This window comes from Lathyrus oleraceus, chromosome 4, assembly GCF_024323335.1.
Source record: "Lathyrus oleraceus cultivar Zhongwan6 chromosome 4, CAAS_Psat_ZW6_1.0, whole genome shotgun sequence".
In the NCBI taxonomy this organism is placed as follows: Eukaryota; Viridiplantae; Streptophyta; class Magnoliopsida; order Fabales; family Fabaceae; genus Lathyrus; species Lathyrus oleraceus.
In genome coordinates this window covers 104,731,647-104,803,735 of record NC_066582.1, presented here as the reverse complement: position 1 = coordinate 104,803,735, position 72,089 = coordinate 104,731,647, and the positions used below count along the sequence as shown (strand labels likewise).

General features: G+C 37.5%; 2 protein-coding genes across 9 annotated transcripts in view; one reads left to right on the top strand and one right to left on the bottom strand.

The window, feature by feature from the left end:
- Positions 1–23,165: 23,165 nt before the first annotated feature.
- LOC127073740 (uncharacterized) lies at positions 23,166–39,434 on the bottom strand. 8 transcript variants are annotated; one of them, XM_051014940.1, is made up of 10 exons: positions 39,208–39,434; positions 36,490–36,813; positions 33,839–36,396; positions 33,593–33,738; positions 32,967–33,308; positions 31,590–32,885; positions 25,721–25,769; positions 25,391–25,635; positions 24,989–25,090; positions 23,166–23,834 (listed from the first exon to the last, which is right to left on the bottom strand). In XM_051014940.1, the coding sequence occupies exons 2-10, from the start codon at positions 36,680–36,682 to the stop codon at positions 23,600–23,602; spliced, it is 5,166 nt and encodes a 1,721-aa protein (XP_050870897.1). In that variant the 5' UTR covers positions 36,683–36,813; positions 39,208–39,434; the 3' UTR covers positions 23,166–23,599. The 8 variants fall into 8 exon arrangements, with proteins under 8 accessions (XP_050870897.1, XP_050870892.1, XP_050870895.1 ...); XM_051014935.1 differs by adding an exon at positions 38,449–38,771 and having other exon boundaries at positions 31,590–33,308; positions 39,208–39,396; XM_051014938.1 differs by adding an exon at positions 38,534–38,771 and having other exon boundaries at positions 31,590–33,308; positions 39,208–39,396.
- Positions 39,435–71,940: 32,506 nt separating this feature from the next.
- Positions 71,941–72,089, top strand: part of LOC127136224 (uncharacterized) — a 714-nt gene continuing 565 nt past the window's right edge. Inside the window, exon 1 of the mRNA XM_051062812.1 lies at positions 71,941–72,089. This exon is cut by the window's right edge and continues 565 nt beyond it. Coding sequence (XP_050918769.1) covers positions 71,941–72,089 — 149 coding nt within the window.

Below are 72,089 nucleotides of genomic sequence, written 5' to 3'. Positions count from 1 at the left end.
TGACATGCCATACATTGAATATGTCCTGTTTAGGTGTGAATTTTTGTGGAATTAATTGAGTTGATTTGGTATGCTTTTGAGTGAGATATTTCTGTTTGGTTATTTGAAGTTGCAAATTGCATGTTTGGTGATAAATTGTGCATAAAATGATAATGGTGGAGGATATGAGCATGGGACCAATTGCATTTGCTTCTAATTTGTTTGAATGTGATTTTGGATAAATTTCACTTGCTGTTTTGATTTTTTTATCCCCTTTGGACCCTAGGCTTGGCCTAGTGGTCTAGTTTCTCACATTTGGTTTGGATTTTCAGGATGAAATGCACAATGCTTAAGGAGATTGCTTCAAGGCAATTTGAATTGAGTTTGGTTGATGTTTATGAACTAACTTGACTTTGTGTTGTAGGGATTAAAGCATGAGCTTGGGATTATAGCTTGCACTTATGTGCATTAACTTGTGTTGTCTGTATGGATTGACTTTTGCTGTTTATTGTTGGTTTGTCCGAGTACTGATGATACTTGATTGATTTCAGGTACATTTAGTCGCTTACAGTTCTTTAAGAACTTGCTTGCTGCTGCTTGGTTTTTAAACCAGTTGAGGTAGACTCTCTTGTCTCCATGTAGTCTGGAAGACCTGGCTTGTTATTTAGCCAGGCAACTGTCTGAAGTCCTCCTTAAGAGGCGATGTTTGTGATTGTTTACTTTTGTGCCAAGCAGGTAAAGACCTCTATGAGGCAATTGGCGGATCATAGGGATATGCAATCTATCCCCCGCTATTCTGTTGAGTCGTCCCTCTGCTCACACCACTGTGTTGATGCATTGGGACATTAACCCAAGATCTTGTGCTGTTGCACAATCGAGTCAGAGTCTTGAGCGTAGAAGGGTCCCTCCATTCTGGACCCACGCTCCTTTGTCTGAAGCTCTCCCTGGCCAGGGATGAGAGCTGTGAAGTCTTATCTTCACTCCCCTTTCATCAGCTTCACCTTAGCCTCTCAATGGCAAGGTTAAGAGCTAATACTACCTCTGTACAGATGACTTGCCTCGGCAGTCCACCCTTGTTTGAGCCTCACTTGACTGGATATAGTGTGTGCTATGTGAAATGTTTGTTTTATCTTGATTGGTACTTGCATGCTTGCTTTCTTCCTGGATAGGATTAGCTTGTTGTTGTGCAAGTAGGTAGAAACCACAACATAGGGCAATGATGCATGATAACACTAGGCTCGAGTACAGCTCCCTGGTAGTGTGTCTCCCTTGGTTTCTGGCTAGAATTTCTTTCCCTTTCAGGGGAACTACATCGCCCTGATCCTCGTTCCAGACGAGGTATGTAGGCAGGAGACCGTGCGAGGTCTCTCCGGGCACTTTTTTTTCTTGTTGTGTGTGTTTACTTGTTATCTGCTTGTGTGTCAGGATATGGACGTAAGCCCAGCGATTGGCTGTACGTATCCTGATTGTGTTTGTTTGGTTCGGAAGCTGACGTAATTCCATCGAGTGGTTGTCGGGTTCCCTGTTTGCCTGTGGGTGTGTGTGTCTTGTTTGGCGTGCGTGAGCCGAACTACGGCAGCTCTGATTCTCGTTCCAGACGAGATACGTAGGCATAGGATGCGATGTCCTATCGAGCTCTCTTCTTCTTAACCCCACCTGTGTTGTCTTAGCGCGTGTGTATGATGTTTGTCTGTTTATTTTAGCAACCTATTCTTTCTTTTAGAACGTGGATCCCGTCGAGTACGACGGACGTGAGGGGTGCTAATACCTTCCCCTTGCGTAACCGACTCCCGTACCCTTTCTCTTTGGTCGCGAGACCATGCTTTTTCCAGGTTTCTCTGAGCGTTTCCTTTCCCTATCTTGGGATAAATAACGCGCAGTGGCGGCTCTGTGTTGTTTTTGTTTCAGCTCGTCGGTTGTTTTTCGCGGATGCGACAGCTGGCGACTCTGCTGGGGACTTCATAGATGTTGACCTGTGCTGGTCCATCTTCCCTAAGCGAGTCCTTCCTAGCGTTCTAGGATAGTTTAGGTTGCTTGTGCCGCTTTATTTATTGCATTTATTATTCTGACTGTGTATATATTTGCATAAATACTTGCATGCATCATACTATCATGTTGCCGTCCTCTGTGCAGGTGGTTCCTCTGTTTTGGGGTGGGTGTTCTGAGTGGGGCTAAAACCCAGGCCCGAGTATACACCTAGGATTAGTGTGGTCTCATGTTGCCTCTTTCATGTTAGGTCAATATGTGCCTGGCAACGTGATGTACCACAAGCCGGACGAGGTTCATTTGATAGTGCTTTCCTCTGTGGGGTACTCCACTTTGGTTGAGTTACTTCATTTGAGCTGTTGACTCTGGTGACCGATCATTTCCCGGATCTTTGGTTTAGACGATCTCAGGAGAGCTACAATGGCACACCCGAAAGGGCAAACCCATTGAGCATCTTTGCCCGATTGTCGAGACTATTATCCGCCTTAGGATGACCTGATTAGAATTTACCTGTGAGGGGAGGGTGATTCTTACAGATGCATGTTCTGATGGTGACTTTGGTGGTGACTTTTGGTTCCGTTGATCAGAGTCATATTTATAAGTCGGATTTATGGTCATTTATTGCCGAGACGCCGGAGTGCTGTCCGAGTTATTTATCAGTGGGGATCCGTTTATTTCAGGATTCCCCGGGCCGATTCAGAGGATTGAGGTGATCTGTTCAGAGATTGTGGATGATGATGATGATGATGTACCTTTCAGTTCCGTTTATTTCGGAATCTCAAGTTGGATTTGTGGTTACATTTTCCTTCAGATGGTTGTGATCGGTTCAGAGATCAGGGTTGTGACTCAGAGCAACGGATGATCAGACAACTTGGAGGATGGTCCAGTGCATTGCATACATCTGCATCATTCTCATTTTGCATTCATCTGCATCGAACCTATGTCTAGCCATATGGGGAGTATTATTGATTGAGAATCTGGTTGAGAGACATCTTGAATTTCAGAATGTGGATGTCAAAATATTATCTGTCTCGATGAAGCCAGGATCAAAAGACAGAATCTTCCTCATATGGATAGACGTTGCATTCATGCATGTTAACCCATTTGCTGTTTTGTAGGTGTCAACCGGTGCGCATAGCTTGTTTGCTCAGATATCCTGCTAGGGGCAACAAATCCAAACTGATGGATCCTCCCAACGCCGACATCCTCGAACTGAAAGAGATGGTGAGGGATTTGTTTAGTGTTGTGCAAGGGCTCGCCTTAGGGCAGAAAGAAATTGCCGAGAAGGTGGGGAAGATTGAGAAGTGGCTGATGGTGGAGAAAGTTCAGGGAAAGGCTCCGTCATCCGAAGTAACAAATCCCTCTGGCTCTGTAGTGAAGAAATCCCTTGACAGTGGTCAGCCCAAGAAGAAGGTTGAATCAGGTGGTGCGCAGACTAAAAGAGAATGCGGTAAGGATCGTTACCACCCTTATGCTGCCACCGTAACCATTCCTGTTGGTGATTCATCTGCACAACAGTGGCAACCACCACCTCAACAAAGGACACAAAGAGCAGTGGGCCAAGTGAGAAGGAGGACGACAGATCGTCATTTCAATAAGCCGCCCGTGACTTACGCCTCTCTGTTTAAAAGGTTGAAGGATATTGGGTTGGTGCAGCCAAGGATGTTGACTCTGTTGAAACCTGATCAGAGGCCTGCCAGTTACGATGAGAATGTCAGGTGTGAGTTCCATGCTGGGGCACCCGGACATCATGTTGAGGATTGCAAAGCTTTTAAGCATGTGGTCCAGGACTTGGTGGATTCTAAGACAATCAACTTTGCACCGATGACAGATGATAGTGCTAACCCCGTGACAAGGCATGGTCCTGTAAAAGTGGAGATGATGTCGAAGGACAAGAAAGGGGTAGAGGTGACTGAGAAGCATCAGTTGAGAATGCCAGTGTCTGTGGTCCCAAAACGTCTGACGAAAAATGGAGCTTTCCCTCGTGTTAATGATTGTTGTGCAGCCATCGCTACAAAGGGGTGTGTAATAATTGGGGAACGGTCCAGAGAAAGATGAAAGTAGAAATGGACGATGTAAGGTGTAAAGCACCCAGTCTGGCAGTTGAAACTATCAAGGTGAAAAATGTCGTTGGTGTTGAGAAAGAGAAAAAGCCGTCATTTCTTCTTACAAGCAGGCATTGGAAGTGGTGAGAAATGGAGGGATCCCAGGCTGGGGACAGATCATAGGCATTGTGGTAAAGGCGGATATGTTTGGGATTGGTTATCATCCAGGTCAAGACTCGTCTGAGCAGAACAGAGGACGTCGTCCGTCGTTCACCTTTGTCAGTGCCGGAATGCTGAATTCAGATCACGCCTATACAGTGGGTGAAGAGATTGACAGTGACCGCAAGCTGGAGTCGTGGATAAAATCGTGCGTACCAGGAAGCTGGAAGGCCTAAAAAGATCAGCATTGTCACTCGTCCGGAAGAGTAATATTTCTTGTTTTCAGTTCTTATCTGCATGAAAGCCATACGTGTTGCCTGACACGTAATGGTCCATTGTAAGGGCCACCTCATGTTTAATTTTGCAGCATTTTGCATCATAAATAAACGGATGTTTTTTAATTAAAAGCGGTGTTCCCTGTTTTTCATTTATTTTTGCAGTTTAAAAACAAATAAAAATGGCAATGTTTGTTTTCCTTTTTCCTTTTTGATTTGTCTTGTTCCAATTTCGAAAAGATAATTCTCCGGATCTCATTGATAACAATTTGGTTACACCTCGTATGACTTCGACAATCCAATCTATCTTGCTGAAGAAGAAGGCGAAGAAGATTGTGATCTGCTGGAAGATTAGCCAGGTTGTTAGAACAAGAGGAGAAGGTGATTAAGCCGCATGAGGAGCGGATCGAGATTGTTATTCCAAGCGCCGCCGAGGTCAGGAAAGAAGTGAAAATTGGGGCCGCTTCAGAGGCAAGTCGAAAGCAGAGTGGTAGTCCTGTTGAAGGAACAGGTGGACATCGTCGCCTGGTCATGTCAGGATATGCCAGGGTCGGATACCGATGGCAGGGTGCACAAGCTACCATGGAGAGAAGACTGTCCTCTAGAGAAGCAGAATGCCGGTGTCACATATCAGGGTGACTTTGTTTCATGATATGATTCATCATCGAATGCTATGTTGATGACATGATAGCAAAGTCCCAAGCAGAAGAGGGGCATCTGGTAGATCCGGCCAAGTCGTTTGACCAGTGGAGATAATTCAGACTGAGGTTGAATTCAAGTAAGTGCACTATCAGAGTGCGATCCAGTAAGATGTTGGGGTTCATTGTAAGAGAGGAATCGAGGTTGATCCTGCAAAAAAAAAAATGCCTGAACCGAGGACAAAGAAAGAGGTTCGTGGTCTTCTGGGTAGATTGAACTACATGTCATGGTTCATATCTCACCTAACAGCCACGTGGGAACCCATTCAAGAAAAAAAATCGAATGGTCAGGTGAAATAAGGATTGCCAAGGGGCATTGAAAAATAAAAGAATAAGTTGCAGGAACCTCTGATTCTGATACCTCCTGGGAAGGAGCAATTGTTAATCTGTACTTGACGGCCTTCGAGGTGTCTATGAGGTGTGTACTGGGGCAGCATGACGAGTCTGGTCGAAAAGAGCATGCAATTTACCTTAGCAAAAAGTTTACCGACTGTGAAACAATACATTCACTGTTCGAGAAAACTTGATGTACTTTGGCATAGGCTGCTCGCCGACTGAGACAGTATATGCTGGTTCATACCACTTTGTGGATATCCAAGATGGATCCGATCAAGTATGTGTTTGAGAAGCCAGCATTGACTGGACGGGTTGCGAAAAGAGCAAAAGAATGTTGACTGATTTGTGATGCTCTCAGGAAGCAATCAAGGGGTGTATTGCCTGATTACATTTCTCTGCAACCTATTGATGATTATCAACCGATGAAGTTTGAGTTCCCTGATGAGGGCATCTCGAGGTGCTCCAATCGAAAGATTGAGAGTGACCGATCCCGGAGGAGGGGCCTGACCCCGAATCCGAACGGATTCTGATGTCTGATGGGGAGGTTAAGGTGGATAAGCTTTTGCTACCCGACTAGCATTTGAATGCACCAACGGTGTGATTGAGTATGAAGCTTGTATCCTGGGTATCGATCTTCGGTGCGCCTCCTGGGGCAACGCCTTTCTCGTCGGTATAGGGAATGGAAGCTGTGTTACCGGTTGAGGTTCAAATTCCCTCTTTGAGAGTCCTGATGGACGTAAAGTTGCAAGAGGCGGAATGGATAAGGACCCGGTACGAAGAGTTGAGCTTGATTGAGGAAAAGAGGCTGGCGGCCATCTGTCATGGGCAGTTATACCAGCAAAGGATGAAGCGTGCTTTTGACAAGAAGGTACGACCTCGGGTATATCACGTAGGTGATATGGTGCTGAAAAGGATCCTTCCTCCTCAAAACGATCGAAGGGGCAAATGGACACCGAATTATGAAGGTCTGTTCGTGGTCAAGAAGGTCTTCTCTGGCGGAGCCTTGTTGTTAACGACCATGGATGGCAAGGATTTTTCATCCCCTGTGAATGCGGACGCAGTTAGAAGATACTTCGTGAAAAATTGACCCGCTGGACGAAAAGAATAAAATAGTCCAGGCAAAAATGGGCATCCCGGCGAACCAAAAAACAAAAAGAAAAGGTTCGGGCAAAAATTAGGGATAAAAAGAAAAAATGTACACCCGGCAAGTCGAAAACCTGAAAAGGCGACTTGGGCAAAAAAGGGTATCCCGGTGGACTGAAAACCCGAAAGGGCGGTCCAGGCAAAAGAGGGATTGAAACGAACAACTGCGTCTAGCATGATCGTTTGCGCTTTGGTTAAAGCATCATGGATAATACCCGGTAGGGATCAATCGGAAACGTCTTGTTCAGAAGGCAGAAAGCACGGAGAGTCTGAGGACATATGGGGTGTAACCGAGTTGGAACTCGATGAAATCACGGGTTTCACATTGCCATTAGGATAGATTTTTCCTTTTGTGCGCAATTACCTCTTTTCAGGAATTGCTTCCTTTGTATTTGCTCGGTTTTGAGCCACGCCTTTTCAATCAATAAAATGCATATTCAGTCAAATAATTTTGTTTTTGTTTTTCATTACCGCTTTGATTGCAAAAACATCCAGATATTTTTGATAAAGAATCTTGCATTTTAAGACATACAGGTCCCTTCCAATGCATGCTTATAAGATTGAAGCTTGAAATCTTATTCGGAAGGTTGAGTGACCCAAGTGTTGAAATCTTGACACGCCTGGGGCACGGTTTTATCTAACGATCTCTTTTGCAGGTGCTGTTAGGTATTTTCACTCACTTGCAGGTTGTGATGTGGAAGCTTTTGACAAGACAAATCCCCGTGGAGTCCGGTCAGGGACGAATGAATTGAAGGAATGACGAAAAGACGACGATGACGTACGACGATCCTGGAAATTAATCAAGAAGACTCTTCAAAGTCGGAAAATTGAAATTTCTGTATAAGTCCCAGGAGTTCGCTCTCTGTCGAGCGCGGAGCGATTGGGAATACAAGATGATGGAGCAGAAAAGGTCCAGACGAGTCTGGGAATTCTCAAAAGTGGAAAGCTGATACGAGATTGGGAGGTGGATATCATGGTTCGACGAGTCGACGGGTGTTCTGTACCAACTTTTCTCATTTCCCCAGCGTAGTCCTCAAGCAGAATCAGAGGACTAGCTCCCCAGCAGATCCAAGGTCTATGGTTCTCCTAGCAGGGTCAGGATGGTTATCCCCGGCAGGTTTAAAACGATGTTTCCTCAGCAACTAGGCCTGAAGGTTGCTATCCCCGAGTGGAGCGGGTTTCAATGAAATATATCTCCAGCAGTGTATCCTACATGTGGATTGGATGGGTCGTCCCCAGCGGAATGGCATTCGTTTCCCCTAGCAGGGTCAGGATGGTTATCCCCAGCAAGTTTCAGATCGATGTTTCCCCAGTCGACAGGCCGGGAGGTTGCTGTTTCCCAGTGGAGCTATTTGTGAGCGTTTCCCCGGTGAAGTCGCCAGGTATCGGTGAGGGTTCTCCAAGCAGAGTCGGGATTGATATTCTCAGCAAGTCGAAGATCGAGGTATCCCCACAGAGTGTTGGTGGTTCTTATCCCCCAGCAATTCCCAGGTGGATTGGGTGCAAAGGAGGTGCTTCCCCAGCAAGGGTTACCTTTTCCCAGCAGCAGTGTTATTCCCCAGCAGGGTGGAATCGGAGTATTGACGAGTTCCTCAGCAGAGTGTCTCGTGCTCCCCAGAAGAGTCCCTTGAGGGGGATACTTTTTATGCATTCATCATGAAAAAATAGCATAGCATGTTGCATAGAAAAATAATAAATCGCGTAGCATTTCCATAATTATGGAGCATTGCGCTAAAAATCATCATGCATCATCATTGCAAGCATCAGCTAGTCTCAAGCCGAGGTTGGCGTTTGAGATTTGTGTTTCGCCAGTGGGTGAAGGTGTTACTCAAGCCGTGGTTACCGTTTGAGAGGTGGTTTCGCTGGTTGGTAGATCAACATCAGCATTGCAAGCATAAGTTAACCCCAAGTCGTGGTTACCATCCAAGAATGGGTTTTGCCGGTCGGTGGAGGTGTTGCTCCGAGGAGTTTGGCACCGTATTTTTATCAGCAGTGTTCCCCAGTAGTGCGATACTGGAGGGTACTTTTCCGTCGGACAGAGATGGAAAGGTTACGCGATCAGCGCGACTCAAGCCGTGGTTACCGCTTGAAGGTTTGGTTTCACCAGATGGTGAAGATGTTACTCTGAGGAGTTTAGCATCATGACGTCAGATCAGCAATGTTCCTTAGTAGTGCGATACTGGAGAAATTTTTCCGTCGGACAGAGATGGAAATAACATCAAAGGACGTTACGCGATCAGCGCAGTTCCGGGGTTCAAATGGAGAAAAGGAAATATTGAGACATTTTCTGGAGAGCGGGGTTCAAATGGAGAAAAGGAAATGTGGAGACATTTTCTGGAGATCGAGGTTCAACTGGAGAAAAGGAAGTGTTGCGGAATTTTCTGGAGATCGGGGTCCAAATGGAGATTGGAGTTGAAGATTATATCCAGGATGAGATCCTCAGGATTATCTTCTGTTCATGAGTCACCTTAGACTTTGGCTGAGGCCAACAGAAGTCGTTAGGGGTGTCTTCTGAGGAAGAGATGCACATGTTACCTTCCTTTTGTGAAGGTGTACCCTCTGATATGTCGCCCTCAGAGTGGTTTGGTGTTATTTCCGATGTTGCCAACGGAATTATCACGAGAGATGGGAGAACGGGGTTCAAATGGAGAAAGGGAAATGTTGAGACATTTTCTGGAGAACGGGGTTCAAATGGAGAAAGGGAAATGTTGAGACATTTTCTGGAGATCGGGGTTCAAATGGAGAAAAGGAAATGTTGAGACATTTTCTGGAGATCGGGGTTCAAATGGAGAAAAGGAGATGTTGAGGCATTTTCTGGGGTTCAAATGGAGATTGGAGTTGAAGATTATATCCAGGATGAGATCCTCAGGATTATCTTCTGTTCATGTGTCGCCTTAGACTTTGGCGGAGTCCAATAGAAGTCGTTATGGGTGTCTTCTGAGGAAGAGATGCACATGTTACCTTCCTTTTGTGAAGGTTTACCCTCTGATATGTCGCCCTCAGAGTGGTGTTTGGTGTTATTTCCGACATTGCCAGTGGAATTATCACAAGAGATTGGAGAGCGGGGTTCAAATGGAGAAAGGGAAATGTTGAGACATTTTCTGGAGAGCGGGGTTCAAACGGAGAAAGGGAAATGTTGAGGCATTTTCTGGAGAGCGGGGTTCAAATGGAGAAAGGGAAATGTTGCGACATTTTCTGGAGAATGGGGTTCACAATGGCGATCACAAGTTATCGTCAGGCGACTGGGGTTCAAATGGAGAAAAGGAGACACGAGGTGTTTTCTGGAGAATGGGGTTCATTATGTGGGCAAACAAGATGTTGGGGTTCAAATGCAGTGATCTGGGATCATTGGCGCGAAGGAAAATTTTGGGGTTCAAGAAAATGAAAAGAAAAGATCAGAGAAAATTTCGGGGTTCAAGAGAAAGAACAGAGAAATCATGAGAAGTTTTCGGGGTTCAAGGAAAAGCATAAAAAGAAGGAGATAATCCCCAGCGGATAGGTGGTGTTCCGGCCATGGTTATCCCTGCGTTACCATTTATTTTGGTACTCAGGTCAACTATTTTGGGGTTCAAGCCGAGTTTTCTCCGTTCCCTACGAATTTTTCTTCAAGACTGCTTCTTTGCCGATTCTGAGAGGCATTGTTAATTATTTTCCCGATCAGAGTGCAAATTGTTCGTCTGTTCTTGGTATTCAATCACTCTTCATCCTGATCATCTGAAAGCCGAGGCTATTCATATTGACAGGTTCACAGTGGATTGAATAGGGGCAGCTGTAACACCTCAAAATTTGCCCTTCTCTCTTGGGACTAGCTTAACATATTGCATTGCATTTTTTAGGTCATTAGGCATTGCATATTGCATATCCTGTGGTTACATTGTGCCAATCATCCTCATAAGTCTTGATCAGAAGATAAGAGGTGGAGATGCAAGCCTAGGGTTTCATTGGACTGGATCACTATCTGTCTGAGGGTTGTGGTTCAAATTAGGGTTTCATGATTTCTCAAGGAGATTGGTCTTGATCTTGGTTGTTATGGTACATCATCATCATCATGGTTTTGTCATCATCCAAGAGATTCAAGAGATTGATTAGATACCTTGAGATTAGGGTTTTGACCACTGGTCAACCCTAATCAGTTGCATTGGGCCAATCAGGGCATGGCAAGGAGATGGGGTCTATGATGGAAATGGGGATCATCATGTGAGTATATTGAGCTTATGGAGGCTAGGGCTTCATCATTGAGTCATTTCATCAGAAGATTGGGGATCAACTTGATCAGTGCATTGCCAAATTCATCTATCAGTTGAAAAAGTCAATTGTGGTCAACTGTGCTTGATTTTATGGATTTGGAGGTTGGAGAGAGTTGGATACACTTCATTCATGTTGAAACAAGTGTCATTTGACATGTCAAAGCTCAAGAATGAAGAAAATAAAGTCAGACAAAAAATTGCCAAAAATAGAAAGTGACTTGTAATGGAAGTTTCCAAAACTGGAAAGTTTTTCACCACAAACTTACGTGTCCAAAAAAGCTTCAAATGAAGATTTGTTCAAAATGAAAGTTGTAGATCTTGTTCACACCTTTCCAAAAAGTCCAAGAACTTGAGATTCCCGTGTATGGTTGGCAAGTTATGGTCCATTCATTTTCAAAAAAGGTCTATAATCAAAGTGGCATAACTTTCGCATGGAGTGTCCAAAATGGATGATCTTTTTATGAGCAAACTCCATTTCACATGTACTTTTATGGTGCATAATCAAAATTCATCAAAAATGGTCAATGCAAAAGGTCAATTTTCAAGTGCACTAATTAAAAACCAAGGGCAAAATGGTCCAATTTGAGCAATACAAGGAATTTGGACATGAGACCAATGCCAACACACTCCAAATGGCATTTAGAAGTTGTTTGAGCTGTCATCTTGCTGTCACATAGCCTAATTTGGAAAGGTCACTTTTGCCCTTGCATTAAGAAATCACATTATGCTAATCTTCCAAGTTTTTGCTAATTAGAGATTAAGAAGAGGATTAGCATTGGTATAAATGGCTAATTGTAACAGAAATGTTAATCACAATCACATTCTCCAAGAGTTGTAACCACTTTTCCCTCCATTTTCTCTCAAATTCTCAAGAACTTCATCAAGCATTTTGGATCCAAACTTCATCAATTCTTCATGAAACTCGTTCATTCTTTTTGATTCATCTTCCATGAACTAAGATCTCTAACTGTTTTGAGGAATCATTGCAAAAACATTCAGATTCGTGGACTGTGCATCATGAACTCATCAATGGCATTTTGAAGTTTCTTCCAATTTAAGCAATCTTGAGCTGAAGCACGAGTGCCTATCAACTTCCTAAACCTTCTTCTTCATCTGTTTTGAAGAATTACATCAAGAAACATCACGAATCATCACTGTCTTCATTCAAGGTGCATAAAATCGAATCTCACCATTTCTTGAATTATCATATGCTTATTGTAGTGCATTCAATGTAGATGATCATGATGTGTTTAGTTTTTGAATTGGTGAACTATAGGTTGAGTTATCATGTTTTGAATGTTTGAATGTGAAACTTTAAATGCTCGACCCGTGAGTTATGGTAGGAATTAGGTTACATGAGTTACATATTCATGATCCTTGTGTTCATACGGTTCCAATGGCTATGCGTTTGTTGATTTTGGTTGCAATTCGTTGTTCTTCAATTTTCTGCATTTTCTGGAAACTTTTTGATGAAGAACGAAGAACATTGGCCTGTTTGATCTTGATTTCGTGTGTTCCATTTGAATAAGCTGTTTAGCGCCAGTTTCAGCCAATAGAAACATTTCCTGGCCGTGTATCAAAACTACGTCGTTTTGGCGTATTGCTTTAAAATTGCAAAAATGCCACTGGATTTATTTATTTCTTATTATTTCATTTTTCTTTTTCTTTTCTTATTTCATTTTGTTACATGATCTTCAAAAAATCATAGATGCTTCAAAATTCATCCAAATTTTGTGAAATTTTTTGTGCCATTCTCATGATGATGTGTAGAATTTAATGGTTATTTTTGTGGAATTTTTGCATGTATAGAAAATTAAAATGCCCAGGGTTTGTGGAATGTGTCACATTTTTGTATGTTGTGCCAAAACCTTCATGAAATACTCATACCTTTAAAGCAATGGATGAAAATTTTTGTGCTTGTTCTGGACATCTTGATGGTGATTTTCATGTAGAGTTTGTGATTTTTGGATACTTGGTTGATTAGATATGATTTTTTGAATAGAGGTGTGACAATTTGTGTCACACCAAGCTAGGTCAACTTCATGATTTTATTTGCCTGGCTTAGAGACCTTGGATTGCTCCAATTTTTTGCATGAACGATCATTGATATGTCAAGATAACATGTGAGTTTTTCTGGAATTTTTGATGGAGTTTTCTAATTGATTGATAATTTGCTTCCCTGTGTGCTCATTTGGTAACATTGTGTGACACATGTTGGCATTTTGTTTGTGAAATTCTTATATGGTATTGGATGGATGTGAAATTTGATATGTTGATTGTAGACACATTGTAGGACATTGTGGTTTTGATCCCATTCATTTCTAATATGTTGTCACTGTTTTATGATTTATTGAAGTGAATGCTTGTGTTGATGCTTTGAATTGGCTTGTATAATTGTGTATGGACTTCTTGATTTTCATTGACCTACTTTATTTTGTCCAATTGAGCTGAAAATTGACATGCCATACATTGAATATGTCCTGTTTAGATGTGAATTTTTGTGGAATTAATTGAATTGATTTGGTATGCTTTTGAGTGGTATGCTTTTGAGTGACATTAACCCAAGATCTTGTGCTGTTGCACAATCGAGTCAGAGTCTTGAGCGTAGAAGGGTCCCTCCATTCTGGACCCATGCTCCTTTGTCTGAAGCTCTCCCTGGCCAGGGATGAGAGTTGTGAAGTCTTATCTTCACTCCCCTTTCATCAGCTTCACCTTAGCCTCTCAATGGCAAGGTTAAGAGCTAATACTACCTCTGTACAGATGACTTGCCTCGGCAGTCCACCCTTGTTTGAGCCTCACTTGACTGGATATAGTGTGTGCTATGTGAAATGTTTGTTTTATCTTGATTGGTGCTTGCATGCTTGCTTTCTTCCTGGATAGAATTAGCTTGTTGTTGTGCAAGTAGGTAGAAACCACAACATAGGGCAATGATGCATGATAACACTAGGCTCGAGTACAGCTCCCTGGTAGTGTGTCTCCCTTGGTTTCTGGCTAGAATTTCTTTCCCTTTCAGGGGAACTACATCGCCCTGATCCTCGTTCCAGACGAGGTATGTAGGCAGGAGACCGTGCGAGGTCTCTCCGGGCACTTTTTTTTCTTTTTGTGTGTGTTTACTTGTTATCTGCTTGTGTGTCAGGATATGGACGTAAGCCCAGCGATTGGCTGTACGTATCCTGATTGTGTTTGTTTGGTTCGGAAGCTGACGTAATTCCATCGAGTGGTTGTCGGGTTCCCTGTTTGCCTGTGGGTGTGTGTGTCTTGTTTGGCGTGCGTGAGCCGAACTACGGCAGCTCTGATTCTCGTTCCAGACGAGATACGTAGGCATAGGATGCGATGTCCTATCGAGCTCTCTTCTTCTTAACCCCACCTGTGTTGTCTTAGCGTGTGTGTATGATGTTTGTCTGTTTATTTTAGCAACCTATTCTTTCTTTTAGAACGTGGATCCCGTCGAGTACGACGGACGTGAGGGGTGCTAATACCTTCCCCTTGCGTAACCGACTCCCGTACCCTTTCTCTTTGGTCGCGAGACCATGCTTTTTCCAGGTTTCTCTGAGCGTTTCCTTTCCCTATCTTGGGATAAATAACGCGCAGTGGCGGCTCTGTGTTGTTTTTGTTTCAGCTCGCCGGTTGTTTTTCGCGGATGCGACACTCAGGGAACATATGTTGAACATGATATCCTAGACAACATGTTCGACAAGATAAACCACAAACTTGACATATTAAAAGTACAAGATGATGGAGCAAAAAAGAAATAAAGAACATGATAATTTGTAACCCAGTTCGATGCAGCATCACATACGTATGGAAGGGTTGGCTTCCAACTCAAAAAAGGAAATTCACTATTAGTTGCATAATACAATTAGTCTTACAAGCAACAATAAGCCATATGTTGTTCAATGCCTCTTCCTAACACTACACAATGACTTTCTACTTAGGACTCCCCCTAAATATGAGAAATCCTTTCACTTTCTCTCAATCATTAAACTCTAGTGATTGGTGATTCACTCAATTATCAATTTCGAATACTACATCTCAACTAGGCAAACCTTCTATGCCAAGTTACTGAAACATAGAGGTGTACATAAAGATATTGAATATATAACTCAACTAGACAAACCTTTTATGTCAAGTTACCGAAACATAAAGGTGTGCATAAAACAAAAAAGACTCTTGTAAACCCATGCGCTCTAAAATCTTCAATGTGAATGCTTGGCTAGTAATGTATGTTTTGAGCTCCTTATACAACATAATAACTTTGGACTTTTCTCCTTGAATAATAGCTTTAACTTCGTCCAAAATTAATGCATAATATGTTGGATATTATTTGTTCCATAAATCTCTCCAGAAAGATATGATTTGTTTCAATTTAAATTCAAATTTAAATCTTCAGTTAAATCTGAACCAATCTTCGTCCAATTATCAAACAAATCACCTAATCATATTGCTAAGTCAATTAGCAATAAAATCTTATCCAATATTTGACCAGAAAGTCTTCCAAAATGCAACAACAATAACCTGTTGTGCAAGGCTCATATGTCATACCCACATGCTATTACACCGCATCCAACATGCGTCCCTTCTATTGTGGAAGTGGGATAGAAGCCTTAGACTGATCAAGCTGCAAAATCTTTCTGTTGTGGTTAATAGGCTTCAATTATTCGCACTCTTATTAAAAAAATAGCAGTCACGTGGAAGTTGTTTGAAACATATAAATAACAACCGTTTATAAATATACCTTTCCGACCAATACATGCCTAACAACATGATCTCTATAATATATCAGTAAAGAGGTGTCAGAGGACCCTCCTGGATAAGGGTATGCAAGTGGAGGGACACCATCATATGCATCAGGAGCTACTTTTCGGTCTACGTGAGCATGGGAGACGTGCCCTTGGGATGAGAATCCCTATGACAGGTGGCTCCAAGAAGTCGATGTTTCCTTGTCAATAGGCCTAAGGACAATTCCTCTCTTAGCTCTGGCCTGCTTATTCTAAAGTCTAGCCCTCTCACATCGAATGGACATGTGTTGGGTTTCACGTCTGAGTCTCATTTTATCGTCATTGTTTGCAGCCATTTTTCCTAAAATATACTAGAAAAAGACATAAATTTTCATCCAGGACATTTTCGGATATCCATCTCTAAAAACCAACAAGGATACAATTCAGAGATGCATCTCCGAAAAAGCTCGTGTTTGCAATAATGGAAGAAATGGATACCAGCCTTGCGCTAACAACCCAAAATGCAACCAAGTCATAGTGCATGTCTCTAACAGCTACCTATTTCGAATTTGACTACTACCTAATGCATTTAAAACTAACTATTTTACATAATACATCAATTAAAAATTAAAAGAAAAAGTGCTAAGAATACATCAGCAACTCATTGACAAAAGTTGAAGAGGAATTTTTTTTTAAAGTGCTAAGAGATAATAAGAGAGCACTTGGTTGGAGTGTGAGTGATTTGAAAGGCATTAGCCTGTTCTATTGCACGCATAAGATAAAATTGGAATAAGAATTTAGGCATGTATTTCAACCACAAAGATTAAACCCTACAATGAAAGAAATGGTTCATAAGGAGGTCTTAAAATTGCTTGAAGCAGGTATGATTTATACAATTTCTGATAGTTCTTGGGCAAGTCTAGTATATGTAGTCCATAAGAAAGGAGGCATGACTTTCATTAGAACTAAAAAGAACGAGTTGATTCACACTCGGACGATTATTGGATGGAGGATGTGTATGGATTATAGGAAGTTGAAGCAAGCAACAAGGCAATATCATTTTCCATTTCCTTTTATGGATCAAATGTTAGAAATATTAGCAGTTTAAGCTTACTATTTTTTCTTGGATGAATATTTGGGATATAATCAAATTTTTATAGATCCAAAGATCAAGAAAATATTGTTTTCACATGCCCTTTCGGAGTTTTTGTGTATCGTCGGATGTCATTCGATTTGTGCGACGCTCCCGCTACTTTTCAAAGATGTATGTATGCTTTCTATCTTTTTCAGATATGATTGGATTATCTATCAAGGTATTTATGGATGATTTTTCATTTTTTGGTAATAATTTGATAATTTTCTTATACACCTTAATGTTATTCATGAGAGATGCACCGAAACCAATCTGGTGTTGAATTGGGAAAATTCCATTTATAGTAATAGAAGGTATCATTTTGGGGCATAAAATATTAGCGAAAGGTATAGAGGTGGATCCAACTAAGATTGAGGTGATTGAAAAATCACCTCTTCTTGTGAATGTAAAGGGAGTGAGAAGTTTCCTAGAGCATGTCAGCTTTTACCGAAGATTTATAAAGGACTTCTCAAAGATTTCAAAATCCATTTGAAATTTGCTAGTCAAGGAAAATGATTTTGTTTTTGATGAAAGATGCCTTAAATCCTTCTATGTTATTAAAGAAAAGATTATAGTTGTACCATATTTTAAAATGATTATATATGTTATTTAACCACTTTGAGCCTAAACAATTCATTCGATGACATAACCCTTATCATATAGTCAGTTGATTTGAAATATAAATTCTTCCCACCCTCCTTGGAGTTAGGTAGAAATAATTGTTTTACTTGTCTGGTGCAAAGGAAAAAGTCCGGTGTTGTTCTTAGAAGTTAGCAACAAATAAGTTTGGGGTTGGGGTACTAGAAAAATTAGTCAAAATGAAAGAAAAAAAAAGAAAAATAAGAAGTTAAAATAGCTTCTTCAAAAAAAATTGTAAAAAGTATGACCAACAATATGCAATTCTATAGTACCAAGAGTGATATGGAAGGAATTCGATAACATCAGGAAAACTAGGTACCTAACTCTAAATATTTAAGCCTACCATTCTAAATTATCCACCTTGGCATAAGTCACGTTACAACCTTTCAAAGACCTCAAAAGTATGTGTTTAATATGACTTTGATTTATTCGATTAGAAAATTTTCAAATTGATTGTTAGATACTTTTGTATGTTGATTATGTGGTTACCTTGTCAAATGGAGTGCATATATGTGAGATAAGAGACAGGTTAAGTACTCGTATGTTCGAAATAACTTTTCTAAGTTGATTGGATTGAATCAAGGAACATAAGTATTGATTAGAAAAATAATAAAGGTGACGTTCATTAGTAAGGATAATCATTTTAATTCTAATGAAAAGTTCAGTGAGCAGATAGGTTACTTGAGGACAAACAACATATTAAGTTTGGGGTTGTTACGACAGTTATCATTAAGTGATTTTTATGAAAAAATTTGAATTAATTCCTAAGAATAATGAGCAAAAGACATGTCAAAGTTTGAAGAATTGAGCAAAAATCCAAGACAAGGAAGAGATAAAGACTTAGTAAAAATTGTGGGAAAAGAAGAAGAAAACATTCATTTTGCTTCTGGAATTCTCGCGCTTGTGAGCATCACATCATCGAGCGATGAGGCTTGCATCGCAGCATAATACTGTTATATTATGGCACGATGGATCATTTTTTGGCTGACACGCAGATTACTATTTAAAGACAATTTTGGCTGCTTTTTGGGGATTCTGGAATTTGGTGAAAAAGTGACAGCTAGAGATATTCAAGGTGCGAATTTTGAGAGCATTGAAGTCATTCTTCCATATATTTTGATGTTAAAGACTTATCAATTATTGGTATTTATAAATTTATCAATGAATATCTAAGTTTCTCTAGATTAAGTCTTTTTGAGATGAACCTTGATTTTACTTTGTTGGATCATATGTATGTTTGAGATTTATTGAGTAATTTTATTATTATTATTATTATTATTATTATTATTATTATTATTATTATTATTATTATTATTATTATTATTATCATCTTATTTAAATTGTTCTTAAGTTTAATGCTTTATGTTCGTTTACGAGCTCACAAACTGATATAGATACATAAAGATTTCTGATTGTTAGTCTACGCATCTGATCTAAACAATTTATTTGACTTTGTAATTAACTTGTGAACGCCTAACCTATCTTTGAATTGACCTAAGAAATTAATGAATTATTTTTTAGGTTAGTGAGTTGTACACTAAAGAATTGGGTGCATCAGTATTGTTACTTTGCAGTGAGATAATAATTTAATTGAAACTCAATAAGTACACCGTTCATCAATAGATAAAATAAGGGGATTCAATATAAAATACTCAATCGTCTTTCTCATCTTGAATTTTATTCTGTGGTATCCAAAAGATAGTATATGTTATTTAGTTTGTTATTCTAACTCGAATTATGTAAGTTGAAAAACTGATAGAAAAAGTACAAGTGGTGCATGTCACATTTTTGGCAATGTTGTAGTTTCACGATCATGTAAAAAGCATGTTTGTGTTGCTATTAGTGCTGGAGAAGTATAATATATTAAGGTTGAAAGTTATTGTGCTCAAACTCTATGGCTAAAGCAACAACTCTACAACCACGACTTGAATCTAAGATGCATTCCCCTTAGGCGTGACAATACAAGTGTTATCAACTTGACAAAGAATTCGACCACACATTCTTGAACTAAACACATAACCATCTGACACCATTTCCTACGAGATTATGTTCTTAAAGGAGATGCTAAAGTTACATTTGTGGACACTCATGATCAATTGACGGATATTTTCACGAAACCACTATCCAAGGATCCATTTTACAAGATAAGGAGAAAAAAATAGTATTTTGGGTGATATTGATGTGTAAAAGATCACATATTCATCTCTACTTATGACATGATGACTTTGAAAAATATATTATTTCTCATGGTTCGTCAAAATATCAAGGTACATGTTATTTACTCCTCAAATTTTTTGTTTAGTTCACAATTTCATTTGTGAATAAATCCATTTATAGTTATGCATTCATGATTTAATGATTACTTGGTTATGTTATGATTGCATGTTTCATGCTAAAAATATATTTTTTCCATCATATATCATGTTCATACATCTCTTTTTATGCTATACAATGCCCAAATTTGAAAAATCTTTCAAAACTTTCAAGTTTTCAAAGTACGCAATCGATTGCATAAAAAGAGTGATTGTTTAACACCCTGTATTTTTCAATATTTTTGGAACATAACAATGTGCAAATGATTGGTCAATCGATTACACCTGTATGAAATTTGAATTAAAAAAAATAAGTTAAAGGTCATAACTTTTCATCATCTTTCTCTAAATTTTGAGGCGCCCCACTATCATAACCCTATAAGCCTCCAAAACAACTCTTCAAAGAATAGTCTTTCATTTTCCCTCACTTTGATAACATATTTTCTCCGAAACTTCATTAAAGCTTCATATTTCCAAACCAACGTCCTTCATCATATCTACTCAAAGAAATGGAAAAGGCAAGGCTACATCCTCAAAGCAACCATCTTTGGACATGTCAAGATTGCTAACAACTTCATAGCAAAGGTCAAGATTCATGGCTTACTTCCATGAGAAGAACTTAATTTCTCGAAAGTATGATAATGTTGACCCTTTTCCCTATAATTGTTTTTCATTTCCAAAAAAATATTATATTTCAAAGAAAGAAAATTTCTCAAGGTTCAAGATTCAAGAAGTCTCTAAGACAAGGAACTAATATGCACAAGTGTTGGATGTTATGAAAATCAAAAGGATTTGATCATGATATAAAATACAATGTCAATTCATCTTTATATAAAATTTAGATGCTCAAAAATCTCTCATTCAATCCCCTATAAAGTTTTCCTAATATTCATGCATAATCGACACTAAGCAACAACTTTTAAAATGCCAAATTTCAAAATTTTCAATTGTGCAATTGATTGCACTATTCAAGCAATCGATTTTTTGATGGGTTTGCCAAAAAATATGATCATTTTAGAGGTGATAATTGATTGTCCAATCGATTGCACCCTGCGAAATTTTGAAATTCATGACTAATACTATTCCAAACCATTGCAATTCATCATGAACTTTCTCCAAACATTTCTACTTATCTAAGAAGTGTCTTATGATGTATTTAAAGAAAAATATATCAAAATTTTAATTCACCTCTTTCATTCAAATTTTAGAACAATTCATTCAAATTTCAAGTGTTCATTCACAAACTTCATTGAAACTTTTTGCGCATTATTTTCATTTATCATAAAAAATTTCCATCAAACCTTGAGCACTTAAGTTTTATATAATTGTGAATTATTTATTGGAAAGAAAAGGTCAAATCTCTGAATTTTGAAAAGTACCCAAAATCATTGAATACTCAATATATTTTTATCATATTGTTGTAACTTGATCAACAAGGTGTGGTGACAACCAAATGTAGAATAAAGTGGTGTTCTTTCTCTAAGTGTATTGTTGAAGAAAGTGGCGTGCTTTCTCTAAATTTTGTGAAAAAAGAAGTTGATGTACTTTCTTGTTTATGTTAGAATATTGTAAGAGATGTCTTGGTTTGAGACTTGTACAAAGATCTAATATAATAAAATTCTTCATAGGGTGTAAAGAGACAGAACTACCATTGTTAAGAAAGGGAAAAGTGTGTGTGTATATATATATATATTTGCACTTCATTATTTTTACTACACTTTCATTCAAAATTCATATAATTAATTTCAAAAAAATAAAAGGAGAAGAATCACTGCTTAAAAACAATTAAAATTTAGAAAACCTAATTCACCTTCCATCTCCCTCTTAGATTGTAGTCCATAGTTACATAGATGGGCCTTGAAAGAGGAAACTTATGGTCGTCAGAAGGTTCAGATTTGCAGTCGTTCACCGACACGAAAATCCATCCATGGGGTAGAGGAAACTTATGATCGTACAAAGGCTCAGATTTGCAGTCGTTCATCGACACAAAAATCCATCCATGGGATACGTTGAATAAATGATATATGTCGGAGAAGGGAAAGAAGTATGGTATGTCAACTCGCAGTGTCTTGTGGGTCCCCTACAAGAGTGCCTACAATTACATTGGAAGGCCCTTCATAACCACTTTAGACTTTGTAGTCTCACTAGTCAATCTCAATCTCAAATACCATAATCTTCGAGGAGAGTCGATCACAACCAATGTCGATCTTGAAGGAACCGTGAGAATATCTCAAGCACTCCAACGAAAACCAAGGAGAAGCAATGGGTGGTGTTGCAAATGCCTTGAGATAGCGACCACAACAATCAAATCTCCACAGCATAAAAGACAAAAAGAAAGTGGCCAAACCACTAAAACGGCAATAAAACGGCACTAACGGTCCACCCCAAAGACTTAAATAAACTTTAAAAGAAGAGCTCATAAATTTGCACGGAATCCAACACTCCGCATTCGGAATCAAACACATATTACCTCAAATAGGTAAAAACAAAAACATATCTATTTTTCATTAAACTGGATTTTACACACTGATAAAACAAAACAAAGGAAGGCTACACCAACTGAAAAACAATCCCCCATCTTTGAATATCTGATCCGGCCAAATTTGCTCCTCAAAATATGCAGAGGACGGTAAAAATGTTCCACTTACTCAAAAATGTAAATCATGTTAAGGTGGGTATCAGTATTTTTCTCAATGTTTCTGACCAACATGATTCTCATGACTGGTGTTCCAATGTGCAAAAATACATCAGATAAATATTTGTTACAATTTTATTGACATGGCAAATGCCGTTTTTGACATAATGGCTAGTGTTGTACTTATTATATACTCAACAACGACAAGTTGTCTTCTATTCTTGTTGTCACAAGTGACGAAATATATTAAAAGATAGTCTTTGTTTAATTATCCCAACACCAACTTCTCAATTTGTTCAAAATTATTTCTCAATAAACACTGCTGCCATAAAATATAATGGAAAATCTCAATAGTTCAGTCATTACATATCTGAAACTTTAGATGATATTCTACTACAATTTTAAACATTCACGAGGCAATTTAAGTGACTTGTAGGGACTGAATTCTAATAGAATAGAAAAGGTAAACCAAGTTTTCCCTAGAGGCCATACACTTATAGATGCTTACTTATACAAATGCACCCTTAACAAAGAGCAGCCGAAGGGCATAGAAAATATCAGCAGCAAGAAAAACCACATTGGGAAATGGTTTATTGTAAAAATTATTAAATGATTTGAGTGAAGCAGAGCTTATGCTTATTAATCAGACAAAACTGGGCCAGATAGTATGGTTCAAACTAAGTGCAAGGCATATACTTTTACCTTACTACATACCAATACAGGAAAAAGCTATAAATTTGAGAAAATTGAAATTATTAAGTAACACTAAGCAGCTTATGCTAGTTAATCAGACAACCTTGCCAAATGGTATGCTGTTGAAACTACTAGCTAGACTACATATATTATCTTACAAAATACAGATACAGGAAAATGATTGGAATTGAGAGAAAAGAAATGATTGAGTTAACACTGAACATCTTATGTTTTATCCAAAGACACAATGACCAGCTTATGGTAACTAATCAGACAACGAGCAAAATGGTATGGTTAAACTAAGTAAACTGCATATATTATCTTAATATATACAAAAGGGTTGGAACCTGAAAACCAAAAGTTAAAGATAACTAGATTGCGAAGATCTAGACATACATACATACATACAAAATATAGATGGGAAAGATCTAACAGCCTCCATTGGTTGAGGAGGCAACCTAGTACCATTCTTCTCCTACATTGCCAGTTGTATGGTTCTATGGCGATGATGTCCAATAATATAACTTGAAAGAAAAGGACCAAAAACAGGAGATTGCGTAGAAAACCGACCAAGAAAGATGGACAAATGAATTAATTAATTATCAAAGTGAAAGACATTGTACCCTGTCTGGGAAAGTTTCCGGCATTGAATATCCAGTAACATATCTCTGGACAAATGATTTCGGAGCATTCGCCGTTGCTGCTGAGGATTGTGAAGTCTCTGCCCCATCATTCTGCCCCCGTCCATGAAATTTGGCAAATCGATTGATGACAGAAAATCTTTCTAAATCATGACACTCAATTCTTAAGTCCAAAAATGAGGCTCTGCTTTCCAATCTGCGTCGTCAAGATAAAAAATGGTAAAACGAGGAAGAGTAACAAAATTTGTAGCTAGCAATATAACGATAACCAAACGTGACAGGGTGAAATAACAAAAAAAAATTGCTAACGACTAGTTATCTATAATTGCTACAGTTAGTTTGACTGTATTCACAAACCTATGTGATTGAGGTATAAACTTCCATGTAATGACTTATGCCCCTATGATTTTAGTTTAATATTGTGATTTGGAGGTTAATTTCCTTGTATGTGATATTTTGTATGCACGGGTGTGTAAGTATACATTTCGCATTTAAGGTAGGATATTAAGATTCTACAAGTTATGATCTTTCAACCCCTCTGGATCCAGGGTAAAATTTAAATTTTGACAACATTGATTGCCATGCAAAGTTTAAACCAAGCCATTCTTAATACCACATGCAAACCATCAACATAAGCATCCAATATAACAGGCAAGGCGGCCAATCAAACCAACAAGTTTCTTCAATATATTGGTTGTAGAAGGAATTCGGTGCCTAAACCTCACTGACAAATCGAATGCTCTGGAGATCTATGGGGAAATAACATCATGGCACTATCAACTACTAGACTTCAGTCCAAAGATGCTCATTGAATTACATTCCAACGTTTCTTCTTTCTCTCCAGCAGTTTCCGAAAAGGAGATTTCTCTGTCCTTGGGGATGAAATTTCTCCCCGCACCTAAAGCAGAGTCCATCAGTTTTCCTTTCCAGAGTAGTTCATGGTAATGTGGTGGATCCTCTGCAATATCATCAAGGACATTTTTGCTCTTGTCAGCATTGACAAATTTGAGTTGTGTTTTGTGACCCACTGGACAGAGCCTGACCCATAATGTGATGGATACAAACTTTCCTCTGAAAACTGGTTCAATGTAACATGATATAATGGTGGATTGGGTGATACCAAATGGACTGCAGCTTAAGGGTTAGAGCTTCAACTCGCTGAATCAATTGTTCTATGAGATTTTATTACCAAAAAGAAGGAACTGGAAAAGGTAACAAATATTGTAAAAGCTTTCAGTTTTTAACAATTTTAGAGACATAATAACAAAGCTTCAGTATTATTTGCTACTAGTGTCATCAGAAAAATTATATAATGGATTGAAAGAATCCAATTGAAAACTGCAATAATACCTCAACATATCATTTTCCAGCTTCCTTGCCCTATCAGAAAAGTCTTCGACTTTCAAAATGTACTGGTCAATTTTATCAGATGATTTAAGCTTATTGGGCAGGCTGCATAATCAATAGCAAATTTCAATTATTATATTCAAAATTATACATAAGTGAATGAAAGAATGAACATATGATAAACTTGCTAGTCAAGATTAAAATATAAGGTCAGGCAACTTTTAATGTGGTCAGTGACTTCTGAAAAACTTGCACGACCATTATTGTGAAATTTCATGATCAAGATCAGCTCTTCTTACCAACCCCCCCCCCAACAATCACAATAATATAGGGCTCACTTGATATGGACCCTACTATCCACTAAACCCTTGTATGCTCACTTCAAAAGGGAAAAATAAATCTTACAGGTTTTTGCTAGTCGCTGGCACTGGCGAATCACTTCCACGCACTGAGACAGAACTGCAACCATCTCCCAACACTGATCTAGCAACAGAATAAATCACACTATCATGATGCAACTTGACATCTGCAGAGAGAACTTCAGCTGGAGGAGGGTTAAGTAGTTGCTGCATAAGCTGTGTTGTCAAGACAAGTCTTCTTCTTGACTTCATTGTTGGCAAAACTTCTACCAGCTCAGCATCCTCCTCAACCTAAAACAATACATCAAGTAATGTGAATGCTGGTAACAAATGAAGTTAAAGCTTCATTTGCATAGGCTTATGATCAAGAACAAACCTTCTCAATCAATCTATTTGCAGCTTGAGCCCAGTCTAATTCTGCCACCCTGCCAATTAATAAGAAAACTCAATCTTAGAAAAAAAAAAGATAACAAAGTAATGAACATAAAACAAGATTACAATATATTCACATGGCAAAAACTCTATGGAATGAAATACACTCAAGGCGATGGAGAAGACTTCATATCAATTTGTAAAAGAGATTGGATCTTTTTCTGGTTCAAGTGATCAATAATAGCAATCAGAGTCCCAAAAGTGGGATAGCGAGATAGCGTATAGCGGGACGGCAGCTCTATTTGATCATTTTTTTGGACAAATTACATATAATAATTATAAACATATATTTAATGTAAAATTAAACAAATAACTCAACTCTAGAATATTCATAAATCAAAGCACATGCGACTCGTGAAGTACATAAACAACGAAGGAAGGTTAAGATTGAGTCTCAACTCAAATTTAATTGAAAACCCCAAAATTACCCTTAAAAGTTAAAATATTGTAAATTTAAGGGGTAATTTGGGTTTTTAGAGGGTGATACAGTACCATAAGAGAGAGAGAAAAGAAGAAAGATGAGAATCTCATATATTGATCTCAGTGTTAAAGATTACAAAGGCATGGTATATATAGTAGCCTTAGATCTAACAAACTGTACAGCTGGCATATAGCTGTAACAGATCAATGACACGTTGCATAACACTACTAACTAAACCACTCTCTATTAGTCCCCCTTAGAAACTGAGGGTGTGTTTAACAAACTAAGTTTATTGAACACTCGCAGTTTATCACGCAGAGGTAAAAACTTGATGGCTGAGAGAGGTTTGGTCAACAAATCTGCCCACTGATCTTGGGCAGGAACATGCTCCACAATTAGGCTCTTAGATATCACTTTCTCCCTTACAAAAAATATATCCAGTTCCATATGTTTTGTCCTATTGTGCAAGACAGGATTGTGTGCAAGTGTCACAGTGCTGAGGTTATCACACAGCAGTTTAGGAGTAAGAAATCTGCAGTGAAGTTCCTGCAGTAAAGATTGAACCCAGATTATTTCAGATGCTAACTGTGCCATACTCCTGTACTCAGCTTCAGCACTGGACCTTGCCACCAGCTGCTGTTTCTTGGACCACCAAGAGATGAGATTAGGACCTAGAAACAAGCAAGCTCCTGATGTTGACCTTCTGTCATCAGGGTCTGATGCCCAGTCAGCATCACAGAAACCAAGTAATGACAGAGGTTTGTGAGGTGCTGCAGGCTGAATCAGTAAACCATAGTGCAGAGTCCCACTAAGGTATCTCAGTATCCTTTTAACTGCTTTCCAATGTTCTTCCAAAGGATTAGACAGAAATTGGCACACCTTATTGACAGAAAAGGAGATCTCTGGCCTAGTGAGGGTAGCATACTGAAGAGCACCCACCACAGACCTGAACTGGGTGGGATCAGAGACAGGTTCAGAACCAAACCGAGAGAGTTTGCTAGTAGAGACCATAGGCGTGGGCATGCCATTGGCATTGATCATATTAACTTTGGCTAGCAAATCTGTCAGGTATTTGGCTTGGGAAAGAAGTAAGGAGCCATTGGGCAGATGAGATACTTCTATGCCAAGAAAATAATCCAAATTGCCAAGCTGTTTAAGTGAGAAATCAGAATTTAGCTGGGTGATTAGACCACTGATGAAGGCAGAAGAATTACCAGTGATGATTATATCATCAACATACACCAACACCATAATACTTAGGCTGCCAGTATGGAGAATAAAAAGGCTAGGATCACACTTGCTAGCATGAAAACCATGACTTAGGAGAGAACCCTTGAGTTTATCAAACCAGGCTCTGGGAGCCTGCTTGAGGCCATAAATGGCTTTGTTTAATTTGCACACCAAAGTCTTGTCTGAAGCTTCAAAGCCAGGAGGCTGCTGCATGTAAACTTCCTCTACAAGTGTGCCATTTAAAAAGGCATTGTTTACATCAATTTGCTGTATAGACCACCCGTGAGTCACAGCAAGAGTGAGAACAGTTCTGACAGTTACAGGCTTGACCACAGGAGAGAATGTCTCTGTAAAATCACTGCCAGCCTGCTGATGAAACCCTTTGGCCACTAATCTGGCCTTGTATTTGTTGATGGTTCCATCAGGGTTCTCCTTGACCCTAAATACCCACTTGCAGCCAATTGGCTTCCTAGAATCAGGTGGAGACACCAAGTTCCAGGTCTGATTCTTTAACAGTGCAGTATACTCATCTTTCATGGCCTGAAGCCAATGAGGAGAGGCCAAGGCTTGTCCAACTGAATTAGGTTCCATATGAGTAAGTAAGAGGGTAGGTTTAAGTTTAGGTTTAGTAATACCACTTTTAGACCTTGTTTGCATGGAGTGAATATTGTGAGGATGAATAGAAGGGTTAGGCAGAAGAGGTACAATATTGATGGAGGACTCAGAGACAGGAGAAGAAGGGGAAATAGTGGGAGCCTCTGCAATATCAGACTGCAGAGGAGTGACAGACAAAGAATTGACAGGTGTAGTAGGAATGGGAGAAGAAGTAGCAGATTCTGCAGTTACTGAAGGTGAACCAGAGATAGGAGACATAGCAGAGTTGGCAGGAGTAGACCTGAAATTGCTAAGGTCAGCAGAAGGTGTATGAGAGGGTGTAGTGGAAACAGAAGGAACATGAGTGATAGGCACAGCAGAAACAGCCCTAGTGACAGAGTTAGAAATATTAGGAACAAGAGGGAAGGACCAATAAGAAGGAGTAGAGGGGAGTGAAGAAGATTGGTCAATGGCAGGAGATGGAAAGAGAGAGGGATAGGGAAATTTAGACTCATTGAAAATGACATCCCTAGAGACAAAAATCTTGCCAGTGGCAGATAAGCACTTGTAGCCCTTGTGAATGGTAGAATAACCAAGAAAAACACACTCTTGAGACCTAAAGTCCAATTTGTGAGAGTTGTAAGGGCGAAGAAAGGGAAAACAGGCACATCCAAAAACTCTTAAGTGAGCATAATCAGGAAACTTGTGAAACAGTTTGAAATAGGGAGTTTTATGCTCAAGAGACACACTAGGAAGTCTGTTTATGAGATAAGTGGCTGTGATAAAGGCATGATCCCACATTTGAAGGGGCAAGGTAGAGTGAGCAAGCAAGGCTAAGCCTGTTTCAACTATGTGTCTATGCTTGCGCTCAACAATGCCATTCTGATGGTGGGTATGGGGACAAGTGAAACGATGCACAATGCCAAGATCATTGAGATATTTGGTGAGAGGTCTAAACTCACCACCTCCATCAGTTTGAACAACTTTGATTTTATGGTTGAACTGAAGTTCCACCATAGTTTTGAACTGAACAAACTGAGAGAAGGTATCAGACTTTAGCCTAAGAGGAAAGATCCAAGTGAACCTAGAAAAGGCATCTACACAAGTGAGAAAGTAGGTATAGGCACCTGAAGATTTAATAGGTGCAGGACCCCATAAATCACAAACCACTAATTCAAAAGGATTATTATAAACAGTAGTGGAGAGAGAAGTAGGAAGTCTGTGAGATTTGCCTAAGGAACAAGCAGAACAAAACTCTGCTGCAGACTTGGAAGGGAGAGAAATGCAGCAGGTTTTGAGCACTTCAGCAAGAACTTGATGATGGGGATGACCCAACCTGGTATGCCACAAAGCATACTTGCTGAGAGTAGGAACAGACTTAGCAGTAGAGTAAACAATAGGCAAATTAACAGCAGAAACATCATTTTTATTCATAGAAAATGAAGGATTACAATCAGTAATAGTATGACCAATATCATTGGAATGAGAGACAGTATTACATGAAGCCCTAGAATTACAATTATTGAAATCTAAAGCTGAGCTAGAATGGAGACTAGACAGAGGCTTTGACACTTGAGAGGAAGGAATCTGAAACTTGTAAAGACCATCATCTCCAACAATACCATGAAGAAGCACCTCAGAAGAACCCTGAGATTTGACAAGACAAAAAAAAGGGTGAAATTCAAAGAAAACTTTGTTATCTTGTGCAAATTTACTTACACTGATGAGATTTTTGGTGATGTGAGGAACAAGAAGTAAGTTGTGAAGTATGAGAGGTGTGTGAAACAGATGAGAAGAGGGAAATTTCATGGAACCTATAGAGTTAATGGACAAACCTTGACCGTTTCCCATGAGTACTTGTTCAGAACCAGTCACAGATTGAGCATCAGGCACGTTAGAAGAGTCAGGTGTAACATGGTGTGAGGCACCTGAGTCAGGATACCACCATTGGTTGCTGAAGTTGGGATCAGAACTAGCCACAAAGGCTTGAGGAGGAGAAGGTCGTGGTGCAGCTGGTCTAGGTGAGGAATAACCAAAGACAGGAGGATACACAGGACGAGCATTCACCAGAAATGGATTGAAGGGAGCTTGTTGCGGTGGAAACGGCTGTGAAGAGGACTGAATGTACCTGTAGTAGCAAACAGAGGCATCGTGTCCACTTTTGCGACAGATTTGACACTGAGTTTTGCCAAAACGACCGCCGTTACGACCGAAACGACCGCCACCACGCCCTGAACGACCTCCTCTGTTGTAACCATTGTTTTCTGCGTGAGCATTAACATGACTAGTACCAGTTGGAAAGGAGTCAGAAGATTGCGAATTAGAGTCAGCCAGAGAAGAAGATTCAGACGACGGAACCTGCGTTAGATTGACAGAAGCAGGTTCAGTGAGAATCGCTTTCCTGTGTTTCTCCAATCGAGACTCATGAGCAAGAAGACTGGATTCAAGATCCTCCAACGTACTGAGATCTTCCTTACTATTAATAGCAGCAACAATCGAATCATACTCCTCCGGAAGCGCATCCAGCACAATCTCAATTAGGTTACGCATCGGAACAGGATCTCCAACTGAAATCAACGATTCATTGATTTCGCGAACTCGCGCCATGAACGCTTCAATATTGAGATTACCTTTGGAAAGACGGCGAAGTTCAGATCGTAGCTGACGAGCCTTCGTCGTGAGCTGCACGGCGAAGTAGCGGTGAACTTCCGTCCAAACCTGCCACGCGTGAGTGCAGTCCACAAGTTTGGGAAGAAGCGAGTCAGAAATCGTGGAGAGAAGCCACGTGCAGACAAGAGCATCCTGTTGCTCCCAATCAAGATACGCATCAGTGATTTCACCAAGACTCGGATCAGAAGTCACCGGCGAACGCTGCGGAATAACCGGAACAGTGACAAATCGTTGAAGCTTGTGGCCACGTACAACTCCATCGATTTGCTGCTTCCACTGTTTGAAATTTTTATCATCAAGCTTAACGGAGAGCTTGACGTGAGCGGAAGGAAAGGCGCCGTCGCTGCGAAACGGTGACGCCATGAATGAAGATTACTGGATCAGGAAAGAAGCTCTAGATACCATGATACAGTACCATAAGAGAGAGAGAAAAGAAGAAAGATGAGAATCTCATATATTGATCTCAGTGTTAAAGATTACAAAGGCATGGTATATATAGTAGCCTTAGATCTAACAAACTGTACAGCTGGCATATAGCTGTAACAGATCAATGACACGTTGCATAACACTACTAACTAAACCACTCTCTATTAGAGGGGAAAAGGATAGCGGGCCAGAAACCGTTCTGCTCCGCTATCTCGCTATTTTTCCTATAGTGGCCGCTATAGTGTTCTACACTGCTAAGGCTCTTCCCATAGCGGTCGGCCTTCGCTCCACTATGCTATAGCGGGATAGCTCCGACCGCTATTGGCCGCTATTGACTACTCTGATAGCAATGTATTAATTGTATTTAGATTAGCTTGTGTTAAGAAGTACCAATAATAAAAAGTGTGCACGACAAATTTAGACTGAAAAGCTATTTTTGAGTAAAAATTAATAAATTTTAGCCTAAATCAACCTGATATCTCGAAGCCTTTCAGAACCCTGTTTCAATTCTTCATGCCATGCCATGAGTTCTGAAGTGGCACTTTTACGCTTCTTTGGTCTCGCAACATGCAAATCAGGCTCAACAGCAGGAGGCAATAACTGAGAAGGCACATTGACACTTACAACTGAAGTAGGAATTGGACTTAGCCTGGCATGACCATGCTGATCAGTATTTACTTGCTCCATTGAACTGCCAAGATGCATACTGGCAGATTGGTTCTTCACAATAAAAGACTGGTCCATAATTTTTGGAGTCATTGCACGTACATCATGCATTGGCAACATCTTGCCATTTTTAAAAGTTCCATATTGCTCAAACCATGATGGAGCCATTTGAGGATTTATTATAGAATGATCACTTCTAAGAGAAGTAACATTGTTGCTATTAGCAGCATTTTTCTGACCATACTCAACCACCTCAGAAGATGCATTAGTTTCTCGTCCATTACCTGGCACTGAAGAATTATTACCCAAAACATCTTCAACTGTGTAGTTGTATCCGTATGACCGTTGTCCATGATTAGAATCAAACTGTCTATCCCCGACATCATCTGATACTTTGAATTTGTTGACATCTTGATCAATAGGATTGATATCCATATTTTTCCTGGACTGAAGTTGATTTAGTGTAGAGAAATTATGATGCAAGAAAGTGTTTGGTCTTAAAGACCTGCCAAAATCCTCAATATCTCTAGGAGTCGCAGCTTGGCTAGATTGAGATGCATCCGGTGTGCTTTTCACAACATGTTCCTTCACGCATGAAGCGCTTGCAGTCCCATCAGCAGCATCAACAACTTCAAGCAACATCTGTTTCCCAGAGCGTTCATTAGCATCACTTTCTGAATCTTCAACATGTGGCTTTTGTGGCCTTGTTGCAGTTTCAAAGATACTATTTGGTTGGGGATGGGATGGAGCCTTCAAAGCAGTAGGCTGTTGCATGCAAGAAACATTTGTCCATACATTGCGTAAAACTTTTGACGGGGTACCATGTAGAGATGGATTAAACGTTACAGAAAGATGAGGAGCTGTGCCAGTCTCCAATGCTGAAATTTGCATGGCAGGATCTCCAGGATGGATTTGATTTATACCACTTGGCATGGGAAGGTCCTGAGCAGATGACACTGCAGATTGACTAGTTTGAGCTCTTTCACAATATTCATCTATCTGATTAGTGGAAGCCATTCGATCAACATGACTTGCACTATCACATTGAGTACTTGCTACTTGTCCTCCAAGATTAGCCATATTCTGATTTTGTGCATGGATCCTGGAGAAAGGAAAGCCAGATGAGAAAGCCTGTTGAGTATTTCCCAGTGGACTATACTGTGAAGCTTTATCAAAAACTTGCCTTGGGGAACCAACAATGTTGCTTCTAATTTCATGAGATGACTCTCGAGAAGGAATAGTCTGAGCATCAGCCAACCAAGTACCCTTATCTATCATCTCAGATGCAACATGTGATGTAGCATGGGAAGACGCCGTAGGAAGCCTTTGAGTAGGAGGAGCCAATTGTAAACCAAAGCCCTGAGACGAAGAGCTTTGATTTCGTTGAGGATGTACAATAGACCCATTAGGAGATTCGGTATCCATCACCCTGGAAGATAAATGGCAGTTAGAAGTGCTCGTATTTGTTGCAAAGCCATGCTCCCTTGACTGATCCACTTTATGAAGAAGCTCAAGAATATTTTGACTACAATAATTTTAACAAACCAAGGCAAACAGTTGAGCTAATGCCACCGTGCACATTATGAAGAGAAAAATAGTGGGAAAAAGGAAAGAGAAAAGTAAATTGCAGCCCCATTTAAAATATAACTTAGCAAATGAAAACGTAAAACAATCACAGTTACAGTTATTTTCCACTTAAACTAATAATTGAAGAAACAATAATTAGGAAGGGACAATCACATGATGAAATAGTAGAATTGTTTGTAAGCAAAAAAACAGAATCAAAAAGAAGATTTTCAATTCAATTACCTGGGTGAAGCAGTCTTGTTTGAGGCATAATTACCAACATTTCTATCAAATGGCATCAATGTTTTCGGTACATGACTAGACAGTTCACTTTTTGAAGCATTGTCTTCAAAGCTTTTTTTGTCACCCTGAAAAACAAGTTCCCGCCTCTGTCAAATATTTAAGGAATTTATTTTGATTCTCTGCAACTGGAAAACAAAAGAACACTTTAAACAATTACTATAGTGTTCATGCATAACAAGAGTGTACCTTCTCTGTTTCAGTATAATCCCGATCAGAATGACCATATTTTGACTGCCCGGGGTAGCTCTGGTCCCGACCTTTAAGCCCTCCAAAGGGTTGATGGGGAATAGGCTGTGAATTTACATGTTTGTTTTCATAAGATTCCGTCTCAACACCAACATCCCCCATTGGGTGATACTGAAATTTACGAGTTACAGGAGGTCTTCGATTTCCCTGACCAGGTAACTTTGGGCTGTGCAAATCACTTCCGTCAAAACTGGAATTTTCTCTCACGCCACTAGCTCGGTGATAGGAGGGATTAGACTCCATACCATCAGCAGATTTATCCTTTTTATTTGAGTTTTCTATTTCATACGCTTCTCCTTCTGACATCTGGTTCTGTAATGACTCCAAAACTAAAGGATTCTTCTCCATATGATGCATATACTTCCCTGCGCCTTCATTTCTTCCATAGCTCCCCACAGAATCTGTATTCCTCCGTGTGTCAACATTAGAATGTTGATGGTTGCTTGGTCGGCTTACCCATGTAGCACCAGAATTTGGCATGGCAGCGACACCATTCATACCAGAATCTTCCTCACAAACCTGCATATTACCTGCAGACTTTACATGTTCCAGCGCAACAGATGAATTATTATCAGAATCAGGCTCCCACAATGTAGGAACCTGGCCTGTATCTCGATGGGGCTGAAACACATTTTCATTTTCACGAGTTTTAGGAGTAGGATTGTTATCAGGTGGGGCTGATTTGACATAATTCCATCCATTAGATATATTCAATGGCTCACTGATTTGAATGTTTTCATTTATTTCTAAACCTGAGGAATTAGCAGCATTTCCATAAATATGACTTCCTTCTGCCCCTGGTTTATGCTGAGGGCTGCAATCTAGCCATTTACCTCTTTCTGAAATCTGGGGAATTGATCTTTGAGAAGAATCTGCATGCAACCTGTTATGCTGTTCCTGTGCAGTATCAGCACCTGGCTGATGAAATCCAGGAAGACCAGAATAGTTTACAGTGGAATTGGGCCTGCTAAGTTCATCTTGACGAGTTACGGGCCTTGAGTTTATATTGGGGACTGACTGCAAATTATTATCAGGCCAAACTGATTGTTGTTTGCTGCTATCAATTGGTGAAGGTCCTTCATTTGGCAATGAACGTTCAGTATTCCGGGAACTTAGACCACTCCATTCCTCTTGAATACCCACTTCACTACTAGAAGTTTCAGCTACAGCAGACTGCATAAGTGCACTCCAGCTCCCACTTTGAAGAGATGGAAATCCACTAAAACCATCTGAACCATCCAGCATATTGAAACCAGAATTCCTGCCAAATCCATCCCAAGGATTGTCATCAGAACCAAACAAAATTTTTTCTTCTGTTGGATCTAGTGTAGCCACATTATGTGGAGGAGCCTGCACTACCAACTTGTCCTGTGAAGTCTCAGAAGATCCAGCCAGTTCTTGCCTCGCATGAAAATCTTCCATTGGTACATCTCTTTGCGCAGAATTCATTTGCTGCAAGTTCTCCATATTTAGTCCACTATTAATACCAGGAGCAACTGAACCAAACATATTTTTTCCTTGAATATCTTGTCTAGAAACTGAAGTTGCATCATTTAGGTTAGTTTGATCTGACATTGCAGCATAGTGGTGAGCTGGAAATGCATTAACGCTGGTTGATATGGATGGTAATGATTGTTTGTCGCCTTGAACGAGAGAATACTGGTTTTGGATAGAAACCTGAGTCATTGCCGACTTGTCTGCTTGAACATGAGAGTACAGGCTAGGTGCACCTCTTGAGCCAGAAATTGGAAGGCCGTAAAGAGACTGATCCCCCTGATTAGGAATCAAACCCATCAGGCGCAGTTGTTCTGGGGATAACACAAAACCATTAGCGGATCCTTGTATAACTGCAGATGCACCTCGCTGGAGCCAATTTGTATTAGCTGCCATAACTTCAGGCTGCCACATAAGGTTAGATGCCTCATTGATGGGAATGCCATTAATAAGAGATGCAGAATGGCTTGCAACTGTCTGTTTTGAAATGGAGGAAGCTGGAGTCATGGAATGTTGCCTCGCTTCTAGTTGATGAAATTGTTGCTGCCTTTGAAGTTCTTGCATCTGGTTGAGCATTGCGTGTTGTTGTAAAAGCTGCATGTCATTTATCCCTGACTGCTGTCTAGGAAAAGACTGAAGCATGCCTGATTGTCGACTGCTTATTTGCTGTTGACCGCCAAAAAAATCATAATTTACAGGAGACTCTGTAGCATCGGTCCTATTTAAGCTTTTCTTATAGTGGTCAAGACCAGACCCTTGCTGTGACTCGAGCACTGTTACTCCTCTTGATAGACTTGATATGCCATGCAAATCAGCTCCTGTATCCACTCCCAAAATGTTTGCTTCATTTTGCCTAGACTGGAAAACCTGATGTCCTTGCATATAGCCATTAACAGCTGTTTGCTGGTTTGGGGTTTGATTTCTGCCAATGTCAGGCCTCTGATTTGATTGTGCTAGGTTCAAACCATGTCGCAGATGTAGAGCACTTGTGTGTTGCTCAGAATCTTTGGACATGTAAAAGGAAGTACGATTAATAATAAAAAAAAAATACATGTAGACATATCAATCAAATATATAAATTACAGATAAACTTCCACCTGATTGTTGTAGATTAAAATTCTTCAAATTGGAAAGAAAAGGACCACCAGTTGGTCTCTGGCTGCCAGCCCACAAATTGTTGCTTAGCCCAGGCCAGTTCCCGTCAACTGCCTGTGAGTGATACTGGCCCTGGGACAAGTTTTCTTGACCAAAAAAATTATGGACCCTGTCTCCTACCTCGTTTCCAGGCATAGATGACCCAGCTTGCAATTTTTCAGCATACAGCTATTTATAAGAAGCCTTAATGAATCAAGGAAGATCAAGAAAAAGTTTCTCCAATTATTATGTCCAAAAGCACTCCTCTGAGCAACTATCATTTACTCCTGGAAATTGTTTAAGAAAAAAATTAGTCTGCTAGTAAAAGTGCATTTGGTGTATGTTAAATTGGTAATAAACTAGTTGCCAAAATATGGGATAGGATAACAATAATTGACATCTCATGCCATGCAAGATATGTTGTTAATCTTGGATAGCATTGCGTAGCACAGACCCCTAAAACGCTCTAGTGAGTTAGCCGCCATTGCAAAGATTAAAAACCAGTGTTTAAAGTAAACATAAATACTCAAAAAAGGACTAATACACAATAAAAAAGTTAATTATACTTAATAGTTAAAGAACCTAAAATATAGGGTAATAAAATTTAAGCATGATAAAACATAGCTAAACTAAAAGTAGGAAGAAGAACTGAACGATTATTTTGTGAGCAGGAACACAACATTACTCTTTAAAGGGTTCGGGCTGAAATTTATACCCGAAAAAAAAAGACAACGGTGTAGAAAAAAGAATCAGGAATGTATCCCCATGATTCCAAAACCAGACGCAATAGCAGCTATGATGGCGGTTTGGGGCGCAATTTGCGGCCGCTACAACCGCTATTGTTGACAGCGGCTCGGGGGCCAATAGCGTCACGCCAAATCCTACCACCGCATGCTATTTCGCTACAGCATGCTATTGACAACATAGATGTGCACAACAGTGAAATGCAAAGAGCTCACATAAAAAATGAGTTTTTCGGAGATGCAAAAGGAACATTTTATGATAAGCACAGTGTTGCCTAGCTAAAAGCAGAGCTAAAGCTTTTTTTCTTCTTGCAGACCAAATTAAAAAAAGTTTTGATGCAATCAAGACAAACTTTGGCATAACTGCTTCCCTGATAAAAAAAAAGACTCAAGTGAAATGCATCAATTGTCTTTGTGGTCTTACAAAGCTAGAGGTTCATCGGTTTATATATCCAACATTAAGGCTTTTAAGTGTTTCTTCTTAAACATGGAAAAAATGGGAGAAATGTAAGAGGAAAATAAAGAATGAAGCTTGCGGTTTTATACCAGGGAATAACTCAGGTGTCACAAAGTTGAATCAGTGATAATGTTACACACTCTACGCATAAGCTGCAATTTTTTTCAGTTTTATACATTCACACATCCAGGATTTTCTTTTCTACCTATACTTGACCTAACTATCCTCCTACGCCAAGCTCAGTACTGAAAAACTACAAAAGGTTCAAATAGAAATTTCTCTTCTCCGTAAGCATTAACTTATAATAAGAAGTCTGACATTATCGACCAAGTTTCACCATCATTAACTCACAGACGAACAAACAAATAAAATATGCTTTGCCTCCCCTTCAAAGTTTACATGTAATTGAAATACAGGTGTCAGGTGCACATTAGGTATCAAAATGGAGAATACAGAGGTTCCGAAAACAATTAAATCAACTTATCAACGAGTGTTGTTCTAGTAATGGCCTTCAACGTATTTTCTATGCCAACCTCACACTCCTTTGTTTTAATTACAACCATAATTTATCATCCTCGGGACATTTGAAAAATGCATCACATTTATGGCAACTGGCAGTAACTCCGCAAAATTGAAAGCGAACTCCAATTCATTGCAAAACCATAGCAAATAAACATCCAAAAGAGTAAACTTATCAAAAAAAACTTTAAAAAATCTACAACCTCAACCACGACCCCTTTTTGTTTGTGTGCACACATACACTTCAACTACAACTGTAAAAAGAGTTTCACCACAAGAATCCACCACCTCTGTTCATGGCTTCCAGCTCTATACTCATATTGCATTCACTGGGATAGAATTTTAACTAACCCATCTTCATTATCTAACATAATACTAACAGAGAAATCCAATAGCATAAATAAATTATTTAAGAGACTCTATTTCCCAGTAGAAGAAACCCTCTCCTTCAATTTTCATAGACCACAAGCTCGTATTGGCATGCAAAGAATTCACAGTCTCCTCCACAATGCAGGAGAAACCAAAACTACAAAGAAACACATGGAATCAAACACTGGGAGCTAGGCAAGAGTAAAACATTACCGAGATTGAAAATCTAACATGAAATGTGCACAATTTACCTAAGCTGAAAATTTTTCAGTTCCTAAAGAAATGAATGAAAGCAAGAAACACAAAACTCAATTACAATTTCCCCCCCTACTTTCTCATCAGCTGAGCTCATCTCATAACCGAAAATCACTCCAAAATCTCAAAACCATCTCCAGAACGCAAAAGATCGGAAATACAGAACAATTCAAGCTCAAAATCGGCATTCGAATTGAGTAAGGGACAGAAAACAACAACACGAGTAGCAGAAATTGTGCCCAATACGGAAAGCCATAGACGCAACCAGATTTATTCAGTGGTTCCTAGAAAGAGAACACTAGGGTTTTAAGAGATAGAAATGGAGTTGGTGAACTCACAGTGACATTGAGAAGGTTCCGTTGAAGCTCAAAATTGATCTTGCGAAAGTGTTGAAGATCAAAGCGTTAGGGTTCGAAGCGGTGGAAGAAGGAAATACGAGTTTCTTAGCTCACACAGATAAAGTGATCGAAATAGTGCAAAATTTTCAACGAACAGAGGAACAACACCGAGGTTCGGTCCCGAGGTAAGGTTCGGAGGCCGAAGCTGATTGCTTCGGATCCGAAGCAGGGCCGTTCTTTCTTCCTTCGCGAAATGCAAAGCCTTTTTTTTGGGTAGAAAGCCCAAGAAAATGCCATGTCAAGATGTAAAGCCCAAGAAAATGCCATGTCAAGATGTAAAGTATTGGGTCTAAAAACTCAAAATTGTTTTTCTTTGTTTAGAGATATATTTTTGGATGCAATTTAAATCACATCAATTTTTGTAATTTCTTAAGATCACTCTATTTTCTATTTTGAATAAAATCTGTTCATTTCAGAATATTATTTGGGGTATATTCAAAAATGTATCTCCAAAATATCTTATAAAGTTATTTAAAAAGTATTGGGAGTATGTTTATTACACATCTGGGATATTTCGTAGATGTACCTCCGAAAATCCCTTGAATGGTTTCAAGGCAGTAACATTATCTTAACGTTGTAATTTTTTAGACTAAGTTATATTAAAGTAAATTTAAGTTATATTAAAATAAATGAAAGTAAAAAGTCATGTATTAATTAAAGTAAAATCAAAATGTATTAACTATACATAACTTGTTCCGGAAATACTAGAAACACTACAATCAAACATAACCTATTGAGTATGCCCAAACCATTGGCTTCTTCAATTGTATTGCAAGGCATTCAATGTCTCTGCAATAATGCATTATACGAGAGCCAACTAGAGATTGCCTTCATCAAAAATTCATGTCTTTATGCCCAATCTCGTCATATTTATAATACGTCGACACACTTTGTTCAGGTCCTGGGTGTGGTCATCTCTAACATCCAGTACCTCTTGATTAAGGTCTATGTGGTCTTCCAAGAGCGTTTAGTTTCATTATAGGGTGTGACACCATATATAACCCTGTCATGCATTCATCAAAAATTCATGTGTTTATGCCCGATCTTGCCATATTCATAATACGTTGACACACTTTGTTCATGTTCTAGGTGTGGTCATCTCTAACATCCAGTACCTCTTGATTAAGGCCTATGTGGTCTTCCAAGAGCGTTTGGTTTCATGATAGGGTGTGACACCCTATAGAACCATGGCATGCATTCATCAATATAAGCTCAGTGTATAGAAAGTTGAGTAGTGTGTTTAATTGGTTGTGTAATAGATATTTTAGATGGGTTATTTAACTGAGCAATGTGTTAGATAGGTAGTTTAGATAAGCAATGTGTTTTAGGAAAGTTAGATCTCCATACATTTCTACCATTTTAATTTTTTCTGAGTTGTACATTAATACGTAAATACACGTGTGTATTCGTTCAGAATTTGAATTTCTAGAAATTAGGAAATGCATTTTCGTATTTGGTCTATCTGCATTGTTTGTCTTGATTTTCATTGTGTTTCATATGGATTTGATCTTTTCTACTATGTAATGCTTGTGTGGTTTAATTATATGCATTATGGATGATAATCAAGAAAGATTAAGGTTCAACAGAGTGTCGCAACATGCATCGGTTCATATGGAAAGAGCCTGAATTTTGCAACGACCGACCGATTCTAGTTCATTTGATACAAAGGCATCAACTTATGGGGTTCATGCTTCTGTGACTTTGTCTTCCCGGATGAGGCAAGTGTCACCTCCTAATGTCGCAGAAGCCCTAACGGTCCAGATTGAGGCACCCTAGTTGATGTCGTTCCTAAAGGGTTTATATGAGGCTCATGTGACTTATCGTTGTTGCCTTTATATCTGAAACATGTTGTCAGCATGCGTCTGACGGAGAGGTAAAATTCATTTGTATTTATTCTTTGAAACATATGTATTATAATATTTAAAGCTTATAACGATGATTTATTTTTTACATGACCAATATGCTTTAAAATGCATCAACCATGGTCGGAAGATTGTGAGGTTGCCTTAGCCTCAGAAGTAGTGGTTTTATGATGTGACTTTTATGGAAATAAAAGTATTAGACTTATTGGTTCATGCAGACGTTATGGTCGAAATGGATTCCTTATCCCAACTTCCTTGAATTTCAAATTTGCACACTCCTTCAGGATCATTTCTCGCGAAGTTTTCAAGGGGTTGTATGAGTCAAAATTTAGACGGGGCATACTCTCGCTTTTCCTTTTTCTACTGCCAAAAATCATCTCCCTCCACCCGACTACCTCCATCTGCCAACACCTTTTTATATTTGATGTAGGCCTTAATCCTAATCAACAAGTCCTTCAGGTTGTGAACATTTATTACCCCTAATTTCTCGCGGAAAGCACAGTCTGGTCTAAGACATTTTTCGAAGATTCAATACTTTAAATTATCATTCGTCTCTCACTGTTAGATGATAGGCTTTGACCTATAAGGGGTGAATAGATCACAAGTTTTCAAAAATTAACAAAAAACTGTTTTTGAAAAGTTTATGGCATGTGGAAGTAACCCAGATTGAATCGTTTAACCGAACCTATATCGAAAAGCTCGGATATGCGTTAATGCTACCAATGTATGATAATGAACACAAATTGATCAAAGACTTTTAATCACTGCCAATTGAATGCCATGCTACAAGGATAGTATATTCCCAATGATAAATCACACAAAAAATCTATTAAGACAAATTATCGAACACCTTATGTGCAATCAATTTTGCTTGGAAATTTATGTAGTTTTATTGATCTTAAAATCCAATCACAATCTAAATGATTGTGAACAACTCAACAAAACCTCTTTCAAAAGGTTTATCAAAAATTCTATTCAAACATATTGATCGCACGATCGATGAATTCAACAATTTGAAATTGAAAAATAAAAGAGATGGAGAGGGATAAAGAATACACAAGGATTTGTTTAGGCAGTTCCCCAATCGACCTTGTTATGGGTACGTATGCCCTCGATTTGAACTCGAATTGAGATAATGAAATTAACCTTACTTTACAAAAGTATGTATACAAGAGAAATGTAGCAATCCAACCCTACAAACCCTAAGTTTGATGTTGATTCTGAAACTTTCTCTTACCTTGATCAAGTAACCCAACAAGGTCAATTTGATTCACCATCTCACGCTACTTCTTTGCAAGAAACCCCTTGTTCTTCAAAGCTTTCACTCGATTGAATCCAAACTGTGAATTATTATAACCCAAGATTTACCAATATGATCCATTGTCCCACGCTACTCCTTTTCAAGAACCACATAGGCCTTAATCAAGAGGTATTGGATCCATTGTACCTCTTGATTAAGGCCTTCACTCGATCGGATCTGAATTGTGTAACCTTTTCCAAAACCTTCAAATCCCAAATTGATCTTGAAGGATAACCCCACCTTGGTTTTCTCATTTGAAACCCTTAAAGATCTCAACCCAATTTATAATTCAATCAACCTAAATTGGACGTTATCAACCCTAATTCTATATGGCACCCAAACAAAGAATGATTATGTGTAGGTAGTTTGTGTGTATGCATAGAATGAGGTTGAAGATGATGAGAACTCTTTGAAATCCCGGTTTTGTGTAGGTTGAAGATGAAGACAACTCTTTGAAATCCCGGTTTTATATGTGTTTTTCTCAAAATCACTTCGAAGAAATGATGCATGTATATAGTATTTATATGTATGCAAGTTGGAGGCAAAAGGATGCAAAAGATTTGAAAAAATCATGATTTTTTAGAAAAATATGTTGCATGTTTCGACCTATGTAAGTCATGTGCCAACCTATTTGATGCATGTGTCAACCTGTATAGGTCATATGTCGACCTGTAGAGGCGGTACATCAAACAAAGGATACAGTCTTTAAAAATGGAGTACATGAGCTGACCTGAAAATTGGATCTGTTGACACATAGGAAAAATTTTGTTTTATATGTCGACCTAAAGCATATATGTGTCGACACATAGATTATTTTGCCCATAAAAACTTGTTTTGATGCAAGAAACCTTTTCCAACTCATTTTAAAATGCTTTTATACTTCTTAATGCTAAGATACACATTTAGACTAAGAGGATAACGTCTAATATACATAAATGCTAAAGTATCCTAGTTTTGACATCATACATAATACACCTAACAGAAAGTTGCACTCACATACTTTCCCTTTTTTATGATGGCAAAACTTGAGATGATGTGTTTTGTGTCTTTATGAAGGCTCCCTCTGAATGTATACACCCAAACTTCATCTTCCAGATGCTTTTCTCCCTTTGAAAACATCAAAAAGAGACAAATCAATTTATGAGAAGTATCTTATATCATACATATACCAATAAAATACACATAGGTGTTTGCAAAGATAGGATTATAAATAACACAACACTCAAATGGAATGATGCATATATTGAAAAAGAATGCCTAAACATAAATAAAAGCATTTAAAGCAACAATATAACATGGTTGCCACAACTTATGTCAAATAACATATACAATAAACATGAAAGATGAATGATACAATGTAAAAAAAACTCTTGAGTTGCTACAAAAGCGACACAATTACGTGACATATGCCTTTGGTGCTCTCGAAATATTACGCATGCATGTGCTCTAGCAAGGCGATATATACTTACCACCACTCAAACCAAAAACAGAGATATTATCATAACAATGACACACTACAAGAATTTTGCTAACATTATAACATGTTTAACCATATTCCATGTCGGAATAGATAACATGCTTAAACACCGGGAACATATTTCAAGTATGAAAGAAGAATAGCATAAAGTCACTATAAGCATATAAATTGACATACATCAATAGGATTTTTTATAAGTGAACATTCAGATATTATTTCATACATCAAGTATATCAAGTATATCAAGCATTTGGAACATAAATAACATGCAAAAGTAAAAGCTTACTTTCAAAGAGGGAAAATGGAACAATATTAACTTGCGTATGAATTGATGAAGGATGCACTCATATGTGATTGAACTTTCAAGGAAATTTAGAGTAAAAGTATATAAAGTGCATGCAATAAATCATATTTAGGCAAGATTTTAGATATCAAGTATCCTTAATTCCCTTTGAATGTTGAAAAACGGTTCAGTCACAAGAGGTTTTGTAACAATATCCGCAAGTTGATTTTTGCTATCAACATTCTCAAATACGACGTACCCTTTTTCAACATGGTCACGTAGAAAGTGGTGACGGGTCTCAATATGCTTATTACGAGAGTGTAACACCATGTTTTTTGTTAGATTAATAGCACTTGTGTTATCACACATAATAGGAATACGTTGTAGTTTAATATCAAAATCAAGTAGTTGTTATTTGAGCCACAAAATTTGAGCATAACAATTATCAGTTGTTATATATTCCTCCTTGGCAGTTAACAAATCAATGGAAACTTGTTTCTTGCTATGCCAACTTACTAAGGAGTTTGAAAACATGTGGCAAGTTCCACTAGTACTATTCCTATCAGATTTACTACCGAAAAAATTAGAATCAACATAACCAACCAAATTACAACTGCTTCCCTTGGAATACTAAAGCCCGTACTTAGAAGTACCATGAAGATATCTAAGAATGTGTTTTACGAATTTTAAATGTAATTCCTTAGGAGACGATTGATAACAAGTGCACATGCACATGCTAAACATAATTTTTGGCCTAAGTGTAGTAAGATATATAAGAGAACCAATCATACCTCTATACTTCTTGACAGCAACATCCTTACCACTCTCATTATTTTCCAAGTTTCCATCTGTGGGCATTAGAGTATCGATTGATTTTGCATCTTCCATGCCAAATCTCTTTAGTAATTCGTTGCAATATTTTGTTTGACACGCGAATGTTCTTCCATTTAGTTGTTTGATTTGAAGACCAAGGAAGTAATTCAAATCTCCCATGAGACTCATCTCAATATCATCCTTAATAAGCTTAGAAAACTCCTTGACAAGTTGCATATTAGTGGAACCAAAGATGATATCATTAACATAAACTTGAATTGTAAGAGTATGTTTTCCTTGACGCTTAATTAATAGTGTAGTATATACCTTCCCCCTAGAGTATCCTTTATTGATTAAAAACTTACCAAGTCATTCATATCAAACCATAGGTGCTTGTTTGAGACCATATAAATCTCTTTTTAGTTTGTAAACATGATTAGGATACTCATGATTTTCAAAACTGGAAGGTTTAGCCACATCTTCCTCATCAATATGGTCATTAAGGAACACAATTTTCACGCCCATATGAAATAACTTTAAAACTTTGATTAACTAAATAAAGTGACTTCAAAAGATTTAGTAATCAGTCTACCAAAAATAAAGTTTTCAAAAGACCATCTATGTAATGCATGCCAAATAGGAAAGCAAACAAGAGTCTCATTTAAATTGAAAAACATTGTTTCAACTTTGAGACCTCTTGAGCTTCTTCATATGGATCTCTTTGGTCCCTCAAGGACCAAAAGCATAAGTGGTAAATATTATGGTTTTGTGATAGTAAACGATTACTCGAGATTTTGTTGGGTCATGTTTTTTGTATAGTAAAGATGATACTTTTTCAGTTTTCAAACAATTTGCTAGATTATCCCAAAATAAGATGAATTTGAAAATTGTTGTTATTTGAAGCGATCATGGAGAAGAATTTGAAAATCACCTCTTTGAGAAGTATTGTGATAAACATGACATTGAGAATAACTTCTCTGCTCCAAGAATCCACAATAAAATGGTGTTGTGGAGCGGGAAAATTGTGTTTTAGAAGAGTTGTCTAGAACTATGCTCAATGAAGGTAATCTACCTAAGTATTGTTGGGCCGATGCCATTAGCATGACATATTATGTCTTAAGTAGGATACTAATATGTTCTATCTTAGAAAAAACTTCCTATGAACTACTTAATGGTGGAAAACCTAATTTATCACATATTCACATTTTCGAATGCAAATGTTTTATTTTGAACAATGGAAAGACTAATCTTGAAAAGTTTGATGCGAAAGTCGATGAAGGTATCTTCCTCGAATACTCTTAATCTAGCAAAGCTTATAGGGTTTATAACAAAAGGTTACTTATTGTTGGAGAGTCGGTACACGTCACCCTTGATGAATATTATCTGAAAAATGTATGGAAAGATGTTTCTTTTCATGATGTAGGCGTATCTTCGTAAGATATTCTCAGGGAACACGAAAAAGGAATTGATCATTCTATAGCGGTGGAACATGAGAAAGAAGAAGATAACGATTATGAATAAGAGAAGGTTAAAAGTCTAGTTGTAGTGGGCGATCTACCTTTGGATTGAATAACCTCTAAAGATCATCATATTGATAACATACTTGGAGACCTTACCAAAGGTGTGACAACACGTTCCAAGATAAGTAATATTTGTACCATTTTGCGTTCGTTTCATAAGTTGAACCTAAAAACGCTAAAGATGCATTACTTGACGAGCATTGGCTTATGGTCATGCAAGACGAACTAAACCAATTTAAAATAAATGATGTTTGGGATCTTGTCATTCATCCTAAAAATCATCAAGTTATTGGCACCAAATGGGTTTTTTGAAACAAACTCGACGAAACAGAGTGATAATTAGGAATAAAGCCCGACTAGTAATCAGTCTACTAAACATAGTTTTCAAAATATGGAGTAAATGCTAATAAATTATATGGAAATAGTCTCACATTGGATTATTTACTCACATTCAAAGCCTTTATAAAGAGTTAAGAACATTAACTCAACAAAAGGACAAAAGAGGATAAAGTGTCACATGGACAAATATGGTGGTCCCAAGCATTATGCAACTTGTCTCATCCATACACCTCTCGCCGATGTCGCCACCGATGACACCAACTCCGACTCTGGGACCGGGTCCGAGGGTGTAGGCGTAGAGGCTAGTGGCGTCTTATAGGTGGCACTTGGGCATAATGCATCAGAGCAATCGGGATACTCGCGGCGTTAGTTTTCGTTGGTCTTGTGCAAATTCGATATAAGGTTGAATTACCCTGGGTATTCCTGTTTCTAACTCTAAGACATGAAAAAAGTGCTTGAAATACTTATAAGGAAAGTTAATCCATTCACGATTCAATCCTGGATCCATTCGACTTTACATAAATTTTTAACAATCTTCAAAGTATTTCCATAATGTCTTATGATGTTGCAGTTTCAAGCATCAAAGTTATGAACCAAGACCTCGTCAAATTGGATCGCTTTGATGGAACCAATTTCACCAGATGGCAAGATAAGATGACATTCCTACTTACCATTCTGAAGGTTCATTATGTCTTAGATCCTGCCTTAACACCAATTCTTAAACCGACCGAGGATGAGTCTGATGAACTCAAGAAGGAGCGCAAGAAACATAAGGAGGAAAAATTTATATGTTGCGGACATATTATGAATATGATGTCTGATCGTATCTATAATCTATATATGGATACTCAGTCTACAATAGAAATTTGGAAGCCACTTGAGTTTAAATTCAAGGCTGAAGAGGAAGGTACGGAGAATTTTTTAATTTCTAAGTACTTTGATTTTAAATTTATAGATTCTAAACCCATTTCTCTCCCAATTGCACAAGTTACAGGTTCTCGTGAATAAAATAAAAGCCTTGAAAATAGACATTTCTTAAACCTTTCAAGTTTCCACAATCATTGCAAAATTACCAACTTCGTGGAAAGGTTATAGAAAGAAATTGTTGCATAGTTCTGAGGACTTCTCTCTAGAGAAAATCCAGAAACACCTTCAAATCGAGGAGAAATCAAAGGAAAGATAAAAATCAGAATCTGCTGGTCTTTCCAAAGGCAATGATGTGACCAACGAAGGAAAAAAAGGAAACATGATGGCATGAAGAGTCATCTTGGACCTAAAAAGTAAAATAAAAAAGTTCAAACATTTTAGGATCCTAAAGGTCCAAAAAGCGGTTGTTTTGTGTATGGAAAACCTAGACACTATGCCCGAAATTGCAAGTAAAATAAGTCAAAAAATGAGATCAATGTTGTTCATACAAATGGCGACATAATCGCTACAATAAGCGAAATAATGGCAACCAAAGTCAAAGTGCAAGGGTGGTGGTATGGTACATGTGCTACGGTGCATTACTCTTGTGATAGGATTGCTTTTAAAACTTATTCTGAGACCAATGATGGATAAGAAGTACAAATAGAAAATGAAGTATGATCTAAAGTTGTTGGAGCCAGATCCGTCAAACTAAACTTCACTTTCGGAAAGAAAGTCACTCTTGTTAATATACTTCATGTCCCCGATATGAATAGGAATCTTGTTAGTGGGGATTTGTTGGGTAAACCGAGAATTAAATCTGTATATGAATCGGGCAAACTTATATTGACCTGTAATGGTGTATTTATAGGAAAAAGATATCTCGCTGAGGGAATGATCAAACTATGTATTACCGACAATATTATTAATGAGATTTCTAATTTTGCTTACATGCTTGAGTCTATTTCTTTATGACATAATCGATTATCACATATCGGTATTAGTTCTATGAAGAGACTAATTAAATCGGGTTTGATCTCATACAATATAAATGATTTCGAAAAATGTGAATTATGCATTAAATCAAAGATGATTAAGAAACCTTTCAAAAGTGTTGAAAGACATATAAACATCCTTGAACTTGTACATTCAGATTTGTGAGAATTTAATGGCATGTTAACACATGGGGAAATAGATATTTCATTACATTCATCGATGATTCTTCTAGGTTCACATATGTATATCTCTTATGGCATAAAGGTGATGCTTTCAATGCCTTTAAAATTTACAAATCAAAAGTAAAAAATCAATTAAATAAAAGAATCAAAGTCCTTAGGAGTGATAGGGACAGTGAATATTTTTCTACTAAATTTGATACATTTTGTGAAGAACATGGCATTACACATGAATGCTTCGCACCTCGCACACCATAACAAAATGGTGTAGCCGGGAGGAAGAATCAAATATATCAAGATATGATGAATGCCATGTTAATACATTACAAATTGCCATTTTATTTTTGGGGTGGGGCCTTACTAACCGCTTGCCACATAATTAACATAATTCCTTTGAAAAAAATGGTACTTCCCCATATGAGTTATGGAAAGGCAAAGCACCAAATATCGATTACTTCAGAGTATGAGGTATGTAGCCTACTATAAAAATATGTATCCTAAGAGAACTAAATTAGGTCCTCGTGGGATAAAATATGCCTTTATAGGTTATGCATCAAATAGTAAAGCATATAGACTTTTAAACTTATATTATAGTGTAATCGTTGAATCCCGGGATGTAGAATTCTTAGAAAACCTCATCACTAAGGATAAAGAATATGAGTCTCCCGTAAACAAAGAATATCATGAGGAAGATTCTTATCGAAGTATCGAGATACAATCCGAAAGTACCTCTCGGATCATTGAATTGCAACCCCAACCTAGGATAAGCAAAAGAGTACGGAAAACAAAGGATCTAGAACCAAACGAAATCGATTCTCAACTTATTTCTTTTTATCTAGTTAAAGAAAACTTTGAGAATTATGTATGGAATATTCTTATTATTCTTCAAGTAGAAGATGATCCTAAAACTTACAAGAAAGCGGTGGCTTCGAGAGACTCTTCCTTTTGGAAGGATGCTATCCAAGATGAAATGGATTTAATCACGTCAAATAACACTTGGGGACTTGTTGACTTACCAAAGGGATCAAGGCCAATTGGATGTAAATGGGTGTTTAAAAAGAAGTATTATAGTGATGGTACATTAAACACATATAAGGCAAGACTAGTAGCAAAGGAATTTAGATAAAAAGAGGGTGTTGATTACTTTGACACATATGCACCGACAGCAACAACAACAACAATTAGAATATTATTCGCCTTAGCCTCTTTGAATGACCTTATAATTTATCAAATGGATGTTAAAAAAACATTCTTAAATGAAGATCTTGATGAGTAAATATACATGGAATAACTAGAAGGCTACATGCTTCCTAGAAATGAACAAAAGGTGTGTAAACTTGTCAAGTCCCTATATAGACTAAAACAAGCACCAAAATAACGACATCAAAAATTTGATTTTGTCATACTTTCAAATGGATTTACTCCTAACTCGTGTGACAAGTGTTTATACACAAAGGTACAAAAAGTATTGTAATATTCCTTTGTCTATACGTTGATGACATATTGACAATTAGCAACAACATGGATAGAATTTTAGAGGCAAAAGGTTTCTAAATTCCACATTCAAGATGAAAGATCTTGGATTAGTTGACATAATTTTAGGGATCAAAGTAAGGAGAAATAATGGGGGTTATGAACTTAGTCAAACACATTATATTAAAAAAATGCTTGATAAGTTCAAACACCTAAATTTTAAGGAAGTAATCACTAATTTTGATCATGCTGGCAAACTTCAAAAGAACAATGGAAGAGTAGTGGCTCAATTGGAGTATGCAAATGCAATAGGGTGTCTTATATACTTAATGCAATGTACCATACTAGATATATTATTTGTCGTTAGTAAAATGAGTAGATTCATTAGAAATTCAAATAAAGAGCATTGGAAGGCAATCACAAGTATTTTTGGCTATCTACAAAAGACAAAAAATCTTGGCCTTCATTATGGAAAGTTTCCCGCCATACTAAAAGGATATATCGATGCAAGTTGGATATCCAATATTGGAGATCATAAATCCATAACTGGGTGAATATTTACACTAGTTGGAGGAGTAATTTCTTGGAAGAGCAAGAAACAAACATGCATTACTCTTTCAACCATGGAATCAGAGTTTGTGGCTCTTGCTTCCGCCAGTCAAGAAAAAGAATGGTTGAGGGACCTTCTGTTAGAAGTTCCATTGACAAAAGAAAATGTTTCAAAGGTGTTGATACACTGCGATAACCAATCCACTTTAGATAGAGCATTAAACAAAGTGTATAATGGAAAGTCTAGACACATAGGACTCAAAGATTCCTTTGTGAGAAAATTGATTAAAGATGGAATCATTTCACTCACCTATATACGGACAGACTATAATTTGGTTGATCCATTCACTAAGCCACTGACAAAATACTTAGTAAAAACAACCTTGAGAGGTATGGGGTTGAAAATTCTTGAGTAAGAGTTCCGACAGCGACAACAACCCAATCTTACGTTAACAAAACATTAACCTCAAGATTGAATGGGTAACAACAAGTCGTTGATTTGGATGTTTGTTAAACATTTCGTGATAATGTTAACTTTTAAAATGAGGGTTGGGTTTTTATTTAAACTCTTAATGAATTTCAATACCGAGGGTATGTGTCTCATGGAAAAGGATGCAATATGAACTTCCCCTATGTGAATTTCAAGATGGTGTCGTCTCAAAGTGAGAGTTGGAGTTTCCCTCACAAAAATCCATGAAACAAGAAAGCATATGACCATAAATAAGTTCTAGGAGAGAAATTTAGGCGAAGAACCATTAAATAATGTGTGTAAGGTAACACCGATATATTCACATGGATTAATGGTTTAAAAGCATTGCTACCTAACATTATGAATAGACTTTGCATTATCTTTACTAAGGTTAAGTTTTAAACCGAAAGATACTTAACTATACTAATATTCTTTGTTTCCTTTTCTGAAATTAGTCTTGTCATTATTGGAACAAGTGGGGGATTGTTATAAATTCATGAACAATAAATGTCCATGTGGGTATGTTCCCAAATGATAAGAAAAGTGGAATGGAGTAAATGCTAATAAATGCAAGGGAAATAGTCCCACATTGGATGTTTTACTCACATTCAAAGTCTTTATAAAGAGTTAAGAACATTAACTCAATAAAAGGACAAAAGAGGATAAAGTGCCACATGGACAAATATGGTGGTCCCAAGCATTATGCAACTTGTCTCATCTATACACTTCTCGCCGGTGTCGCCACCGACGATACCGGCTCCAACTCCGGGACCGGGTCCGAGCGTGTAGACTTAGAGGGGCTAGTGGAAGCTTGTAGGTGGCACTTAAGCCCTTATGTACAACGTATCAGAGTAATCGGGCTACTCACGATGTTATGAGGCGGCGTCGGTGGCGCTCTGGCGGGCGGCGGCCAACCTAAGTCGATGCATGCATTTGAATTTTTTGAATTCAAAGAGAAGCAACACTTGGTGAGATGTTGTTGCGGAATGAAGACAGGCAATGATTGAAAACAATGCAACTTTCAGTTAAAATGTGTTGTTTCATCAAGGGTCGCAACCTTATGAAACAACACATGCATGGCCTTTAAATACATCACTCAGAATTCAGAAAATCATCACAACTAAACAGAATATCCTCTTACATGAATTCCAAACACTCTTCGCTACAAAATCAAGTTTTCGCTGGTCTTGCGCAAATTCAATATAAGGCAAAATTATCCTAAATATTCCTGGTTCCAACTCTAAGACACAAAGAGAGTGCTTGAAATAATTTTAAGAAAAGTGAATCCATTCACGATTCAATCCTAGAACCATTCTACTTTACAGGAATTTCTAGCAACTAGATCTCTGAAACTAATAGGAATTAGGAACAAGGAGTTGTTATTGATAAGAAAATAATGATAAATTCTAACTACAGAGGATTTGCACCTTATGCTAAAAAGGCTTAATCATTTCACAAATAACTAGTTAGTTTTTCTCTCTAATCCTCTTTTTATATATAAGAAAGTTGTAATGTGTAAACATAGTTTCTCAGAATAGAATGGTCACCTAAAGCATATTTTTTGAAGTTGCTTAAAAATAGTGAAAGTTACAATATACAAAAGATTTTATATTAGATGTATGCTTACTCTGCTGTTAAGAAATTGATGTTCATTTGTCGCATGGTGCATGAATCATTTTTGTAAAGGTAAAGTAATGTCACTGCTCAGATAGAAATATTTTTTTGGAATCTTTTTTGGATCAGCAGCTGGATTTAGTGTCTCAGCTAGTCTTCATTTTATTCTTGAGTAGCCTACGGACAGTCTCTAACGCTTAGTGATAATGATAAGAGGATTAGGAGATTTAATGGTGTTTGCATATTTCCATCTATATATGACTCCCTGCTTAAAATCTACCATCACATGACATATGTGTTTTAGTTTATATTGTGTGTTATTTCTTTTGATGTATAAACCATGTGAATTAGATGAACCCTGTTAATTGTGAAAGATATGTATGTAACTAGTTTTTTTGTCAGGCCTTGCATATATAATTGTGTGTCAAAACACAGAATACTTGGCTTTGAAATTTTGTATTTCTACAATGATGTCTTAACTTTTAAAAGATACATTTTTTTCTTAATATTAGAAATATCTCAGTTGCGGACTTACATGCGGATTTGAAAATCCTGCAAATTTACATGTAGAATTATCCGCAGTATTACTTGTGAATTTCTAATAATTACAAAAGATCATATAAAATTGAGGATGGTTAAAACCGTCACAATTATGTTTTTATGACAGTTTTCAAACTGCTACAGACATTAAATATGGTTGGAGCGATGATTATCAAAACCATTGATGAACATGCTAGCGATACAATTTTACAACAGTTGGAAAATCGTCGCTACCTGCATTTTACGACGGTTCAAACCGCCACAACAGATCAAAAAACCGCCACATAGTGTCACAGTCTAACTTCCTTTGCAATGGGCCCTCTTCCATTCAGGTATTTTGGTGTTCCTTTATCTAGTAAGAAACTTGATATGAACCATTTCCTAATCCTCATTGAGAAAATTATTGCTAGAATCAAACATTCGAGTGTCAAGCTTTTAATTTTTGTTGGAAGAGTCCAACTGATCAAAAGTGTACTCTTTTCCAAGCAGGTTATCAAACAAGCTGAGGCAATTTTTATAATATTCTTATGGTCTAGCAATGAGAATGTATCCAAAAAGTCTCCAATTTCTTGGCAGAAAGTTTGTTCTCCCAAGAAGCAAGGAGGGTTCAACATTATCTGTCTTGAGGAATGGAACAAGGCTAAAATGATTAAGTTGGTGTGGAATCTAAATGGTAAATCTAATACTTTATGGATAAAGTAAGTTCATAGCTACTGCATATAAATGGATGATATTATGATTGTCCCAATTAGAAAATCTTGTTCCTGGATTCTCAAATCAGTCCTGAAATATAGGCAGAAGATCCAGCAGATGTAGAGTTCGGATATCATGCTTCAACAACCCAAGTTCCATATGAGAAAGATGTATTAGACCCTCAATTTTCAAAACTATGAATTATGGTGGCAGAAACTTATGTTTGGAAATGCCGTTAGACCTGGGGCGCTCTTCATCCTTTGGATGGCCTATCATGATTGACTAGCCACAAATGAGAGATTGTATATGTTTGGTTTTATTGACAATGACACTTATTGTTTATGCAGGAGCCAATAAGCCTTACAACACCTTTTCTTTTCTTATGAGGTTATGAAAAATATTTGGAAGCATGTGCTAGGTTGGTTGCATATATATCACAATCCAGTCGGTTAGAATGAAAAGCTCAAGTTGATTGTAGACAAGTGCAAAAGGAAAGGTGGCAACACTATTATTCTTAAATGTGCAGTAGTAGAAACTGTCTATGAAATCTAGAAGTTCAAAAACAACTGTTTTTTGGGGAGTGTTACTGATAGTACCAATATAGGTGTCATACCCCAATTTTGTCCTGGTATTTTAAATTCATCTGATACATGTCCACATAGTGGTTCAAGGAAAGGGTCAAGGAAGTTTTGTTGCCATTTCCACACGAGCCTTCTATGAACATCAAATCTTTTGAACTTGTTGTTGTTCCTTTCTCCTAAATTGACAAACTCAAGAGGTTATCAAGGTGTTGGAAAAGGAGAATGCCGATCTTTGATCTAACATTGGTAAGCTCACACTAGATAAGGAAAACTTGAAGTTCAACCTTAATCATAAGAGGGAACGAACGCTTAAGGCGGTTAATGAGGTTCAAACCGAACAACACAAGATAAGGATGGTGGGTGAAGTGTTGAAAGAGACCTATGATAGCCTCTCTGCCAAGAAGAAATAACTTGCTGAAACTCTGTACAAAGCCATCAAGATGGAGATCAATTGCAAAGACCAGCTCATAGAACTTCAAGACTAGTTGGAAAGTTGCAAGAAGGAGTTGAAAGAAGAACAGGGTCGTGCCAAGCAGCTGGAAGTTTCTCTCTCTCAGTGCCAACGTGAACTTGACAAAAGGTTTGAAGAAATCCGAGATTTGAAGAGTTAAGTACACAAGAACCTTGAAGATGCCAACCTGCTCAACCAAGAGACTGCCCATTGGGAGAGACATATCTGTCATCTTCAAGTCTTATTACATCAGAAGGAATTATTTCTGCAAGACCTATTGAATAGGCCTAATCATACATTGTTGCACAACCTTCTTAAGGATGCACAATACTAGAACGATAGGCATGGGCGCCTAGCTTAGCTTGCAGTTCATACACTTGAAGATCTACCCAGACTATTGAAGGAGGCTTATGATGTCATGTTTTCGTACAACACTACAAATGATGTATTTCATTTTATATCTGTCTATAGAGTTGTATTTAAGAGGTTTCAGGATGATCATGTTGTAGCTCATTGAGCAGATTGTTGAGTTGTATTTGTACTATTTATTCCTCTGTAATGAATAAAATGAGTATTTCCTTTATTGTCATTATTTTCCGTATGTATTTTATGCTCTATGATTACTCGTAACAATAGACAAATATCACGATTTCCTGGAAATCATAAAAAAAAACTTTTTGCATGCATGTATCATATTGCATTTCATAAAGACAAGACCAATGAAACTCACTATTACTTGGCCTTCTGTCAAATAAACTGCTACCATCAAGCTGACTTCTCGACACTCGTACAACACCTGCAACAGTCAAAAGCTATTCATGGATCAGTTGGAACTAAGTTAGACTGCTATGAGGGAGGATATGGTTACTATGAGGGCCCAGATGGGTCAACTTATGGAAGCGATGTAAGCTATGGCCAAGGGTCAAGAAGAAATACGACAGGACAATCTGTGGGACGCTACTACAAATCTAGTTGTAACACTTCCAGTGATTCCGTTAGGGGGTACCGATACACCAATTATAACTCAAACACCTTCTAAGGATGGTCATGTAAATCAAAATTCTGGTATAACTTTCAACATCCCGCTCATGGGGGAGCCCATCCTAAGATAGATGATAATCAAGATGCCTTCTTCATTCTAAAGTTTGATTCAGTTTATGATGTATTTGGACCATCGACTTCTAAAGTGGAGAAGAAATTTCGTGTTCTGGAGAGAAAATGAAGGTTATTGAGGGTTCTGGTGCCTTGGTTTGATGCTTCTGGTATGTGTTTGGTGCCCCATGTGAAGATTCTTGCCAAATTCAAGATCCCAGATTTTGAAAAATACAAAGGGGTTAGTTTCCCAAAGACCCACATCTGATCTTATTCCAGAAAGATGGTTGCGTATTCTGATGATGAGAAACTGTTACTGCAGTTCTTCCAAGATAACCTCAATGAGGCTTCTCTCGAGTGGTATATGTAGCTGGAGTGCATGCATATCCAAACTTGGAGAGAGCTAGCTGAAGCCTTTCTGAAACATTATCAGTACAACACATATATGACTCCTAACCGGACTCAACTCCAGAGCCTCACTTAGAAATCAGATTAATTGTTCAAAGAATATGCCCAACAGTGGAGAGACTTGGCTGCTAGAGTCCAACCTCCTTTTCTGGAAAGAGAATTGGTAGACATGTTCATGAGTACCTTTTAAGGGTCGTATTTGGACAGAATGGTGAGGAATGCTTCTTCGGGTGGTTTAGACCTGGTTGTCTCTGGTGAAAGAATTGAGAACTGTTTAAAAGTTAAGAGTTGAAAAGATCTGACCAATGGGATGCAATCCAACAGACAATAGTGTCATATAGAAAATCCATTTTCCCTTTGGACTTGGAATCAAGCAATAATTGGCAAGCAATTAGCAATATGAAGATCAAGGCATCAAATAAAGATAGCCACATCTAAGCAAGCAAATCCCATAGCTAGAAGTCTTCTTTGTCTTCTCATGTATTAGATGAAATACTCTTTGATCCACTTAGAATGAAGCATTAGACACAAGATCAAAATAACAGTTTACATCAAGACCATGTAGCAGATAAGCTTAAATGGATCCCAATACTTGTAGTAGATGAAGGCTCAATTCTCAATAACTTGGTCTCAAAATGTTGGCATTGGCCAAGTTTTTTTGCACAGGGAATGTTGCCTAGTTCTAAGTCCAAAAGTTCAGATCAGGATCAAGAGTCCACCAAACATTTTTTAGAGTTTTTATTGTTTATTAAGTATTTTAAGGTCCTAAGACCACAAACACAATCAAAATACAGAAATAAAATATTTACAATCACAAAATATGGCTCAAATGAGCAAAAGATGAAAATGGCATAAACATAAACAAGTTAAATGAAATGTAAATGGCAATGAATGATAAATGACTAGAAATTAAATTTCATAAAGTAAATGACTTGAAAGTAAAGCAATATTAACAATAGTTAGTCAAGTGTTAGTCAAAGTTAATTGGATGTTAGTAGGGTTTTACTTGTCAATTGATTAAGTCAATCTTTGGAGAACACTCAATCATCTATTCACAAGCATGAATCCTTGAACCAAGAAATCTTCCATTGGAAGGAAAAAAGGACAACTTTATATATAATACCATGAAAGATGGGAGACTTATAATCTCACTTACTAGAATGTTATGCCTTTAGGGTCAAATTTAGCTCTATGTTAAGCAATCGTAATTGGACTTATGTAAAAGTCACAACTATCTGAGGTCGGACAATAAAAACTTAGGTGTTAATGCATGTTAGAGATTTGGTATAATGAACCAAACTCCTAAAACATGCCACACACTAAAAGAAAAGATCAAAAGGGATGGACATATCTCATCCATATTTGTATTGGTTTATCTGACACAAAGTCATTGATGAACCAATTAGCCTTAGGATATTGAGACTTCATTGGTAAATGAAAGGAATGGGAAAGAATAGGGATGAATATAAAGAGGGAGGGGAAGAGAGAGAAAAACAAATTGGTCATGGGAGGAATTTTATCAAATTAAAACCATTCATTCATTTTGGGAGATGAAATATATATTTCATCAATCCCTTAAATCCAATAAAATTCAAATAAACCTTGACCAAGGCCCAAACAAATAGTCAAACATCACAAGACCATAAAAATGGCTCAACATAATTTTTACACAATTAATCAATCAAAAATCAAATTAAAAAATACATTAACACTCAATTTAATTTGGTCAAAACCTAAAATCTCTTCAAAACACCAAATAAATGGTCAAGATATTTATCCTAGGTGAAACAAGGTCAAAGGACCTTATACAAAAAATTTCATGATTTTTGAAAAGTCATAAATATTTTTAAACAATTAAAAATATGCACAAAAACATTTAATTCATGAAAAATATCAAAATTAATTCAAAACATAATTTTAATTCAGAAAATGGAAGAGAAAAATATTTAAAGAATTTTTGGTGAAAGTCCCATATTTTTTGGATTAAAAATGTAATATGAATTAAACAAAATAAAGCAATTAAATGAAAAATCAGAAAATACAAAAAAAAACAAGGGCCATCAGATCTCCCTCATTAATTGAGGTGGCGGATCTAATGGCCACACGCGCACAATCCATGGTGGACTTGAGTTAAAGCGCCATACGCATGGTAATGAAAACCAACGGTCAAGATTAGAACGCTGGACCAAGATCAGATGGTTGGAACCTTGCCAACACACCACCAGAGCCCTAGCTCCGGTCATCTTCTCCGGTGGGGACCATCAGACTGGTCCAACCTAAACTTCATGAAAAAAGGAAAGCAAGGACACTAATTTGAAGAGAAAATACTCAGGATCACGAATTTAGCCTCAATTTCCTCCAATTCAAAGTATATAAAAAGATACAGGGATTTGAATTTTCAGGATCATGGACTGAGTTGCTTCAGTTTGACCTAAAAGCAGCTCAATCTTATTGCATACATTGATAGAACTTCAGCCAACCAAAAATCACAAAGAATAGTGAAAAATTGAGAGAGAATTAAAGAGATGAAGTTTCTGAAATTTAACCTTCGAGTAGCTTCAATTCAGCTTGATCTTGATCTGGATTTGCTTTATTCTTCCTCCTCTTGCTTGCAGTGATCAATTGAGATGAAAATGGCAATGAATTCTTGGAGTTTGAACTTCAAAACAGAAGGTGAAATTTAAACTCGATTTCAATGAAATCCTCAATAAATTCTATGGAGTGAGGGGTCTGAGTTGTCTTGGCAAAGCTTGGGCAAAGTGTTGATGCATTTCTGAGCTCATGGCACTTGTATTTATAGGCTCTTCAAATGCATTTTGCACACTTCCATTCAAACTCCAAAAATAGTAATGAATTCATGCATGCTTGCATGGGCATGCATAAAGCCGAAAGAATGATGTCAAAGGGTCCAAAATCATGCACATGTGATGCTGAAAGAAATTCATGAAGCGATGCAATGAAGAATGGAAATTGGTCATGAAAATCTTCCAAATGGGACCATGCATTGCACTCATGCACAAGTCCTTCAATTTTGATCCAAATGAAATGATCTTGGATTTTTTGGAAAGGTGAGATCAATGGGAACAACTTTAATGTTTAACACTTTTCCATTTGAATCTTGGATCATGATGAATTTAAGGTGCATTTTAGAAGTTGAGGAAAATCACTTGTTCAATGGTAATGCCCCAAAATGACCTATAATGTTTCCTCTTGGAACATGCATTTGCAAGTTGAATTGGAACTTCCTCCAAACATCAAAGTTGAAAAGTATATCTTGAATTTGATCATGAAACTTGAATTGATTTCATCTCATAAAAATTGAGCAAGTTATGGTCTTTGGAAGTTAACCTCTTAACTGGGTTTAGACAAAATGACCTATAATCTTTCACCATAAAAAATGACTTTCCAAGCAAAACTAGCTATTGACTTAAACATGAAAGTTATTTGGAATATTATAAGGAGTAAATTTTCTCTTTATATGACAAAAATTATAGGAGATAGGGTCTAGGGAACTCCAGTTTTGACCAGTTGACTTTCTCTGGTCAACCACCATGAACCATCTTGCTAGCTTGACATTCTCTTGATTTTTGGGACTCGTGGAGGGTTATATATGCATAATATGATGTAATATGAAGTATCACTTGAAATATTTGATAAATTGATGATGAAACTTGTTGAAGAAGTCACACAAGATACCCAGGTGAATTAGGGTTTCCAAGGCAAACAAGCTTCAAACTCTTGATGAATTCTTGATCAAAATGATATGTAAAGATCATGGGGATCCATATATGATGTCTAGAGTCAATGTGGACCATCCCTTTATTAGTCTCCTTGCATCGAGGGTCTCAAACCCTAATTGTAAGCTTGATGAGGCGTTGATGGATGCCCACACCACCTACAAAAGAAACAAAGTTATACATAGACATATTTTTGATATTTTGGTTAGTAAATAATGAAAAACCAAACTATGATACACTCAAATTTGCTTTGCTTGGTGATCTCTCCCAATGCAAACCCAATGAATGGGGGTAAGGAAGATGCCAATGTGTGATCCTAAAACCAATGCATATGAGAAGATAGCATGAGGGATCTTAGGGTCAAAATTGGGGGCTTACAACTGCCTCTATTTAAGGACATTCTAAGTGAGGATGTGAAGGTTAAAATCTTCGTATCAACTCAATAGAATGGACTTAAATAACAACATATAGAAACAAATTTTGGTCCCTAAGAGACCTTATGATGCATATGATATGAATGTTAAAAATAATCTCCGTGGGAAGAATAAATGCCACAAAGTAAAAGAATCAGGAGAAACCAAAAGTCCATCTGAGCATAATTCATTCCATAAGGAACATTTACTGGGGAGATAGAGACTCTGGGGGTGAACAGTCATGCGTAGGTCAGGCTACGACTTTAAAACTGCTGGAGACACGAGGGGAATTCCATGAAAATAAATCAATGGAAGGACTCGGTTGGGGGATAAGGGGAAAATCTGCAGGGGAGCGGGTAGGTCAGAACAAATCTGAGATACTCGAACCAAACTCAACTGGGGAAGAAAGATCTTCAACACAGGAGTACCACAAATATATGATCTAATACCGACTATTGGGTAGGAAAATAATGTATTCTGACAGAGGGACATCCGTTACTAGTTAGGGTAAACATATAAAGGATGACTTGCTGAGGAAAAATGAGGTATACTCGTTACCAGTTACTGGGTAAGAACAACCTACTGGGGAAAATATCAAATAGTATTTACAACTACCGGCTACTGGGCAGGAGACCAAAGAGAGAATATTTGTCACTGGTTAAAGTGAACATATTAAGGATAGACTCAGAGGAAGAATATTCCTCATCGGTTTGGATGAACATATCAAGGATAGACCGTCGGGGAAAAAATAGGAATTATATCTATCAGTTACTGGATAGAATACCAAAAAGAGAATATTTGTCACTGGTTAGGATGAACATATCAAGGATAGACTCAACAGGGGAAAGCATGATTTATACCTTACTCGGCAGAAGACCGCAAAAGGGAGAAAATTTATCATCGGTTAGGATGAACATATAAAGGATTAACTCTGAGGGGAGAAGTAGGATTTATATCTATCGGTTATTGGATAGAATACCAAAAAGGGAGAAAACCTGTCATCGGTTAGGATGAATATATCGATGATTAACTCTCTAGGGAATGAAAATAGGGATTACAACTACCTTTTTACTGGATAGAAAACCACAAAGGGAGAAAATTTGTCATCGGTTAGGATGAACATATCAAGGATAGACTGCCTGGGGAAACGTGAAAATGAATCCGCTTGGGAAAAATGAAGGAAGTAAATTACATTTACCGGGTATTGGGCAAAATTAAAGTACTCACAAATCGAGAAGAGAATTACCAGTTATTGGGTAACAAACTCTTAAGGGACCAAAAGTATCTATCTAGGTAAGAACTAGAAAGAAACATCAAACAGGGACTCAATCTAATGAGGACATAACTCAAGGGGAGTGGTTCCATCCAGATAATTAACTGGGGAGGAAACTGAAACAATAATCATCCATGATGAAATAACTCAGTGGGGAAATGAGAAAGGTTAAATTCTTTTTGCTTAAGGGGTTGACACTCTACAATTAAAGGAGGACATACATACCAATTCTGCATAGGGAAATAATATCACTAAAGCGAGAAATCAGACATAAGGAATCAAATGCAATAAAAAATGCACAATGAAATATCTGATGTTGTGTTTTATGCATGAATATATATATAATATATATATAATATATATATATATATATATAGATATATAATATATATATATATATATATATATATATAGATATATATATATATATATATAGATATATATATATATATATATATATATATATATATATTAATATATATATATATATATATATATATATATATATATATATATCTATATATATATATATATATATATATATTATATATATATATATATATATATATATATATGTATGTGTATATGATTGATGATTATGCTGACAAAACCATCGCAAAGGATACAACTATCGCAGATTTGAATCATCACTGCAACACTCAGCTAATCTCAACAAGATGGAAACACCAATTGGAGATGTTGGGGATGAACATAAATAATCTGGCTATGAATATCTCAATCCTGGTTGGGGGAAAGAGATAAGATCTGTTGAGGATTCGAGATGTCAACTCTACGGGGATTTTTAGGTCAATACCATATCAAATTAGAGACGACCTCGCATGGGACCAAATTAAATACTACTCCGAATCAATATTGTCGTATATGACGATGAACTTCGCCGGGGATTATAAGAGATAAAACTATGCTCGGAGGATCTAGGCAAACCGCTGAGGATGTGAGCCTTCAACTCAGCTGAGAAAATGATTTGTAGAACGGACTGATCACCAGTTCAACTCTACTGGGTACAAATAATGAACTGCTTTGGGAATTATCAGACTAACTGCTTAGGGAAGACTAAGAAGGCTCCACATTGTCAAGACTTACCTGTTCTTAGACTGCTGTTGATATTCCTTACTAAAATTAACTACTTTTTTAAAATGATTGCTTTTATTATTTAAGAAAAAATGATTTTTATTAATTTATTTCAAAATTATCATCATAAAAATTCAATTTTATTTTAGATGAAAAATAAAAAAAGAGTAGAAACAATTGAATAAAAAGCTCAACTTTATTTAATAGAATGGTAATCTGTAAATGACAAGACTCCATAGATCTTTACAAAAGTTGAAAAATGGTAATTTACATGGAAAATGGCTACATTGAATATAATGATCACTACTCTCCCTACCAACTTCAATACCCACTATACTCTTGGCTACGATCGAGAATGACGAATCAGAAATGAATGACTTGCTCAAAATGGTCTCTAATGACTTGGACCAAACGAATGCAGTTACTTGCCATAATCCCTAATTTTTGCCTAGATTTCCCCAAGGCGGAGTACTCAACCTATTTGGATGATTTTTCTGTTTTATGTCTCTAACTTTTGCCTGGATCGCCCTTTCGGGTTTTCAATCCACCGAGACGCTCATTTTTGCCTAAGTCGCCCTTTCGGGTTTCCAACTTAGCGAGTTGTTCTTTTCTTTTTTAGGCGAAGTATTTCTTGATTGCACCGGCATTCACAGGACGAGTGAACTCTTCACCATCCATAGTTGTAAGAATCAAATCACCGCCTGAAAAGGCTCTCTTAATAACATACATGCCGTCATAATTAGGAGTCCACTTGCCCCTAGCATCAGGTTTGAAGGATAGAATTTTCTTGAGCACAAGGTCACCTCCTCTAAACACACGAGGTCTGACCTTCTTATCAAATGCCTTCTTCATTCTCTGCTGATATAACTGACCGTGACATATGGCAGTCAACCTCTTCTTTTCAATTAAGTTCAACCGGTCATATTTGGTCTGACACCACTCAGCCATAGTCAACTTAGCTTCCATCAAAACACGCAATGATGGGATCTCAACCTCTACTGGGAGCATACTTTTCCATGCCATAAACGAGAGAGAAAGGGGTTGCCCCTGTTGAAGTGCAAATGGATGTACGGTACCCATGCAAAGTAAATGGGAGCATCTCATGCCAATATTTATATGTCACAACCATCTTCTGAATGATCTTCTTGATGTTCTTGTTTGCAACTTCAACAAACTCATTCATCTTTGGTCTGTAGGGAGAAGAATTATGGTGTGAAATCTTGAAGTCTTTGCAAAGAGCTTCCACCATATTTTTATTCAAGTTTGATCCATTGTTAGTAATGATCTTACTTGGCCCACCATACCAGTATATAATATGATTCTTGATAAGCCTCATAATAACTTGCTTGGTTACATTCACATACAATGCCGCTTAAACCCACTTTGTGAAGTACTCAACAGTCACCAAAATGAAACGATGTTAGTTTGAAGCTTTGGGCTCAATCTTACCAATCATATCAATTCCCCACATGGAGAAGGACCAGGGAGAGGAAATGCATTCAATAGTGTCGGAGGAACATGAATCTTATCTGCATAAACTTGACACTTGTGGCATTTCTTCACAAACTTGCAACAGTCAGATTCCATTGTCAGCCAATAGTAACCTGCCCTGAACATCTTTTTAGCCATAACCTGTCCATTGGAATGAGTACCAAAGGAACCTTCATGGACTTCAGTCATCAATAAGTCTGCTTCGTGTCTACCCATGCATCTAAGCAAAACCATATCGAAGTTTTTCTTGTAAAGCACATCTCCATTCAGGTAGAAGCTTGCCTGCTAATCTCCTAAAAGTCTTCTTATCAAAGATGCCCCAGGCGGGTAAATCTGACTTTGGAGGAATGGAATTTGGTCATGAAAATCTTCCAAATGGGACCATGCATTGCACTCATGCACAAGTCCTTCAATTTTGATCCAAATGAGATGATCTTTGACTTTTTGGAAAGGTGAGATCAATGGGAACAACTTTAATGTTTAACACTTTTCCATTTGAATCTTGGATCATGATGAATTTGAGGTGGAAGTTTGGAAAATCAAACATATTTGAAAATTTTCTAAGTACCAAGTCAAATGTTCACTTCTTCCACCTTGAATAACTTTTGCTATGGACTTCAAATGGAAACAGTTTCTTCATCAAAGTTGTATCTCTTTCAAACATCTTCAATTTGGTTACAACTTTGACCTCATTTGGTTTTGTCATGAAGTAGTTATGCATTTTAGATGTTGAGGAAAATCACTTGCTCAATGGTAATGCCCCAAAATGACCTATAATGTTTCCTCTTGGAAAATGCTTTTTCAAGTTGAATTTGAACTTTCTAAAAACATCAAAGTTGAAAAGGACATCTTGAATTTGATCATGAAACTTGAATGGCTTTCATCGCATAAAAAATTGAGCAAGTTATGGTCCTTGGAAGTTGACCTCCTAACTAGGGTTTAGACAAAATGACCTATAATCTTTCACCATAAAAAAAATGACTTTCCAAGCAAAACTATCTCTTGACTTAAACATGAAAGTTGTTTGGAATGTAATAAGGAGTAACTTTTATCTTGGAATCATTTTCATATGACAAAAATTGTAGGAGATAGGGTCTAGGGAACCCCAATTTTGACCAGTTGACTTTCTCTGGTCAACCACCATGAACCATCTTGCTAGCTTGACATTCTATTAAACTTTGGGACTCATGGAGGGTCATATATGCATAAGATGGTATAATATGAAGTATCCCTTGAAATATTTGATCAATTGATGAGGAAACTTGTCGAAGAAGTCACACAAGATACCTAGATGAATTAGGGTTTCCAAGGCAAACAAACTTCAAACTCTTGATGAATTCTTGATAAAAATGATATGTGAAGATCATGGGGATCCATATATTATTTATAGAGTCAATTTGAACCATCCCTTGATTTGGCTCCTTGTATTGAGGGTCTCAAACCCTAATTGTGAGCTTAATGAGGCATTGGTGGATGCACACACTACCTACAAAAGAAACAAAGCTATACATAGACATATTTTTTATATTTTGGTTAGTAAATAATGAAAAACAAAAGTATGATACAGTCAAATGTGTTTTGTGATCTCTCCCAATGCAGACCCAATGAATGAGGGGTAAGGAGGATACCAAAGTGTGATCCTAAAATCAATGCATATGAGGAGATACCATGAGGGATCTTAGGGTCAAAATTGGGGTCTCATAGTCACTTTGAACATTTTTTTACTAATCACTAACTATTCATCACTAACCATTGTTATAGCTGTCATAGCCCAATTTTGTCCGACCATTTTAAAACTTTCATAAATTCAATTTGAATTTCAGTTTGAATCATATGTACAACATAATATGAATTTCATCATGAATAATACCTAAAATATCAGTAGGAATAAATTCTTGAATATACAGACAAATTGGTTAAATCATTCCTCAAGCACGAGCGAAATCAGCAGATAAAAAGTTTTGAAATCAAGCTTGCAGACATCAGTATTATTAATCTACGGTCCGTGTAGCTTAACCTAGTGTGCTCGTTATAGTTTTCGACGACTTTTTCGATTGTATTTTGATCCGTCTGAAGCTTTTAACCGGTCAAAAATTATTTTAGAATTAAAAGAAACACTGTATTTTTTCAATAAGTATATTTCGTGTTGATCGTTTTAGTGCGTCCGATTTAATTTTTCGAGCAAATTTTCACCCGATATTTATTCATTTTCAGTCATTTTATTTTTATTCTTTCGCCAAAATGTTCAAAAGAAATAAATAGAATGGACATATTGGATATTTTAAAATTGCTTGTGCTTCTTTGGGTTAATCATGATCGTCGATTCAAATTAATCCACAATTCTCATTTGCAATCCTTGTCTTATTCCATTATCCAATCAAAATTATAATTCAAATAGAAATATTATTAAATAAAATCAGAAAAATAAATATCTTCTCCCTCCCATTGAGTGGCACTGAGCGACAGTTGTCTATCTCACATTGGTTGTTTTAAAAAAATCATGTCACTTTAACCAATCAGGGCATAACACATGTACATAATGGGTTGGTAAAAGAATTAAAAACGAAGACAATTAAATGGCAGAGGGGGATGATAATTCATTTTTCGATTTTTTTTCCTTTCCATGATTGGGTGGACATGTAGGGGATAATTGAAAAGGAGAAGGAAAACCTATCAAATGGGGATAGCGAGATAATGTACTGGAATCCTTTTTTTACAAGGAGAATATTAAAAAACACTTTTCATCTAACACCTGAAGAATTGGGACGAAGGGATTTCTGTTGAGACCATCTCAAACATCTTCCAAAAATCCACAAACGTACAATCCTCCCACCCTCCTCCAGCAACACACGGTTCTCCGGCCACCGGATTGAACAACCGGGGAACCTTTCTCACTTCTGACTAAATCACAACCATCACCTTATTTCCTCCGTCGTGCCGATTTCGTAAGCCACCACTCACATGAAATCTAAACTTTCCTTTACACACGATCTCATTCCTCCATTTTCAACACAACCAAGCATTGCATCAAAACCGTGAATCATAAGCCTAACCGCGTTTTCCGACACCACCATGTGAAACTTCCATGATAACCAAAAACATATTTCCACTTACACATCTGAATCGTTAACCATTACACAAAATTCATCATTGTTTGCGACCTTCAACGACGTCGCGTTCTACACCCTTCCACCCACCAAATCGCGATAACCGCCACACTCTTACTCCGACGAAACCAAACCTCTGAACCACAACAGGAAGCTGAATTTTCATTGCCAGAAAACCACGAACACCGTTCCTCCATCGCATATCCGAACAACAACTGCAAGTAACCATCGTAAAACTACATTTAATCATTCCACGTGTTGCCGGAGTCGCACTCAGAAGTTGTTGAAAACACAAGTGTGAGGTATCAATTTCATCTTGTAGTTTTGGAATCTTCCTTGATTTGTTTTGACTACTAGGTTTTCATGTGAGGAAAATGAATAATGTTGATTGAAGTATGCGTTTGGTTGCTCATATTATTTGTAATTCATGAGTTGCATTTTTGTTTCTGTGAGTGTTTTGTCATGCTGAAGGTTGAAAATATTTGGATTAAACTTAAATTGAGGTTTGCGTTTTGATATTATATAAACTATTTTGTACTTGATTTGTTCAAATATTTTGGTTTTAATGTATTTTAGTTTAAAAAAATCTAAGCCAAGGATTTGATTTAGAATATGAATCTCTACTGTGTTTTGGATTGAATAACTTTGCATTTAAATTTTAATTCTTCAAATTGCAAAATTGTTTGCTCGTATGGTTGTTGTTATTCTTTCAACTTGTATTAAAAAAAAGCAAATAAATAATTACCTCTTTTCTTGTAATACTAAAAGTTTAGATATGCATGCATTTGTAGTGCAATATGTTTGCCTAGGACTTTAATTTGTCAACATGTCTTTTGGTGTTATTTTTGGGTATGTGTGTTTAGCGTAGGAGTTTTGATTATATATAGTTAAAGGTTCCGGCAATGTATTCTTTTACAAAATTGTTTATTAGTTGAAGTTTATAAATAACACATTAAACTATGTGGATTTTATGAAACTTTTAAATGTGAGGATGACTTCGGAAAAATAACAGATGACTTAAGCTAAGGTCATTTATTTAAATGAGTTTAATTTAAAATATGTATATACCTAGTGGCAAATCCTCTATTAAACCTTTGGTCAAATAGCATATCATTATTCAAAGTAAGTGGGAAAGTTTAATCTATATCATAGCATTGTTATGCCTATGATAGTGTTCAGCAAACATCTCTTTAGTTTCTAAACTCATTTATTGTAGTTACAATAGAAACTAATTTGATAGTTATTTCCTACTGTGCATGTTAATTGATCACAAGAGTTTCATAACTTATAAAGATATTATTATATTATTGACTAACTCTCTCTCTCTCTCTCTCTCTCTCTCTCTCCCTCCCTCCCTCCTCCCTCCCTCCCCCCTCTCTCTCGATCTCTCTCTCTCTCTTCTCTCTCTCTCTCTCTCTCTCTCTCTCTCTCTCCTCTCTCTCTCTCTCTCTCTCTCTCTCTCTCTCTTCTCTCTCTTCTCTCTCTTCTCTCTCTCTCTCTCTCTCTATATATATATATTATATATATATATATATATATATATTATATATATATATTATATATTGTAAATTTGTCATTTTAATAATTATAAAGGTTCTAAAAATGATAATCAAATTAGCTTATGAGAATCACTTTTAATTGAATCTAATTTTTTTTATTTAACAATTAATATAATAAAATTCTCTTTATTTATAAGACCAATTTCAATTAAAACCAACCATTTTCTCAAACTTATTCCATTTTACTTGAGACGCAAATAAAAAACCTCGATCCAATGTCGAGTATTTTTATTCAAAATTAATTAAAAAATCTAACTACGATTAAATACCATTTCATTTGGAAATGAAAAGGGGGATGATTTTGAGCCTTCAACTCCTCTCCTCAATTATTTGAATACGAGTTTTCTTACCTGGTTAGTCAAATAATTGTCATTTCTATCCGCCTAAACATAATTAAAACAAATCTTTTTTTTTTGGTAATAAGAAATGAAAAGGGAGATGGTTTTGAGCCTTCAACTCCTCTCCTCGATTGTTTGAATATGAGTTCTCTTACTCGGTTAGTCAAAACAATCGTCATCTCTCTAAAAAACTTCCAAGCCTGATTAAATCAAAACATTTCATAATAAACTAAACGAAAAGGGAGATGGTCTTGAGCCTTCGATTCCTCTCCTCAAATATTTGGATACTAGTTATCTTACTCAGTCATTCAAGTACTTGTCGTTTATCTAAACTACATCAACCATACACAAACTTATTTTTATAATCAATTAAAGATGAAAAATAAAGTGGTCTAGAGTCTTCTATTCCCTTTCCCGACTATTAGGATACGAGTTGCCTTACTCGACTATCCGAGTATTCATCATCCATTCAAAAATATCTTAACTATTATTAAATCCTTTTACGATTAAGGATGAAACATTCAACATATTAATCCAACTTGTCACCCCCGTGTGACTAAAACTCTTTTCAGAAAGAACATTGTTTAATCCCTTCTAATGCGCACAACAAACTAGTGCTTAAAGTCTCCGCCGAGAGTAAACAAGCCAACGTTTAACCTTTAGAACGCGATCTAAACAGTTGTTCACTAAAAGACACCAACCAACTGTAGTTCCCCGAACTACGAATGCTCTGACTTCCTTATTGCATCATAAGGATATGTAGGCATGGGATTGGGAGATCTTAGCAAGCATACTAATAAAAAACCTCCATTTCCCCCTTTTGAGGTTTTCGTCCATCTCTATTTCCAATCTTTTTTATCACTCGAAGAAAACAAACAACATTAACTAACATTCAAATCACAAATTCAACTAAAAGGTTTCCGTTGAGTACAACGGACGTGAGAGGTGTGAATACCTTCCCCTCGCTTAATCGACTTCTGAACCCGAATATGGTTGCGACGACCATTATTCTATTTTTCAAAGGTTTTATCGATATTTTCCTATTCCTTCGTTAGAATAAATAAAGTTCGGTGGCGACTCTGTTTGAACTGAATTTTTCCGCGACCATCGCGTGGAATCGTATTTTTTGAGATGTGATAAATGGCGAGTATGCTGGGGAACATTTGCTCCAAGCAAGAGAGAGTCAAGCCTAACTTAGTTCAATTTCCATTTGAATGTTAACCTTGTTTGTTTGTTATATGTATTTTGTTATTGTTCTTTTGTAATTATTATTTTGTGATTTATTGATTGTTTCTTATTTTGCTATTGGGGCTCTCTGATTATTGGCACTTTGTGAGATAGGCTATCTACCAGAGTCTGACAAAAACCATAGGATTGAGTTGGTGGTTGTGTAGTAGAGGCCCACAAGGAGCCTTCCTTGTTGGGACAATACGAAGACCCCATCTAGAGTAGATTCTCTTGAGATATTATTGTCCGACGAGCCTTCGTCACGACGATGGTGTTTTCAAGTTGGATCAGTGACTCTAGGGACCTTGTAACCTGTTCCATTCTTTGGTGGTTGTGTAGTATTAAGTATGATATTTCAGACTTGTTGGGTTGATACGAAATCCCCAATCAGATGAGATCACTTGGACGTATTACTATCTTAGAGTAATATTTCCAACCTCGATCTATGACTCTGAGAACCTTGGACTCGAGAGTTGTAGTAGAATCCCCAAGGAGCCTTCCTTGTTGGGACAATATGAAGACCTCACCTAGAGGATATTATCTTGAGGGTATTACTGTTCGATGAGCCTTCGTCACGACAGTGACGTTCTCAAGAAGGATCCATGACTATGGGAACCTACCAACTATAGAGCCTACCTATGAGGTTTCGTTAATTAGAGATACCAAGTTAATTACTCGTTATTCTGACCAACCTGTGAACTTACTTATTCCTGTGATCCTGAACATTACATCACATTTCATGCATTCGCATGTATATCATTTTCCAAAAAAACAAATCATCCCATCCTTTTGCCAATTACCAGCAGGTTGATTTCCCGACACTCGTACTGAACCCTTGAGAGCTACTAAAAAACAAGGGAGCATTGGGAACATAATCAAGTTGAGCTGAAAATGAATATGAACAACATGAAAGGCAAGATACACCAGATGTTGGAAGCTAGGATAGCCCAGTCAAAGAATAATTTTCAACATGAATTCATAGAGAATGTTGGTTCCTCATCAGGCTTTACTGTAATTACCAACCCAATGTATGACCCTCT

Coding starts and splice junctions, on each gene's coding strand:
- LOC127073740 (XM_051014934.1), bottom strand. CDS start 36,682: ATGCCTGGAAACGAGGTAGGAGACAGGGTCCATAATTTTTTTGGTCAA. Junction 33,309..33,592: donor AACAAGACTGCTTCACCCAG/GTAATTGAATTG, acceptor AAATTATTGTAG/TCAAAATATTCTTGAGCTTC. Junction 23,835..24,988: donor CTGGAAAATGATATGTTGAG/GTATTATTGCAG, acceptor TTGACGACGCAG/ATTGGAAAGCAGAGCCTCAT.